Genomic DNA, 54,193 nt, shown 5'->3' with positions numbered 1-54,193 from the left:
AGAGGCTCTGGGCACACTGCACCGCAGCTGGCGGGCCACTCCCTGAGGACCTGTGGGAGGGACCCAGAGGCGGGGGGGGGGGGGGGGGGGGGGGGGGGGGGCGGGGGGGGGCGGGGGAGGAGGGACGGGGGGGCGGGGGGGGGGGGGCGGGGAGGGAGCCAGGGGCGAGGCCTTGTCCTCTTCCTGAGGGGCAGGAAGCCTGAGGATTCCCACGCGTGGCTGCGGCCTGGTGGCTCTGCTGGAGCCAGATGGGCTCTGATGGCTGAGTGGACATTCATCTAAGTGGCCCCGCCCTCCTTCCTGATCACCATGTCCCAGGCAGAGAGGAGTCCAGGAGTCCGTGATGACGGCGGGTGAGCTTGGTGGCGCCTGGTGGTGCCCATGGACGATCACTCTCCCACATGTTTTCTGATTTCCTTGCGGAGGAGCCAAGGCCAGCAAATGTGGGGCTGGACTTGACCTTGACTTGCTTGACTGCCAGGTGAGTGCGCCTGCCCCACGAGGCAGCCATCAGTCCCTCTGTGCTGTGAGGCTGTGGGTCCAAGCAGGCCTTTTATCACCGTCCCCTCTCCCCCCGGAAATACAATACGCAGTGTTGAGTAAGCACTTGCCTCTTGCGGCAGGTCTCAGTGGAACAGCACGTGTTGTGTGTGTGATAAAACACACAACCCCAGATGCTCACGTAGCCTTCTCCAGGGCACAGTCCACCCTGCGGTACAACCATCACCCCATCCACCCACAGAGCTTTCCATCTAATAAAACTGAAACTCTGGCCCTGGCCGGTTTGGCTCACTGGATAGAGCGTCGGCCTGGGGACTGAAGAGTCCCGGGTTCGATTCCGGGCAAGGGCATGTACCTTGGTTGCAGGCACATCCCCAGTAGGGGGTGTGCAGGAGGCAGCTGATCGATGCTTCTCTCTCATCGATGTTTCTAACTCTCTATCCCTCTCCTTCCTCTCTGTAATCAATAAAATATATTTTTTAAAAAACAAAAAAACCTGAAACTCTGTCCCCATTAAACCCAACTCCCATTCCCTGGCCCCCCAGCCCCGGCCCCCACCTTTCTGCTTTCTGTCTCTACGAATCCGAGTCCTCTGGGGACTTCCCCACGTAAGTGGGAAGAACATCAACAATGTCGGAGAGACAGAGAATGCAATGGCCACACTGAGCCTGCTGTGTGGGGCCGGGGACTCGCCCGGGGAGCAGGGGAGGGTCTCCAACATCAGCAGGAGCCGTCTCAGGGCAAGCTGGCTGCGCGCAAACCCCAGCTCTGCCTCTTGTGCCTGAGCAACGGCCTCCGTTGCCCCATCTCTAAGAAGGGGACCCACAGTGCCTGCCTCCGGATTGCCCTGCGGACCAGATGCGGGAATACACTTAAGGGCCTGGGCAGCACCTGATGCCCAGTGGGCACGCGGGAGTGCGGCCGCACTCGCTCGCACTGGGCTCTCCTCATAAGAGTGTGGCCCCTGCTGCCCAGGGAGGTGAGTGGGCACATTCATCCCACAGAGGCTCAGGCCCCGCCTCCCGCCTGGACGCATGGGTGGGGGATGGGAGACAAAGGAGCAGGGGAGGGGCGTTTGCCCGGAGGCCCCGGGTCCTGACCAGCTGCGGGCACCACACTCAGTGCCCAGGATCCCAGGTCAGCCGGGGCCTTCAGAACACACGGGTCCTGGCCTTTGCCAGTTTGGCTGAGGGAGAGGAATGGGCCCAAGAGAGACTTCTGGAGCCTCCCACACACTCACTGCCCACCCGGGGCTGGGGAGGCGTGGGGTCCCAACCTCGCCCGACACCACGAAAGGCTCCCTGTAAGCAAGGAGGGTCCCAGGGAGCAAGGCCTCCTTTGACTTTGTGGTTCCACCCGCCGCCCACTCCCAGCCACCAGCCTCCAGGGCCCAGGACTTCGCGGCCTCGCGTTCATCAGACACCCCACCCTGGGCTGTGGGGGAGGCGCCTTGCTCTCTCTGTTCCCTCACACTGGGCAGCGTCCCAGAGGCCCCTGTCTCAGCTCCTCACTGCAGGGCGGGCCTGGGGTGGGGGCAGCCCCACCCTGATGAGGGTCGCAGGAGCCAGGATTCCTGCACACGGTGAATGGGGAGAAGTCTGGTGCAGAGCCTACAGCTGGGTTCCTAAGAAGGTGGCCGAGCAGCCACGGCAGAGACAGCTGTAGATTCTCGTCTAAGAAACCAACTCAGGAGGAGGAGTGCGAAGCCAGAGAGGCTTTGGAGCTTGTGGGTCTGAACCCTCTGGTGGCCACTGCCCAGCTCTGGCCTCAGCCACTGCCTGCGGCGGCCACAGCACCTCGGGCCACCTCCGAGTGTCTGCCCTCCCACTGCTTCACGCCCTCACTCCAAAGGCTCCTTGAGGGGACCCCAGACGCGAGGAGGACACCACTGTGCCAAGTGCCCAGGGCCCCTCCCTGTCCGTCCCCAGCTCCCCCAGGAACTAGGGAGGACAAGGGTTTATTTTAAACTTAAAATTGAAGGTTGCTCTTTAACAACAACAACAACACAGTCCCCTCCGAGTCTAGGCTGCCAGAGCCAGTGTCCTAAATAAGAAACCAGCGGGCACTCCGCTCCCAGCTCACTGGTAGGGGAAGGAAGCCACAGCCAAATGCGGCGCGATGCACCTGGTGGCCGGCTGTCCAGGGTCAGTCAGGCCGGCGGGCGGCGCAGGGCAGCCCTGGGCCTGGGACAGCTCTCACAGGCTCTTACATAAAAGGAATGCCTGCTTGGTTTAGAGAATTTGGGAGCTGCAGAAACTATAAAGAAAAATATTTAAGTTATCATCTTGCTTCTCAGATACTATTTTTATAACATATTTTTCCCTCTCCTGCTACTCCTTGTTTTTGTTAATCCTCACCTGAGTATAATTTTTTGATTAATTTTCACAGAGTGGGAAGGAAGGAGGGGAGAGAAGGAAGGAGAGAGGGAGGTCGATCGGTTGCCTCCTGCACACCCCTGACTGGGACTGTTGATTGAACCTGCAACCCAGGTATGTGACCTTGACCAGGAATCGAGCCTGCAACCCCTCAGTGGGTGGCCAATGCTCTAACCACTGAGCCACCAGCCAGGGCTCAGATACCATTTTTATTCATTGAACATCACTGTGTTAATTAAGCCCAGCTTCTTTCCTTCCTCCTTCCCAGGCGTGTTTTTACAGCACTTTGCACATGGCAGAGTGTTTTCCTGTGGTTGTAGGTTTTGAATTCACCCACAGCCAGTAAGCTGGGAAGGAAAACATCCTTATCACCTCCCAGCAGAGAGGAGAGGTGAAATGATTTCCCAGGTCTGCCAGCTAATGAGCGGCCTGTTAGGATGAAATTGCCCACCTGAAACTTTCCAAATCCAAATGGTGTGTGTTATCTGTGACGTGTGTTGTCCACCGAAAGGGCTGCTACAGAGAACGAGGAGCACATGGCGCTGTTCTTTTTTTTTTTATATATAGAACCCTCACCCCAGGATTTGTTTAGAGAGAAATATCGATAGGTTGCCTCCCGTATGTGCCCATTCGCGACCTTTTGGTGTACGGACGACGCTCCATCCAACTGAACCACCCGGCCAGGGCCAGGCTGGAGTGCTCACTAGTGAGTCGCCCCTGTACACAGAGGGTCAGGAGAGGCCACAGCCGGGCAGGCCACTCCAGGCAGGCAGGTGGCAGGTCTAACAGGCAGGGGGACCTACACAAGAGGCTTGTCTTGGGTGCCACAGGATGCGTGGATCTCAGCATCCACCTGCCAGAATCTTACAAAGAGGCCTTAGGGGGGTCGGTCGCAGATGGTCTGAATAGCACCTCAACTCTCTCAAGGCTGCCCCCTTAAAAAACAGCTCCCACTGTGCAGCCAAGGCTCCAAGCCCCAGTGCGCTCTCCACTTCACTACCAAACTTCACGCACAAAACCCAGTTCAAACTTAAAATCACCAAGGATTTGAAGATGGCTCCTCAGAGTACGAGCTCTGAGCACTGGGCCCTGTGACCTTGCACAGGGAGTGACAAGGTTCCCTTCTCCTGAGGCCCCACCTCCGAGGTCCAGAACCCAGGACTGTCTCCATCGCCCCGCCCCAGTGGCCAGCGCCCCCTCACGCCTCAGGCCAGGCCGCTGTGTCTGGGGCAGCTGTACCCCCACTACCTCAAGCCCAGAGCTTACTGCTGTCCGTGGGTCAGCACACGGTGGTATTTGCTGCTTTTCTGAAAATGGTACCTAGTTTCATGATCAGAACTAGTGAGGCTCAGCCACGCCAGAGTTAACGTTGGGTGTGCCTTCTGCCCATCCTCACCCCTGGGCCGTGCCAAAGCCCTGCCCCGAGCGCTTGGTGAGGGCACAGACTGGCGCTCTGGCCTGCGCCTGCTCCCCATGGCGCCCTTCCACCCGCTGGGCACCTGCAGGCCGCCAGGGCCCCAACAGCGGGGCATTCCCCGCCTCCCTTCTCGAGGTGAGTCCCCGGCTCCCAAGGGTTTGGGTCCCGGGAGGAAGGTGGGCGGCTTGGGAAAGGCTCTGCGATGTGGGGGAGGAGGGAGGCGACCGGAGGGGAAGGCGGGGCACAGAGGGTCCCGGCGGCGAAGGGCGGGAGTGACCGCAGAGGCCAGCGAGGACGTGGGCAGTAAAAGCAAAAAGAGGAAGACACTTAGTAGTTTTCTTATGAAACTGAATTTCGTGGTGCCAGTTTCTCCTGTTATGTGTTGGTCTCTGTTTATAAGATTAACCTTGTCGGACAGTCTTAGGTTCACAGCGTAAGTGAGCGGGAGATACGGAGCCCCCGACCCACCCTGCCACACCGGCCAGGCCCCCCGTTGCCAGCACCCAGGCCAGAGGGGATGTTTGTTACCAGGATGAAGCCCCAGACACCCCTGGTCTCCCACACCAACAGCTGCCTCGGGGCTCACGTGGGGGGTGGCCTCCTGTGGGCGTGGACGGCTCACACAGAGGGGTTTTGCTGCCCTAAACACCGCCCCCCTTCCCACCCGGGGCGTCCCAGCACTGCGGTGCAGGGAGGCGGGAGAACACGGGAACAGAGGAGCAAGCTTTTATGTTTAACTGGGGGGAAAGGAGCAAGAAAAGTGTCTGCGGATTGGCTTTCCCGTGATCTCTGAAGGAGGGAGGGAGCCTGGCCGGGGGATGGCAAGCGGCTCTCTGCCAAGCTGGAATCACCTGGAAGGAGGAGGGCGAGGAAGGAGCTGGGGCCTCAGTTTCCGCAGCCTGGGCCGGGGGCAGGGGGCACCAGGGCCAGAGAGGCCTGGCGGGGTGTGAGGTAGGGGAGGGGGGATACGGGTGGGGGATAGGGAGATGCAGGGGGAGCCTGCCCATGGGCTGGGCCATGCTGAAGGGTGGTGGGGACACGCTGACCCACATGTGGACAGGGGAAATGCCGAGCAAGTGAACCCGGGAGCCGGGAGAGCTGCGCATACTGGAGCCAGATTCTGGTGGTGAGTGGGGTCACTGAAGGTCAGGGAGCATATCAGGTAGCAGGTCAGAGCTGCAATCTAGAAACATCCGAGCAGCAGGGGAGGGCGGGGCGGAGGCAGGAAGGCCAGGGAAGAGGGTGTTAACAAAGTCTCGGCTGCAGAGCAGAGGGCTGGAGAGGGAGAAGTGATGGGTCAGAGGTGGAGGTGCCTGGCCGTGAATGAAGCCAGGAAAGCCAGCGAGGAGCTGCCGCTGGGTCATGGAGATCTGGGTCCAGCCACGGTTGGCTTGCAGGAGGCCTCTGGTAGCGAGTGGCTGAGTGCAGCCAGGCCAGCCTGGCACAAATGGGACTGGGGGCACCCACATCGCTCAGCAGATGCAGACATTCGAAGGTGGTGCTGGGATCGCCTCATGCCTTCTCTCCTGCTCTCTCTATTGCTTTTGTCCCCAGTGGCTCACCCTCACATTCAACAGTTAACAAACCAGCTGGGAGTTCTAACAACACCAGGAATGATTCACTCTAGCCAATGCCCATCTCTGGGTTACATGCCATTCTTGGGGCAGTGGGGGGTCAGGTGTCCCTGAACTGCCAGAATGGAAAGCCCCCCAACAGATCCGGGGTGGCCCCAGGAGGAGACAGGTGGGAGCTAGGGCCGGATTTGCATCAGGTCACATGGGAGCTGAAGCTGTGGGAGAGAATGAGATCATCAGTGGGGAAGTGGGTGCGGGATGGGAGGGACAGGGAGAGACCAGAAGGAGACACAATACCCCGGGGAAGAGAGAGTCAGAGGACAGGAGGATGAAAAGCTCAGAGAAGCGGTGAGCAGAGTAACAGCAGTGCCTGAAGAGGGAGGGGCAGGGTGCCTGCACCCTCCAGGGCCTGAGGATGGAGACAGGCCCTTGGGCTTCGTGACTCGGTGCCCCCGCAGGTAAGGAGGGGAGTGGAGGCAGGAGCCTGATGGGAACCCCTGGGACCCGATGGGGGTGGCGGGGGTGGAGGTGAAGAGGTAAAGATGGGTTTGGCAGAGACGGGAAGGAGGAGGTAAGGTTGTCCCCAGAGGGGATTGCAGGGACCTGGGGAGACTTAAGGATTAAGAGGAAGAGCATGGTTTGGGGGAGGAAGTAAGGAAAAGTCCCTCCCCACTGGGAGGCAACAGTGGAAGTTGAGCAAGGTCCCGGGGAGGCAGCAAGGAGAGAAGGGATGACCTGGCTCTAAAGACCGGGCACCAGACTCCTCTGCCATGGGGGCCGGGAGGAGAGAGCACGCAGGCCCCTGCCCGATGGGCGAGTTCAGGTGAGGGCTCCCTTGTTTCCCCACAGGCCCTGTTACCTGCGAGGAGCAAGACAGAGGCAGGACAGGCCTAAGTCGCAGGCCAGGCCAGGGCTGGAGAGCAGGGAGGGGCTGAGGGATCTGGCAGGAGAGAGGAGCTGGCAGGACCGGGAGGGGAGGGAAGGGCGGGGGAGTTGGTGAGCTCCTTGCCCAGCGGAGCAGCAGTGGACTCTGGCTCAGGGCAGGGGTGTGCAGGTCCCTCTCTCTCAGGGCACCCCAGGGACTGTGGGTCTCCCTGCCACCTCTTGAATGCCCGGACAGGCGCACCTGATCGGCCTGGCTGGGGTCAGGGCGTGACCAGAGATCAATCAGCTATGGACAGGGGTGGGGTGCAAGCCAGGAATTCAACCCCCAGTGTTTGCATGTTTTCAGGAAAGGGAGGCTGGGGTGAGAAAGCCGGCTGCCTGGGGAGTGGAGGCTGAAGGTCCGAAGGCAGCTCTTGTTTCCACCAATGACAGGCCTCACTAAAGGCAGAGGCCCGGCTGCTCCATGTGGGGCAAGGGCAGGTGTGAGAGTGATCTGGGTGCCCCAGCCCCGCCTCAGGGAGAAGGGCAGCATTGGAAGCAGCTCTGCCCGGTCCCCTGGGGGGACACTCCTCCTCCTGCAGAGCCACCAGGAGCAGCAGCTTGGCGAGAGCGTGTCGCAGTCACCTGCCTCCTGAGAGCAAGCACCCGTTTTCCTTCTCAGCGCCCCTGTCCCTTGTGGGCGAGCGCATGGCTGGGGGCCTGTGGATGGGACACTGACAAAGGAAAACTGGCACCCCCGGACCTTGCTGGCACACACCTCTCCCATGGCGCCTGGGCTTGGAGAATGAATGGTCTCTAAACTCTACTTCGCAAGCCCCTGTCCTGATGGACCTCCCGCGGGTGACCGTGCCCCCAGGTTTCCCAAATCTGATTCTGTGCCTGCAGCCCAGCTCTGGAGGCTGCCCTGCCTACTCTGGCTCTGAAAGACCCTCCCTTGGTTCTTGCCATACACTAGGATATTCTCTCTCTCTCTCTCTCTCTCTCTCTCTCTCTCTCTTGGCTGAGGTGGGCCTCCTCAGATAGACTGAGGACAATTATTCTTTTTTGTGTCCCCTCCAAAACTTAGCCCGGTGCCCGCACATGTAATTACTCAATAGATGGAAACAAAGCCCTGAGTTGTGGTCTGTGAGGGGCTGTACGGTCTGGGCAGTGGGTGGAAACCAGGTTTTAGCTCATTTCTGAAGCAGGCCAGTGGCAGGACTGGTGTTTATGCACAAGCCCAGCTGATAGGCAGGTTTTCAGTTCGTGCCTCCCGCTCACTCACAGAAGGCACGCTGCGCCTTGGCCTTCCCAGTGCCTCTCATGCCTTCGCTGCCTCCTAGACGCTCCAGGGGACTATTCGATGCCACCTGACGGGCTCCACTCAGGCCAATTTCTTCAGAGTCTCTGAAGCTCGGCCACATGCTGCGAGTTGTTGTTTTTAATCCTCACCCAAGGATATGTTTTTATTGCTTTTTTCCTTTTAAAATATGTTTTTATTTCTTTCAGAGAGAGGAAGGGAAAGGGAGAGATAGAAACATCAATGGTGAGAGAGAATCATTGATTGGCTGCTGCCTCCTGCACACGCCCTACTGGGGATCAATCCTGAAACCTGGGCATGTGCCCTGACTGGGAATCAAACCATGACCTCTGGTTCATAGGTCAACACTCAACCATTGAGCCACACCAGTGGGGCTTTATTGATTTTTTTTAGAGAGAAGAAGGGGAGAGAGAGAGAATCAATTGGCTGACTCCACGCCCTCTACTGGGGCTTGACTGGGACGACACTCCAACTTAACTGACCACCAGCTAGGAACACAATGCGAGTTTTACACCCCCAACCCCGCCCCTGGCTTTCTGTCGTGCAGAAGGCCGGAACCTGCCCACTGACAGGTATCCTGGAGGGTGATGCAGTGCAAAGCTTCTGGGGTTTGGAGCCAAACAGGACCTGGGTTCAAATCCCAGCCCCACGCTCGGTGTGCAATTCTGCTCCTCTGGACCTTGTATCTGTCTCCAGAATGGGTAGAAAATGCCCATTTCCAAAATGTAAGGTGCATACAGAGCTGCAAATAAGTAGAAGCCCCCTAAAATGACTGTCCCCAGGCCTTAGGAGATGGCCAGTCTTCCTTATCTAGGGACCTTTGGGGACAGCACAGCCCTTTTAAGCGTCAGATGCTGCTGCTGTGGTCACTTCAGGGAGCTGGGACAGGATAAGCCTTAATTTCACTTCTGATGTAGAGAAAAGGGTTCATGGTCTGCCTATCCTGACCCATCAAATGCCTCCAAAATTCAACCCCTCATCTATCGGAATGTGCCTGTGTTGGAGGCAGGGCCTTCAGAGAAGTAATTAGGTTGAAATGAGGCCCTAACCCAGCCTGACTGGTGTCCTTATAAGAAGAGGGAGTGTGGAGACACAGACGCCAGGATGTGCCTGCAGAGGAAAGGCCGTGAGCACAGGGAGAGGGCAGCTGCGCTGAAGGAGAGGGCCTCGGAGAAGCCGCCCCTGCCGGCGCCTGGGCCCAGGACCTCCAGCTCTGGAACTGAGAGCTGTACATGCCTGCTGTTCATCCTGCTCCTCGGTGGCTTTGTTATGGCAGGCCTAGCAGATGGCCCTGGTTCGGTTGTTAGGGTGCACTTGATAGCTGACAAGCGGGCTACTGTAGGGTTAGAGAAGGAAGTGGAGGCTCGGAGCTCCTGCGGTAAGGCACAGAGCGCAGGGTCGGGGACACAGGAAGCGCCCGACAGATGCTGGGGGTCGGTACTAGCCTTGCTGTCAACGGTTACCCGGTTACCCGCATACACACAGGAGGGGAGCGCATGTCCCCAGTTCCCAACGAGCCTGCTGGGCCTGCAGTGCCCAGCTCGGCAGGCAGAGGGCTGCATGCTCACACTGTCTTTTCCTCACATTCATTAGAAATATCTTTATAGAATGAGAAAAACGAGAAAGTGAGTTTTTGTTTGAAAGTCAGCCTATTCCCCTGGCCTATAACTAGACAACCTGTGACTCGAGTTCTCTTTGGGGTGAGGTTTTGGACTCGGGGTGCCTGGCTGTAAGGTGGGTGTTAACGTCTATTTGCCCATTTACATGGCCAAGCCCTGTGGGGCAGGGAGAAGGGGAGCTAGCTGGCCGTCTCTCCCACCCTCCCACCCTCCCAGGCCCTGTGGCCTGAATCAAGTCATCTGGCATCTGTAATGTGAGGGATTTGACAGAGAAGTTCTTAAGGCTCCTTCCAGTTGGCTGCTCTGAGAAAGTGGACCTGGCCTGCCCTTTAAATATTTGTCCTTTGCTGGCTGGCACAATGCTAAATTCTGTCAGCAGAGGGCAGTGGAGAGGCATTGCAAGAGGGGAGGGCTCCCGCACTCACTCAGCTGCCTGCTGCCTGGGGGGGGGGGGGGGGCAGTGGGTTCCTACAGCGCCAGGCTCCTCAGTGCATGGTGGTCAGCAGCACCCAGTCCTCCCTCCAGGAAGACACCTCCCGGGAGCCCTGAGGCTGGATTTCCAGCAAGCGCCCAGCGTGGCACCACCAGCAGCTTGTCGGCCATTCAGTGACTGCAGCGTGCTCTCTCCAATGAGCAGACTTCACCCACGGGTGGGGCTTCCTCGAGTGCCCAACTCAGCCGGAGGGAGAGGCTTCGTATAGCTGTTATTCCTGTTATTTGGAGGTCTCCGATTTCTAGCCAATACCTCATTATTCTAACCCCCTGGTATAGCTGCATCAGGCTTTTTTTGTTCAAATTAATTAGTGGTTTCTTCTCTCTTGATTGGACCTTGACTGATACCATGAGCTGTCCCCGGAAACAGACCCGCAAGGCTGGGGTTTGGGAATTGGTTCGGTTGTACGTTTGGGCTTAAGTGCAGTGCTGAGCTCCTTGCTGGGGGGAAATGGATGGTAGCAAGAACAGGCTTGCCATTTCAAGTGGAGACTGACTTCAGTTCTGTGTTGGCTGCTGATAAATAAATGCTTCCAGACCTACACAGTGACCAGGCCCCAAGGGTGACGCCCTTCCAAAGGCATCCGGGAATTTCACCTGTGACCTTGGGGAAACCAAAATCATTTCTGGTGGCAGGAATGCATGGAGCCCTAGAAGTGCATGCACGTGGCCGCGGAGCAATTGGCCTCTGCAGGTGCTGCTCAGGAGACAGCATAACCTCTGGACAGCTTGGCCCAGGCCTGCCCACCTTCAGATCAGTGGCCAGTCACACGCCCAGGGCCACACTTCGGTCAGAGGGTTTGAAATGCATCTGGTCACGCTGAAGTGCTCCAAGGACTCTGCCTTGACTCTGAGAGCCTCAGATGAGCCGTGGGGCTTCCTCAGTCTGGCTGGATTCCTGGAATTCTCTCTCAGATCAGTCCTCTCTGAATCACCTGCGCCCCGTCCGGGCAGCATCAGCATCACCCACCTGGGCACCTACCAGCCAAGCAAATTCCCAGACCGACTGACTCAGAATCTCAGGAGGGGCCCAGCAGTGTGTGTGGGCAGCCCTCCAGGGGATTCTGGCGTGCACTCGAGTGTGACAACTAGTCACTTCACACAGGAACCAATGATGCTCCCACCTTAAAATCATTCAGTGTCTCCCTTCCACCCGGCAGAGGCTCATCCCCACCCCGACCGTGAGTCTCCAACCTTAAATCCACTGCGGTGCTTTCTTAGATGCAGATCCCTGGGGCTGTGCCCCGAGATTCCGCTCGCGATGATTCTGCTCCACGTGGTTCCCTGGCCACTGGTGAGCCGTGCACTCTCCACGGAATACATCTGCGTGTCTGTCTGTATCCTCTGTCAGCTGGACAGTCACCAGCTGCTTCAGGCCGGCTCTCCTCTACTCCTCACACACAATGCCCTTTGCTCCTGCTACTTTCTGGGCCCGCCATGTCATTCTTGCCTCTCCCTCCTCTCTCCCCAGTATTACAGTTACAGGCCCAGCTAGAGTGAAGACAGGGCCTGTCTGAGACTCCTCAGGGGCAGGCACCTGCAAGAGAGTCAGACTTGTTTGTAGGCCTTTCAATTCCGTTTATTTCAGTCCAATTCAATTCAATGCAATGCAACGCAACTCAATGCATGTCAGAATAAAAAAAGCCCTGGGAGCCCATTACAAGCTCCCACCTGTGGAAACCAGGCCTGGTTGCCAAGGGTGGAAGGACCCCCTCACTGACCAGGGTAATGGCAGGTAGTCACAGGAAGCTTTAGTCTCAGCACCAAGCACCCACTACAGAGGCCTCCTCGATTGCTGCAGTTGCCCAAGGCTCTTTGAGGCCCCTCCCCACACAGCTTACCCGGACCATTTCCTTAAGATGAAACTGGAAACTACTAAGTATGTGTTGCAACCAGCATGTCACAGGAGCTCCCGAGTGACCTCACCCAGAGTCACTGTCTCCCAACCTCAGTCACCATCTGTGATGGGGTCACAGCAAGCTCAACTGAATGCACCTACAATCCTCGTGGGTGGGGATCCCCACGCCCATCCTACTGGCTGGCAAAGGAGGCCTGCTTGACCTTAGTGCACTCTCCACCGGAAACAGCGCCCAACAGCTGTTATTCACAAGCCACAGCCCTGGCTCACAGCCACTCCCGGCGAGGACGTCCAGCAGGAGCCAGCTGAGAACCCAGGTGCTGTCCTGTTTCACAAGGAGCAAAACAGTGCAGAAGGACAGCCAGTCTCCAGGAGCCACGCGTCCAGGGGTTTCCTGTGGCAGCCCCGGCGGAGTGCAGCCCGGGCACCTGGGGACCAGGAGATGGCAGAGCTGCAGGAGGTCTGATGTCAATGTCAGTGCGTCTCCCTCCTCCTGCGTCTGAAACAACAAAGGGAGAGAGTGAGCTCCCAGCAGCCTCAGGATGGCCCTTGATTCACTGCCCTGCAGCTGGACAGAGGCGCCCAGCGGGGTACAGTGGAAGACACTGCATGCTGCTCCTATGAAGCCCAGTATTTCTCACGATGAAAGACCCAGAGAATCTCCCCTCATGCCCCTTCCTCCCCTGAAGAAACAAATGAAAACTCTAGGATTTGGGGTTTCAAGTTTCTTAGTCTATTCTGTGGTTCCCAAAAGGAAAGACAACTACTGTGCCTCTCTGTTGGGTTTTAGTCAGACTGCCATGCATGCACAGAGAATCTGGCATATGACGAAATCCAAAAATTTAGCCATGCTCCATGAATAAAGCAGGAAACACCAAGGACAAAGACTCATCTGGGCAGATTAGGAGGGCTTGCTTTGTATCTTGAGTCAGCTCTCAAATATCTCACTCATTCTTTCATTCATTCAACAAATATTTATGAATCTGCCACGGTGTGGTCCTTGCTGTCATGGGACTCGCAGCCCAGTGGGGAAGACGCACAACCTATCACCAGGATTCAATCCAGTCCTTGTGAAGGGATACTAAGCCCAATGCACTATGGGAACAGACTCCTAATTGTGGCGCCTGGGGTGGGGGCTGGGGGTCCTTAGAAAGCTTCCTTCAAAAAGGTGACAAGAAAACTGAGTTGAAAAACTCAACAAGACCCCTCTTTTTCCAAGTCTCCAGTATTAACATCACACTAAAGGGACGGTCAGCAGCATCAGGTGCCTCTCCACGTGCTGCACTGAGAAGGGTTTGAATTACTGCCATGTCGTTCCGCTGAAGAGACGGACTGTGAATCTAATCACAAGGAAACAGCACATAAGCTCTAGCTGGAGACACTCTGCAAAGCAACAGCCTGTACTGAAAAACGCTGGAAAGGGGCTAAGGAGACATGCTCGCACTTACACACAGCATGTGGGCTGGGCCTGGCCCCGCAACAGGAGAAAATAACTGTGAGGGTGTCGCCTGCAGATGACTAAACATTGCACTGTAATTTGGTTGTGCCAGAGACTGTTCTTAGGAAATCAACTCTGGTGTATTCAGAGGCAAAGGGCCACACTGCCTGCAATTCACTTGCAAATAGATCAGAAAAAATGTGTGTATGTATATGTGGCAAATGTTAACAATGATCTGGGTGAAGGTGAGGGGTATAGGGAATATCTTTGTACTATTTTGCAACTTTTGAGTAAGTTTAAAGTTGTATCAAAATGAAAGGTGACCCCCAAACAGGGTGCTCAACCAGCAGGTAGGGGCAGGTGGGGAGGGCGGACTGTGCAAGGGGGGGAGTGGCAGCAGTGTGGTGCACAGGGACTCACACTTAGTCTATTCTGTGGTTCCCAAAAGGAAGGACAACTACTGCGCCTCTCTGTTGGGTTTTAGTCAGACTGCCACGCATGCACGGAGAATCTGGCATGTGACGAAACCCAAAAACTCGCCATTCAGCTGGGACACAGGTCCGAAGCAGGCCTAGTGAGAGGTCAGGTTCGAGGTTCAGGGAGGCAAACAGTAGAGGTCTGGTTTGCGTCCTGCAGGCTGTGGAACTGCCGAAAGGCTGGAAGCGGAGAAAGAGCCCAGGAGCAGGCCAGAGCCCCGTGAAGGAGGTCACAGCGGCGCTTGCTGGAACAGGAGCCTGGGTCCCAGCTCCCACTCATGTGGGGCCAGCCTGCACTACCAGGGGCTGCTGCATTCACCAAGTGCTCCCTTAGCGTGTAGGACTGAGCTAGGGCTTCAGGATGAGGCCCAGCAGGGCGGCAGCAGGGATGGGAGAGGAGACTTGAGACTGCTGAGAGGTAGGATGGAGGAGAACCTGTAAACAAGGCTTTCCCCCTAGAAGTGGCTGCACCCAGTGAACACTGAGACAGCAGTTCAGGGAAGGGAAACGCCCAGTTCCCATGTGGATTTGAGGGGCCTTTGTGACACCGGGTGTTTGGCTGGATGAGTCTGCAGGAGACGTCCAGGAGCCATGGCCGAGCGCTGGACGGGAGGGACCATGGAGGCCACTGCCTGTGTCCACATTCTGGGGTCTTACTATTTCTTACTAGCCGGGTGAGCACGGGCAGGTGGTTTATTGCTTGTCCTTCAAGTTCCCCAACACGGTGACACCAGAACTTATCTCAAATAAGGCTGGCTGCCCTGAGAATGAAATAACAGAGCACAAGTGAAATGCTAGAGTCCCCAGATCAGAACATGTGCTCCAATGGATCAACCGCCGCCATCACAATTTCAGTTGGCCTCTCAGGCATCCAGCAAGAGGGTAGGAAACAATAGGAAGGGGCAAGGAAAGCAGCCTCACTCTGTACAGGGAAAAGCCTACCCCGTCCCCATCCCCGCTCACCAGCACCTGCCGCGGTGCACGTGCTGCCCTGCCATGCGTCTGGTTAAGGGCTTCCTGGGGGCAGGCAGGTCAACCAGCTCACATTGCAGCCAGGCAGTGCCTTCAGGCTCCTGAGGAGTTTGGCAGTAGAGTTTTGTAAGAACCAGTGGTGCTTATTAAGATGTGGATCCCAGGCACTGCTCAGGGCTAAAGTCAGATCTGGGGATGGTGCCCTGAACTCTGCACTTCAAACACACATCCTCCAGTCCCCTTCACTCCACACCTCTCCCTCACCTTTTGAGTGGTTAAATTTTTGAATGCTGCCTCAGATCAAGAATTGTTGAAGGGAGGGAGAGAACTAATGGCAATTATTCTAATCCTGTATCTCAAGTAATCATTTTGGACCCTTTAATTTATATCCTATACTAGAGGCCCAGTGCACGAAATTGATGTACTGGAGGGGGGGTCCCTCAGCCCAGCCAGAGAGCCCTTGGGGGATGTCCGACTGACGGCTTAGGCCCGCTCCCTGAGCAGGCCTATCAGTCGGACATCCGTAGCACTGCTGTGGAGGCAGGAGACGTTCCCGCCACTGCACTCGCCAGCCATGAGCCCAGCTTGTGGGAGTGCACTGACCACCAGGGGGAAGCTCCTGCATTGAGCGCCTGCCCCCTGGTGGTCAGTGCGCATCATAGCAACCGGTCATTCTACCTTCGGGTCGAAACCGGCTCTCCGACATCCCCTGAGGGATCCCAGATTGTGAGAGAGCACAGGCCAGGTCAAGGAACCCCACCGGTGCACAATCAGAGCTGAGGAGGAATGCAGGAGGTTGGCTAGCCGGGGAGGGACCGTGGGAGGGCTCCAGGGCATGTCTGGCCTGTCTCACTCAGTCCTGATTGGCCAAACCCCAGCAGCAAGCTAAACTACCGGTCAGAGCGTCTGCCCCCTGGTGGTCAGTGCATGTCATAGTGACTGGCTGACCAGTTGACTGTCTGCTCCCTGGTGACCAGTGCACGACATAGTGAGAGGTTGAGTGGCCTTTGCATATCATTAGCATAATTCTCTTTGATTGGTTGAATTGCTGACTGGACACTTAGCATATTAGGATTTTATTATATACTAGTGGCCCGGTGCATGAAATTTGTGCATGGGGGGGGGGGGGTGTCCCTCAGCCCAGCCTGCACCCTCTCCAATCTGGGACTCCTTGGGGGATGTCCAACCGCTGGTTTAGGCTGGATCACACAGGATCCCTAAACCAGCAGTTTAACATCCCTCTTGCAATCTGGGACCACTGGCTCCTAATCACTCACCTGCCTGTCTGCCTGATTACCCCTAACCACTCTGCCTGCCGGCCTGATCGCCCCCAACTGCCCCCCGCTGACCTGCTTGCCCCCAACTGCCCCCCCCCACCAGCCTGCTCGCCCCAACTGCCCCACACTACCGACCTGATCGCCCCCAACTACCCCCCCTTGCTGGCCTGCTCACCCCCACTGCCTCCCTTGCTGGCCTGATCGCCCCCAACTACCCCCCCCACCCCCTGCCGGCCTGCTCACCCCTAACTGCCTCTGCCTCGGCCCCGCCACCATGGCTTTGTTCGGAAGGACATCTGGTCTCCCAGAAGGTCTCCTGGTCTAATTAGCATATTACCCTTTCATTAGTATAGAAGATAATAAAAGGCTAATATGCAAATTGACTGAATGGTGGAATGACAGTTCGCTATGACGTGCACTGACCATAAGGGGGCAGATGCTCAACGCAGGAGCTGCCCCCTGGTGGTCAGTGAGCTCCCACAGGGGAAGCGCTGCTCAGCCAGAAGCCGGGCTCACGGCTGATGAGTGCAGCAGCAGTGGCGGGAGCCTCTCCTGTCAACGCAGTAGTGCTAAGGATGTCCAGCTGCTGTGGGGAGCAGGCCTAAGCCGTCAGTCGGACATCCCCTGAGGGCTCCCAGACTGCGAGAGGGCGCAGACTGGGCTGACAGACCCCCCCCACACACACACACTGAGTGCATGAATTTTGTGCACCGGGCCTCTAGTAATTCAATAATATATGTAAGGGTTTTATGTGGTTGATTACCACAAGGAAGTTTATTTGGGTTCAAGAAAGAACTGACAGTTAAGCTATCCAATAATGGGATGGGCCACCTAGTTGGTGGAGGTGTCCCTAAGGAGCCCTGCACTGGCCAAGTAGCTGGATGGATGATTGTTAAGATTCTTTCTAACTCTAATACGCTATGAGGCTCCATTAAGTACGAGGGGATGGGGGGTGGGGAGGGGGGGGTAGAGGAACACACCTTTTAAAAATAATTTCACAATTCTAGGAAAAAAACGTTGATGGCTTTCAGTTGGCTGCCAACTAAATATTGCTTATGTAGTGAGGAAAAGAAACATTCATCAAAGAGAAAATTAGTTATTCTGGGCTAGGCATTTAGATAAGGTGTGTTTTTTTTTGTTCGGGTTTTTTCATGTGATAGTTTTAAAAATTCAACAAAACACTTGACATATAGTGAGGGCTTTATAAATATTCACTGAATATTAGTAATAACTCTAACTACTATTATCCCAATTTTACAGATGGAGAAACAGGCTAAGACCAGTTAGTAACTTGTCTAAGATGATCTTGCCAGAAGGTGGGCGAGTCTTGATTCAAACAAGTTCTAATTCCAACTGCAATGAACCATCTTACTATATCGATGTCCAATGAAAATATTTGCTCAGTTCATCCAAAATAAACACATGTATTGTATATATATGGAAATGATGGAGGCGGAGCAGAAGGGCAGTGGCTTTGTGTCCTTTAAGACCACGCTTCTCCCAGGAGACAAGATGAATCCAGAGAACACACTGAGTGTGGTTGGCCAGCTCTAAGGTGACCCCCAGGGGGGCTCTTATGCATTCATCTTTCTACTGACATGATCATTCAAATAACTTAAAAGCCCAAATAATTTCTTGAAGTCTTAGCAAAAGCAGTATTTTTCACTTTAATTTGATGTTTACTCTTGGGCTTGGGGTGAAGTACAGGCATGCATAGGCTGATTGGAGTAGGTCGTTTGCTTAAGCAAACAATTCCTAACAGACTTATCTTCCCAATCCTTTGGCACTTTTCTGGCAATGCCAAGGGGCAGTCCTGGGAATGGGATGTTCATTGCTGTACCACTCATGAGCAGCAGGGGGCACCAAAATACATCCATGCTGACAGGTATCTGGAGCTTGGGAGTAATGGTTATGCTTTTAAAATGCCTTAGTATCACTTGGAGAATTCTTGCAGAGGAGTAATATTAGATTTAAAATTATGAAAATGAGCTTAGTTATTTCAACTTGGTACCATTCACTAAGCTTGTCATTATGAATTTAAGAGAAAAATATTTAAGCTTACAATTCACTCACACTTTAGGGACTTTTCATTTTGAAGCTCTGGCTGTGATTTCCCTATTGTGTCACTTCCTTTTCTAGAACTCACCTAACCGATGCACATGCACACTTACAGCAGCTCCAGACCACCTCCTAGGCGGTTCCTGTTTTGTTTTGGTAAGCACTTCCTGCTGCAGATGCAATGTATAGCCAAGGGGCCATCACAGCCGCTCAATTCCCAAGGTGCAGCCCCCTGCATGGGCCTGGAAGGTTGTGCCTACATGCACTGGTGACTTGGCATATGTGAACCAGAGCACGGCAATTCAACCACAGGCCTTCCATTCTATGAGGCAGCAGTAGTAACACATGAAGGCTCTGGACAGATGGGCCTGTGTTCCAGCCTCAAATTTGCCACTTAATAATTAGAGTGACTTTTAGTTATTTAACTTGGGTATTCAACTTCCTCATCTGCAAAATGGGGATGGGTATCCACTTCACTGTATGGTTGTGATAATTAAATCATATTGATTAACCATGTGCCATGTATTGTTTTTAGACTTGGTGATCTGATGACAAAGAAGGCTGAATTATGCTCTCATGAAGCTTACATTTCCAGAGTGTGAGAGGTAAGGGAAAGATAAGGAAGTTTCAGGCAGTGGTAAGGGCATAAGGACAATAGACAGGGTGCTATGATGCAGGTGCTTGTCTTCGATGAGGGGAGGTCAGGGAAGGCTAATGAATGGGCAACGGATGATGTGGGGGCTGAGACCTGGGCAGAGGGACTTACTGACATGACCAGGGCCAGAGGGAAGCAGAGGGCCAGAGGCAGGTAAGGACCAGATTCTGGAGGACCTACAGGTGATGGTGGAGACTCCATGTTCACCCAAGTGAACAGGAGAGGGTTCCCAGCCAGCAGTGGCTACAGGGGGCTTACTAATTTTAAAAAGTAACAGATGGGAAGCTTGGGTCCTTTAAAGGAGAAATAATTTCAAGTATTTTCCAGTAATACTCTACCTTGATTTTCTTCGAATATGTAAAATGGCTATGCACTCAAGTTTTTAAAAGGGCTCATTTTCTTTTGAGGCTACAGAAAAGTTGCCCACAGCTCTGTGATTATCACCATAAAAGGCTCAGGCAAATTTAACATTTATATTTATTTGTTATAAAATAACGTACATTACAAACATTTTGAAATGGAAAACAATCCACCACGTTGCTACAAAAACTGCTTTAGCATTTTGTATTTTTCAGATCTTGGGCAAATCTAAAATTTACTTAATACTGAGCATTTTAAGCACATGGAGAAGACATTTCAATGCTGGTCTCTAACATTACACAGTTAGAGACAACTCTCCGGTTGGCACAGCCTCTAATCAAGCTGCTTTTCCCACTTCAGTTCTACCACTTTCAATAAAACCTTGAAAAGAAGGAAAGTCTAGGCACTACTAACTCACTGACACACAGATGAGAAAATTAAGTCCAAGGTCCATCTCTGCTCACTTACGAATGTTTAAATGGTCAGAGTATGCAGTCTCCACATTTACTGGGAACCCAAACTCTCAGTAGGGGGTTGGGGGGTGTCTAATGACCACCATCTGATGTCAACTAGCTGCCCGCCGAAGAACAATGCACTCATCCTAAAGTATCTTTATTCTAAAACAAGAGGGTTACTTAATACCCACATTTTACATGCAGAGAATGTGTGAAGCTTTTTACAAATTCCATGGGAAAATTAGATAACTATTAGGAAGCTGAATACCCAAATTAACTTTTAGTTTCTGTTTTTTTCTTTTTCACTTAATATTTTAGATTTCCTTTGTGCTTCTCATCTTTAAGACGCAGAAAAAAAGAAAAAAGAAAAAAGACCTAGCAGTAACATGTGTTGACACTTAGGAAACATGTATTGCACACAAGTACTTTGAAGACCGCCCTTCGTTAAGGGACATGTAAGAAAGAAAGATGCATCTGACACCAGTTTTAAGTGGCAGGTCAGACGGGTGGATTTCCAAACAGGAAAGGCGGTGATTCCCAGATACTTCTAGAGCAGGGATACTTCTCAAAGCTGCACAAGAGTTTTATGGACTCACAACCCTCCTTTCACAAAGTCCTAAAAGACAGCCAGATAACATTCTCAGACAGTCAACAGCTAAAACCCCACACTGCAGGAGCAAGTTCTGTCATAAGCAACTGGATTAAAACACACAGCTAGAGATCATGCCCAGCTGGCGTGGCTCAGTAGTAAGCATTAACCTATGAACCGGGAGAGTACAGTTTGATTCCTAATCAGGGCACATGGCCGGGTTTTGGGCTCGATCCCTAGTGGGGGACCTGCAGGAGGCAGCTAATCAATGATTCTCTCTCATCATTGATGTTTCTATCTCTCGCTCCCTATCCCTCTCTGAAATCAATAAAAAAAAAATTACACACACACACACACACACACACACACACACTTGAGATCACATTTCAAGTGTTCAAGCATTAGAAAACAGCAAACCCAAGATTTTGGGAAAATATGTGAAAAGATAAATTTTGAACCAGAGGTATTTTGCCTATTCTGAATGATTTCATGTTTTTTAAGTTCTTAAATTGTTAGATTTTCGAGGTGGCAAGAACTGAAATCTAATTCACAGCAGAGCTAAAAATTAGAAAGCACTTATTAATACTTACAGGTAAGTCATCATACTTGGGGCTCTTTAAGATTCAATGTGGGATAAATAGGAGCCATGTTACTGAAGAATGCAAGAAGTTAGACTGGGGAGGTTTATGGAGGGAAATAAGCATCTGTGCTTTCATGGTTTGGGGTTACAATACAAAAGTTAAGTAAAAATGAATCGCAGACAGAATGGCACTAAGACAGTTTAGGTCTCAAACAGTAGGACTGAGGAAACACAGTTAACAGATGAAGCCATGATGACCGCCATGAGAACTCTGCCAAGGCTAGTACAGAGCGGGAGGGAGCCTGAGGTGGGTTAGTCAGGAACGAGAGGAGTTACATAAGAGCAGGTCATAGAAACTAAGTGGAATTTGGAGGGTGGTGGTCCCTGGGTTATATGCACAAGTCGAGGCTGGAGAACAGAGACTAAAGAAGGCTGGCTAGTAGGGAGCCATGAGATCCTAAGGGAACGTTTTGGGGGGGCAGAAGCTAAATTGAAGGAAATTTAAAAGATTGAAAGCCTGGAGAGGAAAAGGAAACCAATTGCTTAGGATATATTTTTACAAAAAGGGAAAACCAAACCAAACCAAAAAAACCCAAGAGGCAGATAAAGGGGCAAGAGAGTCATGCAAAAGATTCAAGACAGGAAGGTTTTTGTAAAGGTGGACACAGCAGGAAAGCAGCCAGAGATGAGAGGGTGACAGGAAATCGGAGGTGCACGACTGAGGGTCCAGTCTCTCAAAAACCTGGAAGATAGGACCTGGTGACAGTAAGAGTCAGGAAGAGTGGTGATCGCTTGTGTAGACTGTAGTTAGCACTGTCTTCACTGTGCAGAAATGACCAAGAGCCCACATTTACAGGATATCTCCTTAAAACCAGCCCTGTTGCCACATGTGAAAAGCCACTGTAGTGGTTTCTGAAATGAGAGTAATTCTAGGCAGGGGCTTTGGTGTAAACCAGGTAAGTGTTATCCAGGTGGGTTCAACTAAGATCAAAGACAAGTGAAACCAATCTCATACCACCATGCGGAGTGATCCTGCCGCCACTGTTCTCGCAGATAGCTTCAGGACCAGCAGTCTACAGCTGGTCTAGATTTACTTTCCCTTTAGTGGACAGTGCCATCAGCTTTTACAGACTAATTTACAAATACATAACAGTACTTTTAGCCATGAAAAGTTAACAATTATGAACAGTATGAAATATTAAATGTAAGACCTTATAATACATACGACTCTAATAATAAACCCAGGGGCAGAGAAGTCCTAGTCTCACATGTACTGAGGACCACTGGTTTAAATCTTGTGCCAAGGGTCATGGCAACAGATCCTTTCAAGACAGCCACTGTTGAAGAGTATTTATAAATGTAGCTTGACTTTGAGCAGTGCCAGACAGATGTCTACCTCAGAGAAAATAAGCAAATCCCAAATGATGCAACCAGAACACAGGTAAGTATATTTTGTGCATTAATGTGAATGTGCTCCCAAACAAAGTGTACATATACCGTTTTCAAACAAAGGTGAAGGCAATGGACCAAACCTGCAGTGTGGATACCTCTGGTCTCCTGGAGGCTGTTCCATCACAGATAAGGAGTTGCCTAGGGTAGTTGTGAGGACTGAATGAGAATGCATGTGGAAGAGCAGAGCAGAGGCCTGACAGACATCTCCTCAATCCAAACACTATTCCTGTTTAAAATATTTCTCACACTGCTTTCTAAAATGCCTTTAGAGCTGGAGCACCTATTATGACAATGTCACTAGGATGGGAGACCACACAAACAGATTTCTGAAAAACAATATGTAAGTCTCTTTTGTTTATTAAGTGGCTTATAGTGTAAATCTGAAAGAAATTCTAAGTTCCAAAAATAGAAATACTGGAAAGCACATAGCCTCTCCAAGTGTCTGAAAAAGGTAATTCTCAATTGGATGTGTGGGTTCTAACAGACTTATTACAAGAACTCCCCTTGGCAGTCTCATTACTCTGGTTCATTATTAAATCCACAGAACTACCTATATTTCATGTTCATCTTAAGACTTTTACTCTGTAGTTTAAAAAGAACGCTGTTTAACTTTTCTACGCAGAATTTAACTATCACTCCACATCTAAGTCCAAAGAGTACCATATGCACTTCCTTCCCTTCGCATGCTTCACAGAATGCTGTGACAACCCAGCACCCACAGCGCCTCACTCACATGGTTTCCTTTGCACTGGACAATGTGCTAAGCACCCCAAACTGAAGCCCAGAGAGGTTATTTGCCTCCAACTAAGAGGAGGGAGCTGGGACTTTGAGCCCAGGCAGCCTGACATGAGTCCATTCTATACCTTAGTTCATTTTTTTTTTTCTGAGTAAACTAGATTTAAGGAAGAATCACTTAACATTGTATTAACATTGTAGGTAACAGAATCAGACAATTTGGAACTGATACTTGATTTGTCTCTCAATTTTACAAGCACACATCAAAACTCTAAAGATGAGCTGCCTTCTGAAAGTCACTGTTGGTTAGAGGCTAGGGCTGACTACACCGTCATCCCCAAGCTGGCATACCACATCACCTCTCTATGCAACCTCACAGAACTACCAATGAGAATGGATTATCACCAGGAATATTTCTGAACACAATGCCATGGAAATATGCCTTTGAAAACTTGGCCCACATTTTCTTATTTCTTTGAACACCTTAGGATAGGTTTCCACCTGAAAACCATGAACTAGAACCTGGGAATAAAAAGCAAACAAGATATAAGCTCACAGCCCAGCAGAAGGAGATAGACATGTCAACAAGATGATAGGTTGTCATGGGTACCACACAGAAATCTACATAAGGAACAGCAGGAGAATAAGAAAAGACCTAGTCAAATCATCTTTGGTTGTGATATATGAACTTAACTTGTAATCCCAGTTCTATAATTAGCTGACTGTATAACCCAATGAATAGATACCTACTTCCCTCTCATCTCTAACATGAGGATGTATCTTTCAACCCTTTATAACTTGAAAATACAATCAAACTAGAAAATCTATTTTGATGAAAATGTCTTTAAAGACCATTTCTTTAAATCTAGGGGACATTTAAAGAGATGTCATTGTTAGAGATTAAAAGTAGGGTATATGTGGATAACTGAATTATCATATTAAAATGCAGTATCAAATTCAAAAAAATTATATGTACATACCACAACATTAACAGACAAATCAATTTATAACAGCTCAGAAGACTCTGGGGTTTGTGTTCTGGAGTTGAGTGGCACTCATGCTCTACTGTACAGTACCGCAAATGTGTACATATGGTATATTCCACACTGGGGTTATTTGAACTGATTGCTGGACTCTGGAAAACCAAGCATTTGTAAGCTGCCCAAATGCTTGGTTTTATGAAATTTCCTTCTGAAACACAGTGCAGGGGAAAGAACGTGTATTTTAGAATAATACAGCTCTGAATCCATATTCAATGTGTAACCTTGAGCAAGCTACTTAAACTCAGGAGATTTCGGTTTTTCCACCTGTAAAATGAGAACAGTTATCAGCTTGCTTCAGTGAATTGTTGTGAAGGTTTAGATGAATCAAAGTCCCAACTGAAAACAGTGCATGGCTGATGTTTAATAAATGAGTTCCTTTCTTACTGTCTTAAAAAAGGCAGCTAAACAGTACCCACACCTTAGCACTGTATTCCTTAATAATCCCTAAAAAACAAAAACAAAACCTACTTCAGAGCTTCAGGTATATAATTAGTTACTGTAAAAGCCTATGTTTTTGATTAAATGAAAAAAAGACAAAATCATACAAACACTAATTACTTAGATCTTTGCAAGTTAGATCTTACGTCTTATTAGCCTCTCCTAATGTCCTCTAATGATGTTCTAGAGCAGTGGTTCTCAACCTTGGCTGCACATTAGAATCACCTGGGAATCTTTTTAAAATCCTGATTTCTGGGCCTCATCCTCCGGAACTTCTGTTTCTTTGTTACTAATGTTGTGGCCCCACCCGATAACAAAGAAACAGAATTTCCGGAGGATGAGGCCCAGAAATCAGGATTTTAAGATTCCCAGGTGATTCTAATGTGCAACCAAGGTTGAGAACCACTGTTCTAGAGAGAAGCTTAACAAAACCTAACCTTTCACTTATACTAGTAAGAAGGGTCTTGCATATGTATCACCTTGCTCCTCACTAAAGCTGGAGATCTAATTCAAAGTAGGATATCTCTATATATAAAAGCCCAGTGACAGGAATGGCAGAACGACCAGAACAACTGGTGGCTATGACGCACACTGTGGCAGCCAACCAGCCTGATCCGGGCCCCAATCGGCCCCTAACACCCTGATTGGGGGGTGGGGCCAGCCAGCCAACCACCCTCGACCCCTCCCGCCCCACTGGCCAGGCCTGATGGACCCCCATCGGGGCAGGCCGGCAAGACCCCACCCGTGCACGAATTCGGGCACCAGGCCTCTAATTATTTAATAAAATCCAAACAAATTTATTAATTTTACAACTATAAATGATGTGGTTAATTATTTCAAGTGTATCAGGAAGTTTTCTTTTTCTTGTTTTATTTATTTATTTATTTTTAATCCTCATCTGAGGATATTTTCCCATTGATTTTTGGAGACAATGGAAGAGAGAGGGAGAGAGAGAGAAATATCAATGTGAGAGAAACACACCAATTGGCTGCCTCCTGCACAAGCCCCAATGAGGACCCAGTCGGGGAGGAGCCTGCAACCGAGGTACATGCCCTTGACCAGAATTGAACCCAGGAGCCTTCGCTCTATCCACTGAGCAAAACTGGCTAGGGCAGGAAGTGTTTTAAAATTAAACTAACATCTAATTTTGAAACTGAAATACTGAAAAATCAAGGGCGTAACTTATTAAAACCTTGGTGAGAGATGATGCATAGTGCTGAGTTCATGATTAAAAAAAGAAAAATCACATTATTTAAATGCACTAAACAAGTAAATTTTCCTTCATACCAAGGGTATGGATATCATTGTATCACAAAAGATGAATGCTTTAAGAGCCTTGCATATTATATTACATTTATCTACTACTGTAGCTCCAAAGTAACTCATCATTAAATCAAAGTTTTGACATCACTTACTTCTCCCAAACACAGCCAAAATACAATTCAAGCTGATGCATTGCAAATACACCTTTAAGGCAGTGGCTTTTAAATATATATTTAAGATCTAAATTTGTCTTTTCCTATCAAAGTCACTATGATCTCAAGCTTATTTAAAATTAAAAACATCACTAAAATCAAGTCAAGGCTCCTTTCCTTGTGATTTCTGTTTTCCTCAGGTTTCTACCTGGGAGGTCCCATTTCCCTTCCCCACTCCAACACCTTAGAGGGCAGGAATAGTTTTAAAGTCATTTGCTATTGATATCCATGAAATGAATGATGAAGCTATACAACCAAAGCAAGATCCACGCTTTATAAACACATATTCTCACATGTCTGAATTGATACACAAGATTCTTAGTTCATTTTACAGATTCTGAAACCAAAGTGTTCAAATGGTAAATTCTGAAACCATGGTTAATGTAGCAAATGAATATTTCAAAACAAACAAAAACTTCATCCAAATATTTACATTTAAAAAACAGACTACTTATTAAGTGTGCTTGAACAAACCATGTGTGGAATTGAATTCCATTTATTACAGAGTTAGTTCCTGCTAAACACTTACTGATACTAGAGAAGACGCCCCAGCACCTGAGTTTTCAAGTGTTCCTAACCTATGCTAAAAAAATAAAACATGACAAATAATTTCTGAGGCACGAACTTGAACCTCAGAAAAGGATGAGCTAGTATGTAAGGCAAATTACTTAGGGGTTAGAAGGGGTGGCACCTGGCAGTCAGAGTGGTTTTGCCACTGTCTCAGCATTACCAGGGTGTTGATAAAATTCTCTAGAGGTCATTTAAATTCTCTAATCACATCTCACTGCATTATGTTCTAGTAGTTTCACAAACTTGGGACGCTCACAAAAATATCTGGGAATACATTCCTTGAGAAGTTGGAAGGGCCTCCTTATTACATTTAGCAAAAAAAAAATGCAGTCTCTTAGAGTTCATAGAGCTTTTTCAAAATAAACTGATTTTTCAGCCCAATTAAAAACTCAAACACTTTATATTACAGGTATAGAAGTTTATAGTGCAGCAATGCCAACACAAATAATTTGACACCTTCACCCCTACTTGCAATGTGATTAATAACTATACAATGACTTCTATTTTGTCATTAACTTTGGCTCCGATGTTTAAATACTTAAACAACTTGGAAAGATTTTATGTGTGTGTTTTGTCTCTTTTCATTGTTTTGTGTGGGCATGGGTACAGGTGGGGAGTGGTCAGTTCATTATAATGAAGACAATCAGGAACTGAACAGCCACTAAAATTTCACATACCATTTCCTTACAAAATATACACGGAAGAATATGGCTTAAAGATAGAGGGGAAAAGCCTCTTATTTGTTCCTTCTATTATACTTTACCCATTATCTTGTCTAACAATGATGCCAAACTTAATACCTAGGGCAAGAGTAACTCTCTAAGTGAATTTTATGAAGTCCAATTTAATTTTGGTTTTTAGATACTGAGTGCTTAAAAGTTTGGAATTCTTCAGATGAACTAAAAAAAAAAAAAGGTTATATCAACAACCAAAATACCAAAAAGATTAGATAAAAAACAATTGATTAATCATCTAAAAAATACCCAACTAAATGTTCTTAAACAAATTAGAATTAGTTGGAATATATCTCTGCCCTTATAAATTGGCCTTCTGCTTGGTATGTAGTTAAGGCAACTTTTCTTAAGTAAAATACTTCTACTAAGGAGAAACAAATGATCTCTTCAAAAAAGAACTATGTAGGTCTACCATCATTCCAAAGCAATCCCTTGGGTAAGAAATAGAATAATGGTCAACACAACAACTCAGTTTCCACAAGCACACCATTTTCTTTTTGATAAAGAAAGAGTGGAGTGGATTTTATATACCAAAATCAACAGAAATTTCATGTTTCACAATTTTGTTGCTAGAGATCCCTTGAACTCATTTGGGAAGTGTTCAGAAGGTGCATACTATAGTAAACAGAAGCAAAGTACCAAAACAACTCTATTGCTAAAAAGCAGCTGCTCCTGCTTGTACCTTTAGAATACTAGTTGTAAAACAGCAACGATAACAACCAAATGCTAATTTGTTCTATCAATTGGGACTCTAAGGAGGAAAAAAATTGTTTTCTTTAAACAGTCCAACGTAGGACATCTATAATCATCTTGGATAAATATGGACTTTGGGGAGAAAATGTCAACAAGAAAGGCAATTAACATATTCAGTATTCTAAAGGCATGCTTCAGGGAGTTCAACGATGATTCTGGTAAGACCAACTGCTCACATACACACACACACACACATAGATTTTAATGGTTTAAAAAAACAAATTTGTTACTTTAGAAAAATGAATGCAGTGCACGTTCAAAAATATTATCGCCACAGACTCTGATTGCTCAGTCCACACATAAGTAGTAGTTGCCTTCTATGATGATATGGCTTCTCTGCACTAATTCCCATCAGGCCGAAAAACATTAGGGCAGGTTAAGTAAAGACTGAATTGTTGCACAAAGGAACATTTACTCATCAGATCCCACTGATCTCTTCTGTGCCCGCTTCCGGGGCAACCTTCGTGGTGAAGCTTTATCTGCAAGGAAAGAGAAAGTTTGAATTTGCTTATTATAGATATGCTAGATTCAAAATACATTTTAAAAAAGCATTTCCCTTCAACTTTACAATTAAGCTCAAAAAATAAACATACATGCAAAAATATGCCATCTAATAATAAATGCCTCTTATCTAGTTTAGGTATTTTAACTAACTTTCCAAATAATCAATCCTTCAAGAGGTAACTGAATTAAAACAAAAACTTTTGCAATTAGGGCGGGAAAAGATACAATCTTAGTTACTGTAACATAGGAGCCACCATGCAAAATCTTCTTGAATTCTACAACTTAACATGATTATGCATGCATAAGTAAACACTTTGAAAATAGTGTAAAATGTATGAAGTTTATAGCTCAAAAATATTTATATTGGTTACAAAATTAAAGACAGTATTTACAAATGCAGCCATGCAGTTGGCATAATGTTGACACTTTCATAGAATTACCTAGAATAAGCAGTAGGAAATTAGATAGTATATCAATACTAAGACCATCCTACACACATAAACATTATGCTTTTACTTTTTTCTCTTTATATCTTATGTTTAGAGTCTTAGTGGGGACTATCAAACAAAAAATAAATTGATAGTGGGTTTCTTCTACTTTCAGTAAGAGTCATCTTTAAGTTTCTTTAAAAAAGGAAGGGCCGAAACCGGTTTGGCTCAGTGGATAGAGCGTCGGCCTGCGGACTGAAAGGTCCCAGGTTCGATTCCGGTAAAGGGCATGTACCTGGGTTGCGGGCACATCCCCAGTGGGGAGTGTGCAGGAGGCAGCTGATGGATGTTTCTCTCTCATTGATGTTTCTAACTCTCTATCTCTCTCCCTTCCTCTCTGTAAAAAATCAATAAAATATATTTTTTTAAAAAAAGGAAGGGCTGAATTCTCTCTGACTATTGTGGCTTCTTCTTATTTTGTAGGAGCACTTTTCAAATTAGGAAGATAAGCTCTCTTTGTGAAATAAGTAATTATTTTTTCCAGTTTTTTTTTAAAAAATGAAGGGCTGGAAAAAGATGGTTCACCAAAGTATGAGGTTCATTTGAAAGCATTTCATGAACAATGGTATGAAAAATATAATGTGCCTAAAAGATCTTAATTTTTATTTTCCAAAATTACTAGACCATGCCTATATTTTTAAAATACATAAGTTTTATTAAGCATGTTTAGAAACTAAAAATTATTTTTAAAAATCTGTTTAAGAGTTAATGATTCAAATATTAAGACTAAGTCTACATGTCACATGAAAACCCACCTTTATTACATAAGTTAGTAATGTTATTTAAGGGATTCAACTTATCTAAAACTGAGCATAGAAGCATTTTTCTGATGAAGATAGCCTACAACTTTCATCAGATTTTCAAAAAGGTTAGACTAAAAACTACTGCTTTACACAGTTGACCAATTTCCAAATAATTAAAAAACTAAACAATATGCTAAAAATAATTTTTGAGGATTCAAAAAGCACTTTAGAATCTAATAGCCATCTGTGTGAATATTGCTGTTACTAAGCAGATGTGAAGTAGTGATCACTGACTTCCAACAATTTCAAACACCTGCAGCAGGTTTTTAAATACGGAATGCATAGAATAAGCCTTCATCACCCGCCTGTGTAGCTCATCAAAGCTAGGAAGCAGACAAATGAGAAACAGAGTAAGAGCATTCTGGAGTCACTGAGTGTTTCGAAAAATGGTTCCTAATATCTCAATAACTCAGAGAGCGGCATTTTATTTCAGCAAAGAACAATGTGTATAATGATGCTTTTCAGCCCAACCCCCCACTTACCATCACCACCCAAACCTGTAAGAAAACTTAGAAATTAACTGTAGTAAAATCACATCTCCCTGCAACTTTTTTCATTTTTAGATGACAAAGGCAAAATTATAATGAAACTTACTAATAACAAATCAAGAAAAAACTTATTAGCAATGACACCAAACTACCCTTCCTTCGTTTACATTCTCATGAGTGAGAGAGATGAGTAAAAGCTCCTGCCAAGTTAAATATTGGCCTCTTATAATGTCCTACTCTGTATACCACCCCTCTCTCTAAAAGTAATTCCTCAAAGCTTGAGGCACCTTCCAGACAGGCCTCCTGCTCCATGACCTTCAAAATCTCTTTTGTTTTTTTCCATTCAATCCTCAAATATGCAAAGTACATGTCCTATTTTCAGAAGAAATGGCTATTTTGCCTTGGCCAGTGTGGCTCAGTTGGTTGAGGGTCCTCCCATGTACCAAAAGGTCTCAGGTTCAATTTTGGGTCAAGGCACATTGCCCGGGCTTGATTCCCAGTAGGGGGTATGCAGGAGGCAGCCAATCAATGTCCCCCCATCGGAAGGAAGAAAGGAAGGAAGGAAGGAAGGAAGGAAGGAAGGAAGGAAGGAAGGAAGGAAGGAAGGAAGGAAGGGCTATTTTTCCTAAATTACCTGCAATTTGGCTCAACTCCTTTACTCTAAGAAAACCACGTTCTAGGACAGTGGTTCTCAAAATGTGGTCTGGATCAGCAGCCTCAAAATCACCTAAGAACTTAGATATGCAAATTCTTAGGTGTTACCTAAGACCTACTCAATTGGAAACTCTAGGGGTGGGCCTCAGCAAAGCTTAACAAGCAGTCTAGGTGATTCTGATGAATGTGCAGTTTAAGAACTACTGCTGTAAGGAATCAAGTATAAGATGAAAAAAAACAAGCATATGAAAATACTGTAATAGTTGAATTGAAAATATCAATATAAATTTGATTTGAAAAATATGTATTTTCTATCTCAGTTCAAAGAATGGGCCTAGAAACAATGTCACCCAGTATGAATGCCATTTCTAGTATCATCTAGGGGTCCTTGGAGAAACAAAATCATGACTAGCTCCGTGTTTAGAGCAGAGAAGGTACAAAAGTTTAGATTATCTTGTTGAGCTGGCTAGTAAGGGATCATTCAAAGATCAAAAGGCTAAGAATAGAGGCAATTCAAAAAGGCACCCAGAAGCCAAAACTAACAATTTGAGCATCACAAAGAATATAGTTGTCCTGGCCGGTGGCTCGGTGGTTAGAGCGCCAGCCTGCAAACCGAAGGGTCTTGGGTTCCTTCCCAGTCGAGGGCACATACCTTGGTTGCAGGTTCCCCAGCCCTGGTAAGGGCGTGTGGGGGAGGCAACTGATTTATGTGTCTCTCTCACATTGATGTTTCCCTCTTACGTCCATGTCTCCCCCCCCATCCCCCCGCTTCTCTCTCTCTTTTTAGAAATCAATGGAAAAAATATCCTTGGGTCAGGATTTAAAAAAAGAATATAGTTAACACAGCAATTCTATGAAAATCTGAATTTAGAGATGATAAAAAACAAAGGAGAAAATTAGAAAAAAGCTCTGTCATCATTTGGGTGCCTCTTTACTTTGAAAATTAGAGAATATAGGGGAGAATTTAATTTAGCATTTATCCTTTTTCAGTAGGAACTGTGTTTTAGGGTAACCAAATAGTTTTAGTTGATTTGGGAAAGTTCTATGTACTTTAAAAAAGAATGACAGTAAGTAAAAAGTCAAAGAAATTTCAATTGAAAATTATCAACACCTCTGGCACACTGATCCATGAGAGGATTATCAACTGGTGAATGTTTAGATATTGGAAATCTGTGTGATGCCAAAGTGACACCCACAATAACTTCTAGGCTGAAAGCAGAAACACCTCACCTTCACCCTAATTTAGTGCTCAAGTTATCATCACTAATGATGGCATATGTTACTTGATGTGATGCAGAAGTACTCAAGAGTTATGATGTATGCCAATGATTTTCAACTGGAGTGATGCAAGAATTTTTAAAACATGCAATACCTGACTATTTAGTCAGAGGACCAAAGGGTCCCCTTAGTCTGTCAAATAAAAAAATGACAACAGCCAACACAAAAATTGACACCCAGTGTGAACGAATCAAATTTATACCTATGTATTTTGTCAGATCAGCAAAAAAGTATTTTTTGGTATATTGCAGAAGTTTAGTAATTAATTAGTTCATTTGTGTCATGAGATGAAAAAGGTGAAAATCACTGAAGTATGCTATTAGCCAGAAAGATCAACTTAAGTCTAACCAAACCTATAGATTTATCTTCTGGATTAAATAAAGTTTAGCTAAAGACACCAGGAAAAAAACAATCTGGCAAATATGGAGGGTAGGCCTTTTTAGAGCCTTATTCCTCAATGAATGTGATCAATGGGTCATCTGGGAGCTTGTTAGAAATGCCAATACTTCAGCCTCACCCTAGAGCAGCTGAATCCAAACCTGATCATAACAAGTGATTTGTATGCAATCAATGTTTGAGAAGCCCTTTCCTACAAGGCAAGTGGCCAATCTCTTGAACTGCTGTAAATTAAAAGGGACTCAAGGAATATAACAACCAGATACAATGTATCATCCTATAATGAAAAAGAAGTTATAAAGAATATTTTTAGACAATTTAAGAAGTTTCAATATGGACTGGTTATTACATATAATTAACAAAATAAATTTTTAAATAGGACAGTGTTTCTGACAGAAAAATGATATTTCTTTGCAAAATGAAATATTTTAGAGGTACTGTGTATTGGACAGAAAAGGGGCTCTGTAATAAATCTAACACCAAGCAACCTTACAGGATGATCTGATTATAAATTTCTAACTGGGAAGGTCCTGCCTCAGGCCTATAACTTCCCTAGTAAAAGGTTATCTTTGCCTTAAGCAAGCCCTGTCCATTGTTTTTTTTTGTTTTGTTTTTTTGGTGCACCTTTGAAATGCCCCTTTTTCAGACTCCTCAGGAATGTAACCACCCTCAAAAGAGCACATACTCTTGTTAACTATCCTGTAATCAAATCATAGAGATTTCCCTGCCTTGCTTTCTCCCATGTTCAAATAATCTTCCTTATGGTCCCTCCTTAATTTGAAATGTATAAGGGAAACTGAAAACTGTATATTCTGGGAGCACTTAGATCTTCCTTCCTGGCATATTGTCCAGTTTGGCTCAAACTCTTAAAAAAAAAAATTACCTACAGGTCTGGATGTTTCTTAAATCAACACTAGAGGCCTGATGCACGAAATCTGTGCACGGGTAGGGTCCCTTGGCCTGGCCAGCGATCAGGGCCTTCCTTCCCCAGCTGCTGGCAGGGGCCTTCCTTCACTCTGCGCCGCCCTCTGGTGGTCAGTGCACGTCATAGCGAGCAATCAAACTCCCGGTCGAACTCCCGAGGAGACACTTTGCATATTAGCCTTTTATATATATAGAAGATAGACAATGTCATCATATCTCTAATTTCAAAGTATGTTATATTGAGAATTTCATGGGTTCTTTACATTCAACAGATCTAATTCAAACTCCTCTCTCCTCATGCATTAGTGTTCCTCTTCCTATATTCCCTAACATTAACAGGATCATCTTCCACCCAGCTGCCTAAGCTCAGAGTACTCTTTCACTCCTCCCTTAGACATCCAAACAGTTAGCAAAAGCCAGGTCTGCTCCACTTCTGAAATATCTTTCTACTCACTTTTACTATCACTAACTACCTTAGCTTAGGCTCTACTGATTTCTTACTTTAAAAAAAATCATCTTCTAATAGCTTCTGCTTGCTAGCCATCCTCCATAAAACTATCATTTTCTTTTAAAACAAATTTTTTTATTTCTCAGCTTTAAAGTATCTGATGGCTACTTTTTACCTAGAAGGAAAAGTCAAAAGTCCTTAGCATAGCACATAAAACCTTGAAGATGTCTTCTCACCCAACTTTTCCAAACTCTGGTCAAATGTCAACTCCTTCTGTGAATAATTTTCCCACTCTCCTACAGGAGGAAGGTCCTCCTGTGCTCCTATTACTTCATACCCACTTTTAGTAAAGCAATTATGTTTCAATAGAGAGCTCACTGAATAATATGGAAATAATAGGGAAAATTCAATTTGTAAATAAATTTATAAATAAAACAATCTATAAACCGAGAAAGGACTTGAACAGTCAATTCACAGGAAAAGAAATACTGAATGGTAAATAAATATGTATAAAGAAGCTAAACCTCATTCTTAATTGTAATAAAAAAGATACTGTTTTTACCATTGACAGATTAAAACACTGATAATAATACTTGAGAATGGTAAGTGAGGAGAAGCACACAATATAGTAAAATGGCGAGAATATAAATTGGTGTTATGTTTTGGTAAGGAAGTGAGATATGTTCCTTAAAAATTAAAATGCACATAATTTTAGACCTAACTATTGTACTTTTAAGAAATTATCCCTTGTGGGAAGTGGGAGAAATAGGTGAAGGGGGTCAAAAAGTACAACCTTCCAGCCTAGCCAGCGTAGCTCAGTGGTTGAACATCGACCTATGAACCAGGTCACAGTTCAATTCCCGGTCAGGGCACGTGCCCCAGTTGCAGGCCGATCCCTGGTAGGGGGCATGCAGGAGACAGCCGATCAATGATTCTCTCATATCCCTCTCTTCCTCTCTGAAATCAGTAAAAATATATTTTTTTAAAGAAGTACAACCTTCCAGTTATAAAGTAAGTCCTGGGATATAACGTATATCATGGTGACTATAGTTGACAATACTGTACTGTATATTTGAAACTTGCTAAGAGAGTAGATCTTAATAGTTCTCATGACAAGAAAAGTATTTGTAACTTATGTGTAGTGATGGGTGTTAACTAGACTTACTGTGACAATTATTTTGCAATACACATAGAATTTTTAAAAATCATCAAGTTTGGCTCAAACGTTTAAAAAATTATCTACAGGTTTGGGTGTGCATAAATTTAAGAATCTTCATTACAGCTTTAAAAAAAAAAGTGCTTACATATGAGCACTTAGTATTATCTGATAATTATGCTTCACTCACCTTTATTAATACTACCACTTTAGGTAGCATAGTGCCTTTAATTGCACACTCATTTGAATCCTGGCTCCACCTCTTATCACCTATATGGCAAGCTTCCTCAGTACAGATTTAATTTTAAGATTGAAAAACTCAAAATAACAAACATCCTTCAATACAGAACAGTTTTAATCTGTGATGACACATTCATATAAAATACTATCTAGTTATTAAAAGAATGAGGTAAATATGTTAGTAACTATCACAAAAAAATACCAAAAGCATGAAAACTCAGATTGTATAACAGTGTGTGCAATATAATTCCATTTGTACAAAACCAACAGAATCAATAGACATATATGCTGATATATGTATAGAAAATACTTAGAATAACATGTAAGTACCAATTACTTATGAAAAATGGGGTCAGTGGATCCAGGTGATATCAGCTTTTCACTTCTGTACTATTTATTTTTTATGAGGCCCCATTACTGTTTTTAAAAACATATTTTTATTGATTTTATTGATATTTTTACATGTGTCTTTATTGAGAGAAAGAGAGGGGAGAGAGATAGATACATCAATGATGAGAGAGAATCATTGATCGGTTACCTCCTTACATGCCCCACATTGGGGATTGAGCCCACAACCTGGACATGTGTCCTGACAGGAAATCGAACTATGACCTCCTGATTCATAGTTAACCACTGAGCCATGCCTGCCAGGCCCTATTACTTCTACATTCTTTTATAAAAATTAATATTCTAAATAACTGCATATGTAGTAATAAAACTGAAATATATCTGTTAGGAAAACTACCATGCAGTATTTTAGTTTTATTTTTTCAATCTATTCTGGGTAGTTAGTAGTTAGCAGTTCTTCCAACAAATTTAGTGCTAAGAAACTTTCATTACTCTTTAAGCTTATTGCAAAGTAGACCCCCAAATACATAGCAAACACCATTAAAAAATAATTCACCTCACCTCTTCTACTTTGCACTGAAGCGACAGGAAAGAAAAGAGACAGGAAAAAGATTAGAAATACAGAGAATTACACATTTGTATATAAACTGCAGATTTGGAAGCATTTCTAAATTAAGAACTACACAGAATAAAATTTTAAAGCACTCATTAAACATATACTAAATTCTATACAAGTACTGAAAAGATGAGTGTTAAATAGCACTGACCAAGCACTTGTGCTAAATCTAAAATATTCAATTTCCATTTAAGAGAAAAAGTTCCCAGCCAAGTTAGTAAGAGTACTTACTTATTTGATTCAAAGTTTCCTGAGGAATCCAACTCATGTCAACATCATTCTGACTTGTTGTACCCATCTCTACTTTCTGTACAGGTCTCTTGCGCTAAGAGAACATAAAAACAGTACTTTAAAGGAGTTTCATTATACTGTTTACTGTAACTTTTTAAAAAGAGACCTATCAAGCTACCTAAGTATCTTAATTTAAGGTATTTAAGAAATTATAAAGAAATTATGTCCTCTTCTAGTTTTAAAACATACTCCTACTCAAGTTTTTATTAATCAGAGGGGGAAAATCATGTCTAGCACCAATTATAAAGAATAATAAAGGAATAAATCTTCAAACAATGATTTATTTTCAGGCTTTAAAGATATTTTCCTATGTTGTAAAGCTTCATGTGTTATCAAGACTTTCTATGTATACAATTCTTTCCCTTTGAGTATCAAATGTTAAAGAATAAATTTATTTCTAAATTTGACAAAATTCAGGATAAATCACTGAAAGGTTTCATGCAGGCAGGTTCCTGCATTGTTAGTTAAACACACTTAAAACAGCTGGCATAGATAAAACAAAACAAAAACATCAAATCTCATTTAACAACCAAAATCTTTGTCCCTAGAGTTTTTGCAGCAAAGCTGCTAGATTACTTCAATTCTATTTAGCCCTGCTCTTATAAATACCCCAAAAAACCATATTTGCTTAAAAGAACATTAAATATACAGCCTAAAAATTAGATTTTGAATACACAGAAAGGTAACCACAGCCAATTAAAAAAAGTGGCTTCATTGAAATGGGAAAAATTAGAGATGCCATTATATCTAATATACATATTTATATCAAAAACTCTTATGAAAATGAGGCAAAGAAAGTTATGGAAATTAACATTTAAGCACTAAGTACTTCTCTTTTAAAGAACAAGTGTTTATTAGTAACACTTATTGCTAATCTATATATATAAAACCCTAATATGCAAATAGACTGAATGGAGGAACAACCAAACTGGTCGCTATGACGTGCGATCACCAGGGGGCGCACATGGAACATAGCAGGCATTGGCAGCAGGCGGCAGAGCACGGAACATGGCAGGCGTTGGCCACGGTGGGATGGTGGAGCAGGTGAGCGGGGGTGCCAGCCAGTTGCTGTCATCAGGGCGAGCTCTGGTGGTTACTGAAAATTCTTTGCTCCCATGCGCCATGGTCTTGCTCGGTGCTCACACCTGCTGCCAGTGCTGGAGCTGCCGCTTGCACCCGCTGCCAGCCCTGATTGCCCGAGGGCTTCTCCACCTCCCCCTGTTCCTGAGGGGTGATCAGGGCAGCAGCCACTGCTCACACCTGCTGATGGCACCGGCCCCAATCGCTCTGTGCTGTCAGCGCGAGTGGTGGCACAATGGGAGGGGCCGGGCGGGGGCTCAGAGGATGGATCAAGACCTGCCCCTGTGCTCACCATAGCCTTGCGGCCCACAGTTCCTTTCAAGGTGCACGAATTCATACACTGGGCCCCTAGTTTTAATATAAGGGTCTAGTGGATAGTAATATATTTGACACAAATCATGTTACACTTTCTCATGAGAGAAATATGAGTTGTTTTGCAGGGTCAGAGAGCAAAGTGAGATGAGGACAGTGGTGGAATTAGTTCCCATGGTAGAGAGAGAAACCACGATTACAGTAGGTGCTCAGTGTCATCACTTTACTACCCAAACAAGAAAACAGAAGTTAGATAGAACAAATACAATCCAATTCATTATTTTTCAAAAGAAAAGACACATTTAATTGCTAATTAGGAATTATCCTTATAGTTAAGAGTACTGAAGCAAATATAAAAGTTTCCATGCTTACAGATAAAATAACATAGTCTTGAAAAAGTGTAGTGAACAGAAAAATGAAAGTTTATGTCTGAGTTTAAGAAACAAGTGGCCCTAGCTGGTTTGGCTCAATGGATAGAGTGTCAGCCTGTGGACTGAAGGGTCCTGGGTTTGACTGCAGTCAAGAGCACATGCCCAGGTTGCGGGCTCGATTCCCAGTTGGGGATGTGCAGGAGGCAGCCAATCAATGATTCTCTCTCATCATTGATGTTTCTATCTCCCTCCCTCCCTCTACTTTCCTCTCTGGAATCAATAAAAATATATTTACAAAAATAAAGCATTAAAAACAAAAGAAACAAGCATTCTAGTATAATTTAGAGTTACAATAAGAAGGTAAAGATAACTCTGGAGGGTACAGACTAAGGACACTAATTGCACATGTATAGAAAAGTCTAAACAAATCCAAGTCACATACCCAAGGTCTCACCTTTAGGTTTTATTTTAAAAGGTACAAGAAACCAACAAATAAACAAACAAACAAACATATAAATAAGTAAATAATTAAATAAAGTAAAAGGCACAACAAACCTGTAAATATACAAATTCATAGTGAAAGCAAGAAGTCACTGGATTGAACTTAAGTTAGTACTGTAACAACTTCTGAAGTATGGCTATAAGATTCGTTCACCTATAATTACCTTTCTAGATTCCAGGAGTTGATGAAGGCCAACAACAACCAAGAGCCCAAGACCAGCAAGGAACATATACATAAAGATTCTAATATAAAAGGAAAAAATATAAACTGGCTTAATTCATAGGAACTATCACAGCTTATTAAAACTATAATTCTTGTTTAACTTTAAAAAAATCATAGCTAATTACATCTACAGGGTGTGGCAAAAGTAGGTTTGCAGTTGTGAGTAGACGCATTATAATTTATTAATCATTGTATTATTTTACATACGAACAACTGTAAACCTACTTTTGCCCCACTGTGTATAAGGTTAACACTAGATAAGCTTTCCAAATAACTTGTTGGTAAAAGGAATAAAATAATTTAATTCAATTTAGACCCAGGTAATAAGTCTTATAAATTTTTTACTTTATTTCTAAGAATTTAAAAAAGCAATCATATGATCCCAAATTAGTAAAATTGCTTTATAATAGTATTAAGTTTGTCTCCCTCAAATATTAGATCATTTTGCAGTTTGATTTAAAAATTACTTTTGGTGAATTTCATCTAAGTATACAGTAAGAAATAACTCATCATTTACAAAGAACACATTTTTTAAGATAAAATCTTGATTTACATTTTCAATAGCAATTTTAGAGGCATTCAACTTAGATTAGGCTGGTGATCAGTTTAAGACCATGGGGTGCAAAAGATTTTAGAAGAGGGGAAGGATGGAAAGCTAAAGCTATCTTTTTAAAACAAATTTTTGTCAATTTCAACTATCTTTCCTAACTTGGTATGAATAGCTATAAGAACCATCTAAAGTATGAATTTACATAGTTAGGATTACACCAAATCTATAGTCCATTTCATTTCCATCATTTAAGAAAAATAGGTTGATAGGAGCAAACCTTCCAGCCCTACAAGATCAAGATCTACAAATTTCACCTTTCACTTACGTTTCTCCATCTAAGCCATCCTCTCTTTCAATAATTGTAACTGTTTGATTGAAGACAGCATCTTGAAATACATTGCCCTGTTTACAAAAAAAAAGAAAGAAAAATTCCCCCAAACTGAAATGCATTGAAAAAAGGAAAGCCTATAAGAATTCTTAAAACCATTACTCTAAGAGATATATGATAGCTTTCTTATCACTTAGAAGACAAGACTCAGTCATACCTAATGGCACTAACTTGGTGTCAGGGATTCAACATTATGATGTTTGTTATTTTCTCCTATGAAATAAAAAATGCTTCCAATTTCACTAAGTTGTCCCCCACTTTCTTTTGGGTTGGGGGGAAGGGAAGTTGAGGGATCAGGGAAGTAAAACAAAAACAAGATAAAATGTGCAGAAAGAAACAAATCCCACAGAACACTCTTTTAATGAAAAGCCCTACGTTCTGTTGGTGTAACCTTCCAAAACAACAAAGACAGAGCATGAACATTTATAGAATAGCAGATCATTCTAGGAACTAGACTTGAGCTCTGGCTGGTGTTGCTAAATGGTTAGTATCAGCTCACACACCAAAGGATCTTGGGTTCAATTCCCGGTCAAGGGCACATACCTGGGTTGCAGGTTCGATTCCCAGCCCCAGTCAGGGTACATTCGGGAAGCAACCAATCAATGTGTCTCTCTCATATTGATATTTCTCTCTTTCCCCTTTGCTCCCTCCCCAGAACTCTCTCTAAAAATCAATGGAAAGACTATCCTCAGATTAAGATTACCAGAACAAAAAAATTAGACTTGAACAAGTCAAATTCATGTTCTAAATTAACAATGGGTTGGAAATAAATTTATAATAAATGGGTGCTTTTTATTATCAAAATATTTTTCTGTTGTGATCTTGAAACAATTTTGTTAGTTCAACACAATTTCAGTTTTCAAATACATCAAAATCACTGGAACAAATATATAGTTAGCCGTTTTCAGTGTTTGATTCTTTGTACAAAGGTAATACTTAAAAAGTTACCTATTGCTAACTGTAATTATAAAAGTTTTACTTCAAACTCTTGCAATTGGCATTCTTCTGTTGACAATTCCAAGAATCAGAATACTGATGAAACTAATATTTAAAATGGAACTGAAACTACATATATGCCTGATAGATTATTTTTCTGTTTGAAATATATAATTCTTCAAGTCACTTAACTCTAAAGTTGAGAAAGCGTAATGTGTTATTTTGAAGGAAAAATGAAAAACCTTCTACTCTCTACTAAGAAATTTTTTAAAAAGAAAAACTTAATTGCAGCACCAGAAATTTAACTAAGATATAAGGAAAACATGTGGACACTACAATAATGAAAAGTTAACTAAGCTTCCAAAAAGGATAAAATTTCCTTCACTGAAAAGATTTTGAAAAGGAAATGGGTTTAGATGTGTTCTTATCTGAAAGTGGACATAATAGTTGGGATCCAAAGGTGAGCTCCCAGTAGCACAATTGTGCTACGTTTCTCTTATTCATTCATTGGATATATACCACCACATATTAAAAACCAGAAGACAGCAGAGCTTCCTTAGGCTACTTGGATCTCATAAACCATAAACCTTACTGCTAAACCTATATTAAAAATAGCAGATTCCACTGTGGCTAACTTTCCTTTTAAGATCCAGCTCAAGTTACTTCCACTTTAAAACTCTAGCACCTCACACTTATCTCTAGAATGTATCACTTATCATGCTGTGATATAGCTTGCTTACATTCATCTCCCCCAGTGGATTATAGACTTAAAGACAGAGACATGCAATTTATCTTTGCCTCGGCGGAGTTTTAACCACAAAACAGGCACGTGAATGAGTAAACACGGAATATTCAAATGTCAATTGTCCTCACCCATCTAACTAAAAAAAAGTTTAGAGGGCCTTACGTTCAAATCTTTGTAGTTCAGATTGATGACTAGACCGAAGGGTCGTCCACCCATAGGCTCTGCAGGAATGAAGGAGTACTCAAAAGTTGCCTGTCTCTGGGGTGGGACTACGGTGTTCAGAGGAAGAGCTGTGAAATTCTGGATATAAAACTGGTAGTCCTGCGGGTAACGGAATGAGGCATCTAGGGATTCAACAATAAAATCTTCTGTGCCCTTGTTTGTAAAGCCTACCAGGAATTTCACAATGTTATTTGCTGGAAAATCTGAAAAAAAAAAAAGAAAGGAAGGAAGAAAGAAGAGAGACAAGATTAGAACATGCTCAAAGGGCATAAAATAAAAAGTATGACATTACTCATGGATTTTGGCACTCTTTCCCAATACATGTAGACTTGGTTTCAGAATCTCTTTCAATGGAGCATTCCAGTCATCCACTAACTAGTAACTGGTATATAAACTGAAACCCTTGTTGGAATACTCTAGCATTCCAACTTAAGAGCTGAACTGAGTACCTCAATTTCAGACCAGATCACATCCAAATTATGTGGTCTAAGAAAGAGTCGTGTACTTTTAGTACGATTATCTTGCAGTGAGACTATCTGTCTTTATGAAGTCACCCCCCACCCCCCAACTCAGTATCTGTTATCTATGCAAATAATGGAAAGAAGAATGACAGATAATAAATTGGGGAGGGAGGGAATCTCTTAATCAAATTAAACTTTTTGTAGGCATAAAGTTGGAACATCCGTGGGAATAAAATAGAAAACTTGAGAAGACCAAAAAAATTAGTAACTTCAAAATATCTCTTCAATAATTATACTGTAGTCTACAGAGCTGAGTTTCACCCAGTACAGCACAGGCTTTGGGGTCAGACTGATCTGGGTCTAAAACCCTGTCTCCACACTCTTATTTACTAACTGGGTAACACTGGACAAATTGTTAACCTCTCTAAATCTCAGTTTAGCAATAGTAACTAACCTCAGAGGATTTCTGTAAGGATTTAATAATACATGAAAAGCATTGAGAACAATGCTTGCCATAGCCTTCATTAAATATAAGCCATTATTTACTTTCTTTAAATGTAATCTAGGCTCCAACCAAGGCCTAATTGTAAAGATTTAATATTTCACTCAAAATACAAGTTACTTTACTGTGGCAGTTTGAAAACAGTTTAAAACAGTTTCTTTCGAAAGAACATTTAATTTCTAGTTAAAATGGATAGTTTTTCTTTTCCTCCTTAATTTAAATGCCAGGAATAGTACCTTACAGACATGGGTATTCATACATATATATGAGTTTTTTTTCCCCAAAATGTATATTTAAACTTGCAAGAAAGGAAGATGCATCTTAAGCATTAATAACACTTCCCCAAAAAGTGACCTTGTTATTTTAAAAATTTCTACAGCTGAGTCAAAACTAGTATTTCTCTATTACCTTCTCCTTTCACAAATAGGATAGTTGTATCTGCACTTGGTGAAGCTTCAGGTTCACCAGATACATCTTCTTCCTCTTTATCTTCTGCCTAAGAAAAACAATATTAAAAAGGGATTACGGGGGAAAATACCACCATATAAAAATGACTTCACTGCCCTAACCGGTTTTGCTCAGTGGATAGAGCATCGGCCTGCGGACTCAAGGGTCCCACGTTCAATTCTGGACAAGGGTATGTATCTTGGTTGCGGGCACATCCCCAGTGGGGAGTGTGCAGGAGGCAGCTGATCGATGTTTCTCTCTCATCGATGTTTCTAACTCTTGATCCCTCTCCCTTCCTCTCTGTAAAAAATCAATAAAATATATTTAAAAAAAAAATGACTTCACTAAGATTTGGGACAAAATATTGCCTCTCCAAGGCTTTGTTGGGATTAGCAGTGGTATGAATTTTATTGTCTCTCATCAGTCAAAATAAAAAATTCTAGACAGTGTATCTTGAACAGAAATGTGCATACCAAATCCCCTGGGATTTTGCAGATCTGATTCAGATCTCAAGTGAAGCTTAAAATTCTATTTCTAATAAGCACTCAGGAAATGCTGATATTGCTGGTACTCAAACCACACTTTGAATTGCAAGGTTTTAGAGTGTGGGCTGGTATACTTTTTCGGTAAAGGACCAGGTATCAAATTTTTGGCTTTGAAAATTATAAGGTCCTTATTGCCAACTACTCAACTCTGTGGCTGCTTTCTATGTGGCTACCCTGTAAAAGCAGACACAGACAACACACAAAAGATGGGCAAAGCTGGACCTGGGGTGCAGCCACATTTTGCTAACCCTGTTCTAGAACACCTTATTAGCCTACAAAAACTTCCATCTTGATTAACAGAACAGGACAGAAAAACTGTATCATTTACTGTTTCAAGAAGATGCTGGTAAAGAAAATTTTCCTGTGAGAATTTATCATATAACCGGAAAAAAATGATAAAAAAAGTGACCAGATCATATTTCATATTGAGGTAATGGAGATGCCCTAAAACTTGATTAAAGCTGCACAATTTGGTGCATGTATTAAAAATCATTAAATTGTATGCTTAAAACAGATGAGTATATGATAAATCATATATATATATATGTGTGTGTGCACATGTGTGTGTATATATATAATATGCAGTGTCCCCTCGGGAGTTCGACCAGGAGGCCTGGAGTTTGATTGCTCGCTATGATGTGTGCCGACCGCCAGGTGGCGGTGCGGAATGAAGGAAGGCCCCCGGCCAGCAGCTGGAAGGCCCTGATCAGTTCTGATTGCCGGCCAGGCCTAGGGACCCTACCTGTGCACAAATTTCATGCACCGGGCCTCTAGTATCTCAATAAAGCTGTTTAAAAAATGTGAACAAAATTTAGTTTAAAACTTTAAACCTCAGTGCAGCATTTCTAGACCAAAGACAGGAAGGCAGGAACCATAAGCTGTAGTATAAAGAGGAAAGTGTAGACTTGAGAAATAGTAAAGAGAAACCATTCCTAAGATTTGATTAATGAGTTGTGCAATAAAAAAGAAAAGTAGCAAGGCACAAGCTTGAATCACTGGAACCATTATCAAAACAAGAAATAGTTTATGAAGGTAGGATGGACAGTGTATGCTGAATTCGTTTGGACATACAAAATTTGAGCATCCAGATGGTGCTATACTGCAAAGCGCTGACAATACAGGTATAAAGCTCAGTAACTGTAAAGTAGATGGCTAGAAATTAGATCTGAAAGTCATCAATATAAGCTGGTGGTGGCTAAAACCATGGGTTTCATCAACATTAAGGGGGTGAGTAGAGGGAGGAGAGAGAAGGTAAGAGAGACCAAGCAGCAGCAGCTGGGCAGGGAAACTAAGAAGGTGCAATAAAAGCCAAAATGAAGGGACTCAAGAAAGGGGTAACAGGCCCTGGCAGGTTTGGTTCAGTACATAGAGCTTCGGTCTGTGGACCAAAGAGAACTGAGTTCAATTCAGTCAAGGGCAGGCTCCTGCACGGCCGGCCCTGGTCTGGGTGTGTGCAGGAGGCAACCAGTTGATGTGTTTCTCTCACATCGATACTTCTCTTTGTCTTTCCCTTGCTCTAAAAATCAATGTAAAAATATCCTCAAGGGAGGGAGGAAGGAGTAATGGGCCAATGCTAAAAATGGTTCAAACAGAAAAACAATGGCAAACGGGCCTGGAATTTGGCAATTAGGTCACTGATGACTTAGCAAGAACATTTTTAGCAGACACAGGTGACCAAACAACTTAGAGAAAAAAGTGAAATGAGCAGAAGAGAAAAACTGTACGGTTTACTGTTTCAAGAAGCATGCTGGTAAAGAAAATGTAGAAAGGATAGATGAATAATATACTTAGAAGTAGGAAGTGGAATATTTGATAGAGCCCATACTTCATGGCCTTTACTTTCTGACACTGAAGGCAACATTGCTAGTAAGACAGAAGAGGACTAATTTTGAATTTGAAAGTGATAAATGTTTGGAATGTTAGTTGTGAAGAACTGGAAAGTAGATGGAAGTAAAGGTAAACAATTCATTGATCTTATAGCCAATTAGCTTATTATAAGATGTATATTGCTTCGTATCTGCTACCTGGTTATACTCTAGAACAGCGGTCGCCAACCGGTGGTCCTCAGGGTCTGAAAGGTTGGCGACCGCTGCTCTAGAATAGTTTGGCTATTACAGACTATCTGCAGGAGAGTCAAGAAACTGATAGTACTGTGGAGATGCCCTCTGCACCTGGAGGGCAGGCATGCAAGAAACTTTTCACTAGCCGAACCGGTTTGGCTCAGTGGATAGAGCGTCAGCCTGCGGACTCAAGGGTCCCGGGTTTGATTCCGGTCAAAGGCATGTACCCTGGTTGCGGGCACATCCCCAGTGGGGGGCATGCAGGAGGCAGCTGATCGATCTCTCTCATTGATGTTTCTAACTCTCTATCCCTCTCCCTTCTTCTCTGTAAAAAAATCAATAAATTAAAAAAAAAAAAAGAAACTTTTCACTACATACCTTGCACCTTTTAAGCTCTAATCCACTTGAAAATAATATCTATTTTAAATAATAATACTAATATTTTGTTAGTGTTACTACTTTAGTGCTTGTTTCAATAAATATCAAAACAAAAACTGCTATCAGTTCTCTTAAGAAAAATACTTTCAAAGAATGATGACATTCTACATTGCAACCCTTGGTTTTAGAGACTAAAGGACAATCGAGGGGGCAGAAAAACCCAAGGTGACTTTAAAAAAGAGTTTACACTGAAAAATTTTAAACCAATTACTTGTATCTAAACTGGGTGTTGGTAGCTCAAATCTTAGGGAAATCTCCTTTCTGTCCTTTGACTACAGACATAGTCCCAGTATCAAAGGATCCTCCCATATCCATCAATTCTTTGATGTCTAAGGCAGCTGTGTTTAAGTTGATAAGACAAATCTTGGGTAAGAACAATAACAGGAGAAATTCTATGGCCCTCAGTTCTGGAGGTAACTTTTGTAGCAGCTCTTGCCTTACAGGCCTATCTTTTTTATTTATTTTTTTATATATTTTATTGATTTTTTACAGAGAGGAAGGGAGAGGGATAGAGAGTTAGAAACATTTGCCCTAACCACTTTCTGATTTGAGAAAAGCAACACAGAAAAAGGTACTAACACTTCTGAATTAACTGGCCAGAGTAAAGAGTGGACCATTTGAGTTACTCTCTCAATTATAATACTCAAGGCAAGGGAGATGATCAAGGGATAGAAAAGTTCTGGCTAACCTGAAACTATAACAAAGATCCAACAGTTTCCTCTGCTACTCTTTCCACAATAAATACATTCCAGTGCTAGAGATCTGAAGTAATTTCAGAAAAGTGGTTATAACAATACTAGAGGCCCGATGCACGAAATTCGCGCAAGAGTAGGCCTTCCTTCCCCTGGCTGCTGGCACTGGCTTCCCTCTGGCACCCGGGACCCAGTCTTTCTTCTGGCTACCAGCAGGCACCTAGGACCTGGGCTTCCCTAGCAGCCGTGGCTTCGTCCAGAAGGTCGTCTGGTCTAATTAGCATATTACGCTTCTATTATTAGAGATGATCTATCACTAAATTTCTGTGCATGCCCACATTTCAGAGCCCTAAATACCATCTCTAATCCTCATTTTTCTGGATGGATTCTCTTCGGATGTTCATTCCAAGTTATCTTACCACAGCAACACTTTTAGAAGAGTGAAGTTTTTGTTACCATCACTGATGGAGGAATGTATTTATCTAGTTAAAGTAATGCATCGAATGAACTGCGTTGAAGGTGCAGAGCTCTAATATAAACCCTTAACGTATGGCTATGCATACATGTGAAAAGCTTGACACAAGGTAATCAGTAAAAGTAGTTTTATTAAAGGAGGGGGAATTAGAAAAGCACAAAAATTAGTAGGGGTATTCTATTCAAGTGAAACAGTAGGTGCAAATGCATAGAAATGGTCATTTAAACATCAACAAAATAGCAAGCAGATTAGCTTAGTTGGAAAGCATACTCCATAAAAATGAGGACAAAAAAAGGGAGCAGTATCTATATACAAGGCCAATTATTTTGATGTTGACATAATAGAAAAATAGGGACTAGGTTTGATCTCGGAAAAAAAAAATCACAAAATCTAGAATCACAAGTTTCTAGGTTCAGGTATGGCATAATGAAGAGAAAGAAAAAAAATGTGTGGCATAGATTACAGTAGTCCAAGAGAGGAAATGAAATTAGCTAAAAGCATGCTGCGATAATCCTTATTCTGGCCCAATATTTTTACTGTCATACTATTTATACTAATAAAAGGGTAATATGCTAATTAGACTGGGAGACCTTCTGGACAAAGCCATAGTGGCAGGGCTGAGGCAGAGGCGGTTAGGGATGATCAGGTTGGCGGGGGGTGGGGGAGGAGGGGGTGGAGTTGGGGGCTATGAGGCAGGCAGGCAGGCAGGTGAGCGGTTAGGAGCCAGCAGTCCTGGATTGCGAGAGGGATGTCTGACTGCCTGTGGGCCTAAACCGGCAATCGGACATCCCCTGAGGGGTCCCAGATTGGAAAGGGTGCAGGCCCGGCTGAGGGACACCTCCCCCAACCCTGTGCATGAATTTCATGCACCAGGCCACTAGTAATGTTATAATAAAAGTGTCAGAGCTGAATGACTTCTAGAAATCTTCTCTAAGCCCTTTACTCTCACAGAACATACTGTATATACTGTTTATAGTCTGCTCCTTACCCCTGGACACTACTCCAAGAACATGAGCTACATGACAGCAAAGAAAACACCTGGTTTGTTCACCCCAGCATCCAAAACAGTGCCTGGCACATAAATAAATATTTGCTTGTTGAAGGAAAGAAAAAGGAAACTGAGACCCAGAGAGACAAGTTACCCAAGATCAGAAAGCTAAGTAGTATGTATCCCAAATCTATCAACAAATGGTCCACTATATTGTTACTCTAACAGAGTCATGCCCATATGATCTCCCTCCCTATTCCAGAAAATACTAATGATCCATCCCCAATGACTGGCCCCTATTATCCAAACTTCAATTCACACCAACCACCGTAACAAGCCTCTAAAATCAAGAATTTTAAAGGCAAATTTATCTATAAAAAGGATAAATTCTAGGTATATATATATGCATTAAATTTTTTATCACATTTACCAAATCTGTTGGTTCATCTTCTTCCACTTCTGCTTCATCATCTTCATCTTCAATTATTGAATCTTCCACTGTTTCTTCATCTTCTGTAAGATCTTGAGCTGCTGCTACTGAGCCTAACAATAAAATATAAAACAAACAGTTACCTACCCTGGAATACTAATGTTTTTTCATCTCAAGAATAGTGAACAAAAATTTCCCCTTGGAGCAGTTCAATCACGCAGTGTACTTGAATGATTACAATGCATATAAGAATATTCAGCCCTAGCTGGTTTGGCTCAGTGGACAATGCATTGGACTATAGACTGAAGGGTCCTGGGTTTGATTCCAGTCAAGGGCACATGCCAGGGTTGCGGGCTTGATCCCCAGTAGGGGGCATGCAGGAGGCAGCTGATCGATGATTCTCTCTCATCATTGATGTTTCTGGCTCTCTCCCTCTCTCTTCCTCTGTAAAATCAATTAAAAAAAAAAAGAATATTCATATTTTACCTTAGTAGTTTTAACAACTGCATGTTAATTTTAATGGGAAATGCTGCTTAATTTTAAAAAGCACCTAACAGTTGAAAAAATGAACTCCTGAAATTAAAGATGCCTTAAAGTTCAAATAAAGGACTTCAAGCAATTTTGTCAAGCAAATGAAGGAAAATAAGTGTTTCAAAAGAAATCCCAAAATTTAATCTGTCATTATCCATACAAAATAAAACAAAAATACTCACGGCTAGAGAAAAACAGCAATCTAAATATCTAAGCAAGAAACTTTGTTAATAGAGTTGACTAAAACTCAAACTCTTAGAATTTGATAACATGTAATTCCAAGGAACAAAGATCTACATGGCGCTCATGTAAAAACTAGCTGACATAAAACACACTATTTAGTAAAAAACCTATATTGTTAACTTCAGGGTTGAGAGTAGAGAAAGCATGCATTTATTTTTGCGGGTGGCTTCAAACATGTTTTAATATACTTTTTTATTTCCCCTACACTTAATATGAAAATAAAAGTTAGGCATAACTATAATGCCAGGAAAGTATAAATCACAGTTTTATATGCAAAAGTATTCTAAATAAGTCACATTAAATCTATTTCAGGCAAGACCCTCAAAAGAAATTTCAAAGTTCTAGCGACTCTCCCAACATTTCTCAGAAAGAATGATGATGTGGCAGTTCAGGACAGGGAAAAAAATGTGGGAAAGGAAGCATGTGCATATGCTGCAACAGCACACGTTAAGGGCCATGCATTTTAAGTCTTTTCAGTTCTTCTTCCTAAACAAGTCATTTTAAAAAACTAGTTAAAAGACACACACACACACACCTCCACCCCAAAAATAAAGAAAAAATCCTAAAGAAATGAAAAACTAGTAAGAAAAATATCTAGGTCTGACATAATAATTTAAAGTTGTACTTAAACTCAGGATTGAAACATAACAGCTTTTCACCCTACATTTCAGTGGATACTGAAGTATTTTAATGTTACCAGTAACATTTCTATGTCTATAAAATCCAACACTTTTCAGTTTGAAAAATTTTAAAGGAAACATCTTTTGAAAGAAAGACCATTATTCACAAAAAGTGTTTAAAGATACCCCGTTCAGCTTAGATACTAATGTTTCCTTAAAAAAAAAAAAAGTTTAAAACCTGAAAAAATATAGTAAGTAGAATTGGCAATTTTTATTAAGAGAGAGAGAAAGAGAGGAAATCAGCAAGCAAATGGTAAGGGAAAAGAATCCCTCAACCTGCAAATGAATCCCTTAACAGTTTTCATACTTGGCTTTCCATCCACTGAACAGGAACCAGTCACTTCACTTTTTTTCACTTGGAAAGCAGCCTGTGGGCACCTGTCACTATCACGCACTCTGCCTCTCAGCTCGCTTCAGCTGATGGGAGCAGAATCCCAGCTCATCCAGTCAGACTACACTTGACAGAGTACAGAAATCGAAGTTCATGAGAGAATCAGGGCAAGAAGCCAAGTCTACACATTTTTAACGTTCTGCCGTGCGGGTTATTTCCACACCAGCTTAACCGCGGGGAGGAATAAACAAACCTGAATAAAACATGTAAAACTCGAATGAGACTATATTTTTTCCCAGGACACAGTGCCAAGATACAAAAAAAAAATGGTTACAAAAAAAGAAAGGAGAGGAAAAAGGGGCCTAAGCAATAGACAGCTCACGGAGATCCTCCACATCCCCGCCTGGGAGTGCGGGGCTGGGCAATGGGGCGAGACCGGGGAGCTGCTCTGAAACCGGGACCCCCGGCAGCACCCGGGGCCGGGGCTGGCGCCGGGGAAGAGGACCAGGAACGAGCAAAGCGCTCCGAGAGCTCAGGTGCTGAGAAACAGAGGCTTGGGCAAATGAATGAAGGGGACGCCGAGCGGGAAACGAAAGACACGTCAGCCCAGAGCCAGGGCTGGGGGTGGAGCGGCGCCGCGGCGGCCGGGAGACTCAGCCCGGCGGCAGGGCAGGGGCTGCACGCGCTCCCGGCCGGCGGGCCGCGGCCCTCCGCCTCCCCCGGCCCCGGGACCCGCCAGCTCCGACCCCAGCAGCGGGCGCCCGGCACTGCCCCGCGCTCCGCGTGCAGGCGGCAGAGGCCCCACCGCAGACTCGTCCCTGCGGCCCCGACTGCGAGCGGGGGTCCAGGACGAGGTGGAGGGAGGCCGGCGAGCTGGACGCCAGACCCAGGAGTTGCCGCCGCCGCCACCGCCAGCTTTAAACTTGCCGTCCCTGGCGTCTCCTTCCTGGCGAGCCCACCATCCCCTCCCCTCGCCTCACCTCCAGGGCCGCCTCGGAGCAAGAGGGTGGCGGGGAACACGAGCAAGAGAAGCAGAAGCAGGCGAGGGAGGAGCCTCATGGCGCGGTCCGTCCGGTGCCCTGTCGCCGTCCGCGAGAGCTCTCAGGGGCTCTGGCGAAAATGGCGTTACTTTTCATCCGGGCTCCGGGCGGGGAGGGGCGGGGCACGTACCACGCACGGACCTTCGCCACGCCCCTTTCTGTGGCCGAGGAGCGCCGTCCACGTGGCCGCCTCCAGGCACTCGGCAGAGGGGTGCGGGGGGGGGCGGAGCCCTGGAGGTCACGTGGCGGGTTGCTGGGCCTCTGAGATTCCCGGGAGAGCCTGCCTCCCCCTGTGGTGCAGGCTGGCCACCTGCGGGTCCCACCCATGGTGCTTGCCGTGATAGGGTGTTGTTTTTTTAATATATATTTTTAAATATGTTTTTACTAGAGGCCTGGTGCACAAAAATTTGTGCACTGGGGGTGGGGAGGGGGTCCCTCAGCCTGACCTATACCCTCTTGCAGTCTGGGACCCCTTGGAGGATGTCCACCTGCTGGCTTAGGCCCACTCCCTGGGGGATCGGGCCCAAGCTGGCAGTCAGACATCCCTCTAGCAGCCCGGCAGCCCTCGGGGGATGTCCACTTACCAGCAGGGAGCAGGCCTAAGCTGCAGTTGGACATCCTTAGTGCTGCTGAGGAGGTGGGAGAGGCTCCCGCCACCACTGCTGTGCTGGCAGCCATCAGCCTGGCTTGTGGCTGAGCAGAGCTCGCCTTGGGGGAAGCGCACTGACCACCAGGGGACAGCTCCTGCATTGAGCATCTGCCCCCTGGTGGTCAGTGTGTGTCATAGTGACCAGTCTTTCCCAGTCGTTCTGCTGTTAGGGTCAATTTGCATATTACCCATTTATTATATAGGATAGAGGCCTGGTGCACGGGTGGGGGCCGGCTGGTTTTCTCTGAAGGGTGTCCCAGATCAGGGTGGGGTCCCCACTGGGGTGCCTGGCCAGCCTGGGTGAGGGGCTGATGGCTGTTTGCAGGCTGGTCACACCCCCTTAAGGGGGGGTCCCCGCTGGAGTGCCTAGCCAGCCTGGGTGAGGGGCTGATGGCTGTTTGCAGGCTGGTCAAGCCACCCCCAGTGGGGACCCTCACCCAATGGAAGTTTGGCCAGTCTGGGTGAGGGCTGATGGCTGTTTTCAGGCTTGCCACACCCCTTTAGGGTGGGGGTCCCCACTGGGGTGCCTGGCCAGTCTGGGTGAGGGGTTGAGGGCCGTTTTCAGGCTGGCCAAGCCCCCTGGCAACAGAAGCTCCCAGCCTCTCCTTTATTTCTTTTTATTATTATTATTCTGGGATTTATTTACCTTCTATAATTGAAACTTTGTAGTCTTGAGTGGAGCTCAGAGCCGGCCAGGGCGGGCAAGAAGCTTGGCTTCCTCCATCGCCAGGGGCAACCCAAGCCTCCTGCTCGCTCCAGTTCCATGGCCACGGCTGGCTGAAAGCAGGTATCTGAGGTTTATTTATCTTCTATAATTGAAACTTTGTTGCCTTGAGTGGAGCTCAGAGTCAGCCATGGCAGGCGGGAAGCATGGCTTCCTCCATCACTGGGGCAACCAAGCCTCCTGCTTGCTCCAGCTCCGTGGCTGCCGGCTGCCATCTTGATTGGGTTAATTTGTATATAGTTGCTCTGATTGGCTCGTGGGCATGGCTTAAGGCATAGTGAAGGTATGGTCAATTTGCATGTTTGTCTTTTATTAGTGTAGATTGATTTCAAAGAGAAAGGAAGAGGGAGAGAGAGAAACATCAATAATGAGAGAGTCATCGATCAGTTGCCTCCTGCGTGCCCCCTACTGGTGTTGAGCCCACAACCCGGGCCTGTGCCTTTGAAGGGAATCAACCTGGGACCCTTCAGTCCACAGGCCTCCCGCTTTACCTATTGAGCAAACCGGCTAGGGCGCCATAGGTCTTTACACTGTAAACCAGTGGTTCTCAACCTTCCTAATGCCGCGACCCTTTAATACAGTTCCTCATGTTGTGGTGACCCCCAAGCATAAAATTATTTTCGTTGCTACTTCATAACTGTAATTTTGCTACTGTTATGAATCATAATGTAAATATCTGATATGCAGGATGTATTTTCATTGTTACAAATTGAACATAATTAAAGCATAGTGATTAATCACAAAAACAATATGTAATTATATATGTGTTTTCTGATGGTCTTAGGATACCCCTGTGGAAGGGTCATTCAACCCCTAAAAGGGTCGCAACCCACAGGTTGAGAACCACTGCTGTAAACGCTCTACTTATATAAAAACCATGGGTGGTGTTCATCACGACCAGAACAGCGACCAAG

General features: G+C 44.9%; 1 protein-coding gene across 2 annotated transcripts; it reads right to left on the bottom strand.

Moving 5' to 3' along the window:
• Positions 1–11,729: 11,729 nt before the first annotated feature.
• Positions 11,730–52,005, bottom strand: SSR1 (signal sequence receptor subunit 1). Of its 2 annotated transcripts, XM_070405777.1 has the most exons (9): positions 51,847–52,005; positions 49,082–49,194; positions 43,415–43,502; positions 41,984–42,246; positions 40,078–40,154; positions 39,144–39,222; positions 36,656–36,749; positions 28,497–28,560; positions 11,730–12,520 (listed from the first exon to the last, which is right to left on the bottom strand). In XM_070405777.1, exons 1-9 carry the CDS (start codon positions 51,923–51,925, stop codon positions 12,496–12,498), a joined length of 882 nt encoding a protein of 293 aa, XP_070261878.1. In that variant the 5' UTR covers positions 51,926–52,005; the 3' UTR covers positions 11,730–12,495. The 2 variants fall into 2 exon arrangements, with proteins under 2 accessions (XP_070261878.1, XP_070261879.1); XM_070405778.1 differs by lacking the exon at positions 11,730–12,520 and having other exon boundaries at positions 26,284–28,560.
• Between the last annotated feature and the right edge of the window lie 2,188 nt (positions 52,006–54,193).

This window comes from Myotis yumanensis, unplaced genomic scaffold (assembly GCF_028538775.1).
Source record: "Myotis yumanensis isolate MYYU_CA2020_CCGP unplaced genomic scaffold, mMyoYum1.0.hap1 SCAF_2, whole genome shotgun sequence".
NCBI lineage: Eukaryota > Metazoa > Chordata > Mammalia > Chiroptera > Vespertilionidae > Myotis > Myotis yumanensis.
The sequence above is the reverse complement of the archived record's forward strand: the minus strand, read 5'-3'. Positions and strand labels throughout refer to the sequence as shown.

Bases quoted from the DNA above. Each gene is read 5' to 3' on its own strand.
- SSR1 (XM_070405777.1), bottom strand. From the start codon at position 51,925: ATGAGGCTCCTCCCTCGCCTGCTTCTGCTTCTCTTGCTCGTGTTCCCC. The intron at 43,503-49,081 runs GTAAATGTGATA...TGTTTTTCTTAG, and splicing joins AAGATGAACCAACAGATTTG to GCAGAAGATAAAGAGGAAGA. The intron at 12,521-28,496 runs GTAAATGTTCCT...TTGTTGTTTCAG, and splicing joins AGATCAGTGGGATCTGATGA to ACGCAGGAGGAGGGAGACGC.